The sequence below is a fragment of the Ciconia boyciana genome, chromosome 1 (genome assembly GCF_034638445.1).
Source record: "Ciconia boyciana chromosome 1, ASM3463844v1, whole genome shotgun sequence".
Lineage (NCBI taxonomy): Eukaryota > Metazoa > Chordata > Aves > Ciconiiformes > Ciconiidae > Ciconia > Ciconia boyciana.
Window position 1 is genome coordinate 35,712,401 of NC_132934.1, and position 72,089 is coordinate 35,784,489.

Genomic DNA, 72,089 nt, shown 5'->3' on the forward strand with positions numbered 1-72,089 from the left:
CTCCCGTAGGCTGTATAATGCAGCTGTTTTTTCCCCCACCCCGAGACTCAGAGGCATATGGGCATCTAATTGTCACTTGTCTTTGGCAGCCTCTCAACACATGTTCATCAGTTTGGAAACAGCTCCTTGTTAAGTTTTGAAATTTGTCAGTGTACAATACTGTACCTGTGGAAATTCTGTACACAGGGAGGTCAAATACAGTGAGGGACCTGAAAATGCTGCTTTGGTCTATTGTTCTGATTTAATTCAACACATTCAGAATGTCCCTCTTACCCTGACAAATGCATGGGCTATATTCAGCCAGGAACTAGCAATGACAGAGAGCACAGGCAGGCTGAAGGATGGCAAGCATCAGCCTAGAAGGGGAGAAGGGAATGAAGATTAGAACAAGCTCTGTTCTATGCATTAGGCAACTGGGAATTATAAACAAGCTTCCTTTATCAAGCTTTAAGGTTTGAGAGTCTTAAGATGAAGAGCCCTATATTGTTACCCCAGGTAGCTGAACAGGAACAAACAAGACTCCTAGTCAGCCTCTGAACACAGCAGCTGATCCCTATAATCTTATTTTGCATTGGCATTGCTGTAGTTGGAGAAAGAAGCCTTATGAAATGACTTGAAACTGGAGCTCTGGCAGTGCGGTACAGTGGCTTCCTGTTTCTATCAGCGCAAACCAGGTAGGAATAAAGCCAAAGACTCTCTGGGTGTTTTATATACAGCACGTGGGTATCCTGATGAAGCCAAATTTCTTCTTTGCGTCTGAACCAGCAGAGCTGTTCTGACAAAATCTGATAATGGGAACACTGACCACAGCAATTTGTCCTTAGTACAGCTGGCTTCACATAAACCTAGTATGTGACAGGCAAAAGCATGCAAGGACAAAGACAAGGAGGACAAAATGTAAGTCTGAGACAGGAAAGCTAGCTGAAGTTACTAAAACAGACCTAGGGTTCAAAAAGCGCTAGTAGGGCTTGTTCAGTTCCTAGCTTCTCCAAATCTCATGTTAAAAATATTAATGTTTAGATTTTACTGAATTAGAAAGAAATGTTGAAAACACTGAATGTTGAAATAGAGATTGAAATATTGAAAGTCTTAAAAAATACACTGATTTTGAGTCCTGTGAAATGGAAATTCATGTCTCCTTCACCCCCCAGTCACTGAGTTCCTGCGTTACACTGGGAATGAGTTGGCACTAACACACTAACACTGGTAAAACACATCCTCTTCTGCATCCCAGGTGATGTGTCAGCTGATAGCCCTGTCTCCATCACAGCCCAGAGAGATGTACCATCTCTCACCCCTCTCAGCTGGGCAACCGAGTCCTTCCCACTCCCCTTCAGGAAAAACCATTGAGTCAGACCACCCACAGAAAGGGGTTTACTGCAAAAAGGGAAATCTCTTCTCAGCCTCCTCAGGCATTCAGTCCCGCATCTCTAACATTGGGGAGACTATGCTACGTGTTGTCTATTTAGATTGCAAACCCCTGGAAGAAGGACTTACTCTGCACCACCATAAGCCGGTGACCACAAGCCCCTGGTACGAGTCCCCATACAAGACCCACAGGGGGTCTGCCTCACCCGGGGTTCTGTGAAAGCCAGGAAGACAACCAGAAAGCGGAGCCCCAGGGACTACCAGGGCTCTGTTATTTCAAAACACACAACACAGTTTGAACAAAGCAGGCAAACAGTTAATCAAGCTGCAAAGCACTTGTTTTATCCAGGTATCATCTTTGAAGTTTAAGACAGAAATCAAGTAGAGGTTGCTCCTCAGCAAGGCTCCAGCCACATAAGATCCCACTTGCTGTGGTCTGTACCCATTTTCAGGCAGCATCGAGTCACTTGCAGCAGTATTTCAAGTGCAACTGGGGGTGGGATGCAGGACAGGGGCTCTCTCAAGGTCAGAAGATCAAGCCAAAGCTTGACAGTTGCAAACCAGTGCAAGGAGTGAATCTACTTCTCTCTCTTGCCTTAATTTTAAAGTCTAGGGATGATAAAAATTTAAACAAAGATGATGTTCTCCTTAAGCTCAATTAATGCTTGCAGATTTTTGGGTGAGAGATGCCAGCTTTACCAGTCAGACCAGCTTGTCCACAGAAGAATGAAACATGAAGCAGAAGAAAAATCTCAGAGATCTGGCAAATTCTTAAGTATTTATTTCATGTCCTTTCTTTGTTACAGATCATATGGAAAATATTCCCTAAAATGTTTTTACCCATCTGTTGAAAACACACACACATTTTCACTTAAATACTGCATTTAATAAAATGTAACCTTGTAATTGCCTTGCTAATTTTCACAACCACCAGAATCCAATCACAAAATGCAAAGGAATCTTAACACCAATGACAGAATTGGAGTCCTCAAGGCTCACGTGCTACATGGTGTTAGACACAGGCTCTGGTGTACAGCAGTAGCTCATTACTTCTTATTTCAACAATCTGAACTTCAGGCTATTTTAGAAAAAGTTGGCAGCATTTCCACTTCCCAACAAAGACTCTGGAGTACACTTTTCTGAAGCCAGCAAAGTGTTCCTGATTTTTCCCCAAAGTGATAGCAATTCATTATAAACCAAGTTCAAGCACCACTTGTCAAACTGAGTACTGAGCCTGGTGTAGCCAGAAAGACACCAGATTTCAATTTAAGGAGTCAGATACTATTCTCCCATCACAATCACAGCCGGGCAAATCAATCAACCATTTAATCCTTCTCTGCTTTTTTGGTGATATTTGTACAGACTGCTGATTCTTTAGGGAGGAAGCTGCCTCTGAGTACATGCCCTTGCAACCTGAAATACAAGCAGTCATTCCTGCAATACATATAAAAGCAAAAAATCTGGGTTTTGGGTTTTGGGTTTTTTTTTGGTGGGTTTCCTCACTTAGACTCTGATCTGCTGCTCAGCTCATTGTGGCAGACCTGTCCAAGTACATAGCCACAAAACAGGACTTTAACAGTTTATACAGAACATTAATCTGTCCTATCTCATCAGGCATCAGAACAAGGAAGACGTTCGTATACTCAGTTGTTGGTTAACGTAATCAGTATTTGTGCCTAATGGTACATTCCTTGCTTTAAAACCCAGGTAGACTTATTTGGTATGAAGGAACAAGGAATCAGATTTATCTTTTACCCTGTCACCTTAAACTTTATGAATGCAACAACTGTTGGAAGAGAGATTGGAAGGTCTGAAGTTGAAGATGAAGTCTGGAAAGCAAACACTACTTTCTGCTACTATTAAGAAAGCAAAAGATTCCAGTGTATCCAACCACAACTGAACTCAGCAAACACTTGAATAGGAAGCAAGGGGTGGGGGGGGAGGGGGGAAGTAATTCCCTTGGTTTCTATGCTGTACTTGCCTCAGTTTATAAAGCCAGACATTAGAGTAGAATATTCCTACAAAATGGAGCCTGAAGAAGCAGAGCTGTTGGAAGGAGCTTTCAGAAACAAAGCGCCTTAGCAGAATTTTTCAGAAAACTAAAAGGAGCCTTCAAATGACACTTTTGGAGGCTGAGCTGCTTGCAACTAATGACAGGAGAGGGAAGGCAGTGGAGAATACAATGTTTTGAACCTGATGGAAAACAGAAAGGGCACAGTGAAAAGGAAGACAAATTCAGAGAGAGGGAATCGGCACATAGTGACAGATGTAATGAGAAAGATCTGATACAAACGGTTCATGTGAAATACTACAAAAAGGAACAGACAAATGCATAAAACCCACACAACTTCACTGCTGCAATCAGGCTGAACTGCATACTTGAAAGATGTGACAACAGTGAAAAATACAAATTTCACCTTTTATTCCAAAAGTTGTGTTTTCCCTAAGCCTAACCAGCAAAGCAGATAAGGTCAGATTAATAACTAAAGCAACTCCAGGTCATTTGGCAGACTTGCACCTGCCAATATTAAATGAAGACTAGATTCAAACTTAGTATGTGTTCCTCAGAGGTCAGGCTAGTTTCCTGCTCTCTCAAGGATAATCAACAACAAAGGATTTTGCAGGGTAATTTTTTCTTCTGAAGAACACAACTGTTAGAAATACACCTTAAGAAAGTTACTAAAGCATCATGCAAAGGCAGCAGTGACACAATGCAGTTCAGAACACCACTGGCTCTGTAAGATCTGAGAAAAAAATATATAGTGTCATTTACAGCTGTTACAAAAGAAAAGCTACAGGGTGAATCTTACCTGGGGAGAAGTGAGAGTCAACAAACATGCAGTCCTATGCTTTTATTAAGGCCCTTCTTGCTATTCCTAGAAAACCACTAATTTACTGAAAGAAAAAAAAAAAACAAACCACACCTAGTGGCAGAAGACTGGCACAGCCTCCTTGGCTTACAGTTGCCATCAGATGGGACATAGGTGGAGGAGAGAAAAGAGGATGTATATTTAATGCCCCAAATTCTTAGTTTCTAATACTGACAGTAGAGCAAATCCCAAGCTACCCAGACATCACAGCAGCTAAACGCAACTTTGAAAGCTTCATGCACTTAGTCTTCTCTCTACTTCTTCCTCTGTTCCAACACTGCTCAGTGAGGTTTCATGGGAAGAAAATGTAAGGACGGAAAAGGGTAGAGGAGACCTGGCAGTTCCCAAATAAATTATATCAAGATAACAAGCTCAAATTATGCCAATGAAAAGGAAGGACAGCAAGTGTAAAAAGGGACCAACCTGACTAACAGAGAGTTCTTCAACGATCTCAGAAGAGAAAAGCATATCAGTAATGGAAACAAGGACAGATTATTTAAGAATTATTAAGAAGGAGCAACAAGAGAACACAGGGACCATAACAGAACCAAAAGAGGAAGCAAAATAAGCAACAGTTGACAAGAGTAAGAAGAGATTGCTCTGTAAGTGCACCTGCACTAAAAGAAAAAAAAACAAGGGAAGTGTGAGAATTATGCAAGATGGAAGAAAAACAACTGACAGCTGATGACATGAGAAATTAACTGTTCAATGGCTGTTTTCACTTCAGTATTCCCTAGTGATGGCAACTACAAGCAACTGTATTCACATCATTGACAACAAAAGATCTCTGCTTAGTAAAAGGAAGGAATGGCTTAGAACATAAGTTCCCTGAAGTTTGATGTTCACAGGTTCTCTTGGCCCCAAAGACTTCTCTGTAAGATAAGTTAAAAATTGGTATGTTAATCTTATATTAATACGATATGTTAAAAAGTAGACTCAAAACCAGTAGTAGTAGTAGTTATATTTGAGAATTGGCAAGCTGAAATGCCTATTTTTAAACAGAAAGACAGGGAAGAAGAGAAGCAACAAAAAATTCTTAACCAGTGTCAAGACCATTAATTTTTAATTCTAAAAAATATTTTTGAACAAGTACTCAAACTATACTCATTTATGCTTTCCACAGTAGCTGACACAAGTCATGTTAAAATCCCTACTTTCACAGTAGTGTGATGAAAAAGCATTAGATGAAGTACCTTTATCTTGACGTCTGACTATCACAGGACATTCTTATCAGCAAGACAAACACAGCTCAGATGAAACTCTGGCCGTATGAATGTCGAGCTAGCTAGAGTTATCAGAAAGGAAAAAAAACAAAACATAGCCTACTGTCAAAACAGAAAGCTATAAGGACGTTCTGCAGAACTATGTCCTAGGATCAGTTCCATTGATATTCTAACAACCTAGATGATGAAATCAGTAGACAATATGGAGTTTGAATATCTCCCAGATCTACTGGAGGACAATATTCAAATTAAAAAATTATCTTGACAAGTTAAAAAGTTGTCTAGAAAAACGTAAGATTTAATACTGATAAGTAAAGGAATCACTCAAAACTCAAGTCTGAATCAGTCACTGCAGCAAACTTGACCTCAGATTTTTGACACCTTGAATGCCATAACATAGCAAAGGGCTATCAAGTATTCTGCACTATTTAATTGCCTCACACTATTTACCTCAGACTTTTTTCCCCTGACACAATAAGTACAGAACCATTGAGAGGGTGTTGGATTTAAAGAACAACAAGAAAAATCCCCTTCTCTCCCCAAAAAGAATTCTGAACTTACTTCAGATCTATGAATCTTCTCCACGTTTCATTAAACTCTCCAATTCAGAGATTTGGCAATCTTTAACAATTTAGAAGGGAAAAACACTGCCATCACCTGGAGCAAGTGAAGCTAGCAGTTCTCTGAATGCCTGCATTCTGCTCTCCATCTTCATTGTTTTCTATGCACTGAAAAGTAACCTCAGGGACTTAGCAAGTCACCATCAGATGTTGCATTTAGAAATACAAGCAAAAGGCTACAGTAGCGTACCACTTGCAAGATAAATCTTGGTGCCCTAAGTCCAGTAGCAACATGAATCAGGTCCACCCATCCACCCCACCAAATTCTACATGCTTGAACAGTTTCCTTTCAATCAGCCCTCCTTACCACGTACAAACCCTGAACAGAAATCTCTGTAAAAGCAGGAGTGGGACCAGAAACCAAATATAGCAGCTTATTCTCATTAAAAGCACAACAGACTGGATGAAGTGGAGTTGTAGGCGACTCCTGGCCTACAATTTTCAAATCTTTCTGCTATCATCTTGCTTCTACTTCAAAGATCCAAGTTACAATCACCTGTTTTCATCCAACAGCCTTCAAAAAGCAGCTTCTGAGAATGTACCAAATGCTGTATTAGTTACAGCAGTATCCCTGATAGAACCAGAAGTGCTTTACAACAAGGGGAAGAAACAGCCAGTTACCAAGTAACTTGGGACACACCTAGTAATAACAGTTCATATTGTAAGCTGCAAGCAGTGTTACATAAAGGCTCTTCCATTTCCCCAGTAACACCGGCTATTCTCCCAGTGCTCAGGTCCAGGGCTAACTGGAATCCACCTTAGGGATCCAGTGCTCCATTCACGCCAGTTGCTACCCAGCCCAAGGATGTAGCTCAGTTATAATCTGGTTTAAAAAAAAAAAAAAAAATTATCTAAACTAGGACATTACACAGTTGCAAATTTTTTAAAATTAGTTTTCTAATACTGACTACATAAAAGATAACATTCATACCTTCTCCTATTAATCCATCTTGGAAGTTTGAAGTCTTTTTGAATGCTATAGCGTTTAATCATTCCTCTGAAAAAGAGCACAACTACCAAAACAAAAGCATTAATGTCAGAAGGCTTCCATAGTCAGAGAAGCATCAGCAAAGCACAAGGGCTGAATCAGGATGAAAGCAAACTGACCGAATATTAGTATGAGCAGGATGAAAGAGATACTGGTCATGCCTAGAGACACTGGCAAATTTTTAGACACTGCTACTTGGATACTACAGTTAAATCTTACAGTATACTTGACAAGTGCTGCTATTTCCTTCTTTTGGTCATATGAACAGTATGACTAGTTTATTATGCCTAATGCTATTTCTTATCTCGTCTAAGAATTTCAGGTGATTTCATGCCTTTGTCTTCTTCATACTGGAAAGGTATTCTGCGTAACTTCCTGAGGCTTCTTAAGGGCTTTACCTGGTTAGGAACAAATGATCCAAAAAATAAGTTTCATCAGATTATTTTAAAAGTACTCTCCAAAGAAGACAAAGTGTTCTTCCCTATCCTTTTAGTTTAATTCTACAGTATTTGGCTTCCTTCTATTCTGCAATTACAGTTGAGGTTCACAGGAACATCTCAGGTGTCAATGACAAAACTCAGCTTTTCTGGAATTCTTTTACTTGAGTTTACCCAATTCTTTGGCCATCATACCTCAGGTTTACTTTGCACATTACATGTTTTGATGTGGTGTACCCTTAGAGAAGAATGATTTAGGCACCTTAAAAAAAAAATTCCTTAAAAATTTAGTATCTTCAATTCAACATTCAGTTTATTTTCTAAAATAAAAAACATGCACATTTGTAATATACACCATTTGATTCTTACCAAAGACATGTTTATAAATATCTTTTTTTTCCTTTTCATAAAGATCTCTATCTACAGTCCAAATCCTGAATGCCAATCTGCCCAATTGTTTCTTAGGCAGGTAGATTCCACTGAAGACAATGTAGATCTGTATTGTTTCAGGTGCTGGAAAGCAAATGTACCTGCAGAACTAGATAATTACCTCTTCAGGCACTTGCCATTTGGCTAAACCAAGTTTAAGAGTTTCATTACTTATACAAAAGCAACAAAATTCCAGTCTTTATAGGCTTCTTCAGCTGATTTCACATGAAAGAAATGTGGAAACAGAAATTTACATGTCAGACATCTCACTAAGAGAAAATGCCATATTTCTTCTCCAATTCTTCAACAGAAGTATCTTTCAATCCCATGTGGTTCACATGATTGAACAATACCTGTGTAACTGTAAAAGAAAATCCCAACATAAACTGTTATTTTTGTGATTCACAGTCTTAAGGTAAATTAGTCCAACTCTTTCCTCAGTGAGAGTAAGGGTTGGATTACATATCTGAAATACGAGTAAATTTTTAGAACTACTGAGAGGATGAAAAAAGTAGCAAAGGGAAGCTCTCACTTTGTTTTCATGCCCACGAGCTGCCTAACAACATTTCCTTAAACAGGTATATAATCCTGACAACATGAACAGACAGCTTTTATTTTGTTTACTATCGTGGCACTATGCCATCAAATGCAGAAGATAAAAGTTAATGCCAGATGGCAGATAAAACTTACATCAGGTTAAAGGTGTGAATGCAATTCATAAGTGGAATTTACTTGCACTTCAGTAAGTCAAACAAGCAATTTTATTTTAAGGAGATTCACATATCAAAATTTTGAAAGTATAATGGTTATTAGTGAAACTCAGCTGTAGATAGTCAATTTGATATTATTTGGTCCCAGAGAAATGTTTTGCTTGTAAGTGTCTCACTGTTACATAGTCTGTCTGGTGTGCTAAATAAAGAAGATGTCTGAGGCAAAAACCCCACACTTTTATAAACCATGCACTCAAGCCAATGTCAACCTGAATTGCAAACTAATCTAAGTGATGCCTCAAGGACAGGACAAAGACAAACAGGCTGAGTGGTTTAGAGACGTTTGCATTCTTTTTAGCAACAGTAAAGTCAGGATTGCCAAGAAATGGTCGTAAATTGTGGAAAATGCGTAATTTGGATACCTTGCATGTCAGATATAAGATTTCATACAAATTCATAAATTTGTAACATTACCAGCTACAAATTGAAATGCTAGTGAAGCTTAATCAGACTAAAATGCAGTAGTATTACTGATAAAAACAAAAAGATTTAGCTGTAGTTTTCAATTAATAAGGAATCAAAAGACTAAGAAAAATTACATGACATTCATATTAATTTCTAAAACAATCAAAAAGCTAGACAACTAACTAACCTTAACTGATTATTACTCGGATTAAACAACAAGAATAGCACTAAATTTTACACATTTCTTGCTGGATTCTACAATATCACAAATTAAGTCTAAAAAGACACTACTGAATTACTTACTTTTTTTCTCTGAGCCTGACATAAACATTACTGCCATATCAAATCTTTTTAATTCCGATAGCCTCTGGAGGATTTCAAGGATGAGTGATGGCTCCTCTTTCCTGAAGAAGATTATTAGAAATATAAAACTAACTACTGTTGATTAGAAAGATTCAGTAGCTGCAAGCAATTTTAAAGACTTCAGAAACAAGAAATTAAAGGACCAATGGAACTCCCTTCTCTGTCTCTCTCATATTCCCTGCTTTTCTCATCTTTCTTGTTCATTATTCCACCCACAAAGCAAAAAGTCAATATCCAGAAATCGTTATGCAAGTATCCTTCTGATAAGAGCAAGACTGAAGAAATATAACCTAGACTCATGCAAACTGACTGCTGTTCATGTACAGAATAGCTATTGTATGATTTAATGCTTACACCTTGCCATAACTTCACCATTTTTATACATATTGCGGTGTGTGAGGGGAAGTAGCATCTGTGGTCACATGAAGCTCAGCAAAAAGCAACACATGACAGTTGCCATCATTTTTATCCATACAGAAAATTCCTAGATTGTGTTAATTTTACATTCTTCTGGTCAACAGTAAACAGGCACTGTCTTTGTTACAAATACTAGTAACAAATAGTACTTCTCTTTCATAACTTGTCCTGTCTCCCTCCAGAAGAAACGTCTTTTACCTTACCGCAAGCAATTTCAACTTCCTAGCCTTTGTATGTCATACCACCAAATGTATGACCATACCTCTTAAGATGTCATGTTTCACCCACATGATGGATATTTACTTTTAAATAAACTAAGGGAAAGGCTGACATTCATTTATGTTTGCTTTTGTCCATAAAACAACACCCTAAAAACATTCTGAGTGTGTGCTCTCAGGCACAGTAATTCAGAGAAGCACCACATTGCCTGACAGGCAAAATGAACTTTAAGAGTCAAATGGTAGTGTGAATAGAAATTTCAAAAATAATTGTCAGGTCCTGTCTTATCAGAACTTCTACCTATCAGAAGTTGCAGTAGCCTTACTACAGGCTACTGTAAAATGCTAGCAGGTAATTAAAAATAAAAGTTGGAATGCATCACAGTAAGCACTGCACAAAGATGAAACCCTCTGTATTTCTCAGCTTTAGAGAGTTAATATAGAAAGCTAATATCCTGCAATTATATGTGATAACAGAATGTACACAGTAATATGAACAAAAATTATTTCATACAGTCTAACATTCAGTTTCCGATTCTATTTAGCAGAACTGAATTCAATAACATACCGTAAAGGCTATTTATTTCTTTACTTCTTTTCTATCTGATTTTTCAAGATATGTTTAATTTCTTAAGAAGGAACAATTGAATCATTCCATTTATTGCATCGTGCTCATGTAATGCTGCATGCTGGAAATAATTTTGTAAGCCCAAGGTGGGGGGGTAGGGAGAAAAAAAACCAAAAAAAACCCCTAAAACCAAAAACCAGAATAGCAATAAGCAATGTAAAACAAAGGAGGAGTTAAACTTACTCAATGTAGAAATCATGTAGAATTTTCAGTATCTGGTTAAACAAGTCTGGATCTAAGGATTTCTGGAACAGTTTCGGATAAAGCGAAGGCTCTATTTGCTTTGGAAAAATTAGAAAAGTGTTATTTTTAGGCAAAAAAATACAGTTGAGTCATGAGAATTAGAAATTAGTTTTTAGGATGTCTTGGACAATGCTGAAGTGCATGAAAGCAAAAAAAGGAAAAAAGCTTGTACTATTTGACTTTGAACATTAGTTTTGGGGTTTGTTTTTTGTGATGATGATTGCTATGTTTTTTAAAAAGGATTCTAAGCAATTTTTTTGCAAAAATATATATAAAAGCAGAAGTACACATTAAGTAGACTGATGTGTTTCAAGCATTTCTTCAGTTTAAAGAGATAAGAATGCTGCTATGTCTAATTATCCTAGAAGCATTCATTTGAAAAATTAGAATTTAACATGGTTACTCATGTATTTAAGTGTTTACAGAATCAGGGCCTAGGTTTGAAAGAAGAGACAGATTACGCAGAGACTGCACTCAAAGTGAGGCAAGTGAAGAGTCAGGCACAAGAGGAGAAATACTCAAATGTGGATCAAACTACTTAGTATTATGTGAAGGCAATTAAAGAAAGGGACTATTGCACATGGTTAAGACACTCTAAACATAGCTACCCTTTCCACCTAAGTTTGTGCTGTGTCTTCGATGCCATTTGAAGAAATTGTCCAAGCACTGTCAATCAATACTATGTTTCTTACCTTCAGGTACAAGTACATATTTTCTGGGCAGTCTTTCAACTTCCTGAAGTCAGACTCAAGCTGGAAAGAATTTGCAGGAATGGCGGGGACTGGAGAAGCACATCTAAGTGACCTTTTGATTTCTTTTTCTCTCTGTTTGTTCACAGGGAAAGATGGATGCAACACCGATGAAATTCCTTTCACACTAGCAGGAAGCCTGCAGAGAGATTTTGAAACACATAATCAAGAAAACACTTAAGGAAATCCTGCACTGAGACCTAACTAGTGATCTTTTAATTCCTTAAAAATATAAAATACTATCAAAGTTTTTAAAAATAATGTATTTTAGTTCACGCAGGTATCTAAAAAAACCCCCTTCAAATTATGGAAGCTTTACACTTGAGTCACCTTTTCTAAAAAAAACACATCTGTAAATACTTAAATATACTCAGCCTTTCTCTATTTTGTTTCTGGAAATAACTGTATTTTATGGTACGGATTTCTACCATACGCAGCTGCAAAAAAAAATAATTACATTTTCTGCAATTTCATGATGCAAAACAATAACCATGTCAAATGAATAAACTGTTTTCAACACTGATTACAGTGGAGCTATTTTTTGTCCTATAATTTGTCAGTTAAGTCCATTTATTTTTCAGAAGTTATAAAATGATTAAGAAATATAGTTTTTTCTTCAACACTTCACAGTAAATCCATCTGACTGAGCTGGAAAAGGTGGGTGCGGGATGGTGTTTCTCATAGAAATTCTTCAATCAGAATTCCATAAAAAGTATCTACCATCAACACAATGAGATGATGCTGATGCATACAGAGCTTTCCTAAGCAGACAACAAGTAGAGTTCCAACACTTAGCAGGGATAGCAGCTTCTGTATTTTAGTGTAGTTTCAGGCAGCCAGACTTGAGTTTGCCTAGCTAACACAGTGGAACTTGGGAAGTCTGAGCAAGCCTGAAGTTATCAGCTGCCTGCTCAGCATAGGAAAGAGTGGTGACACTCTCATCTGCTCCTTTTCTTTCACACAACTGGTGTGCAAAGAATATTTGAAATATTCAGAATACTCAGAATCTACTCTAAAACATTACAAATAAAAATCACAGCTAGGGAAGATGAAGTACACAAGGAAGAGAGTATGGCATACAGGAAAATATTATTAATTTCTTTATATTTCGAATGTAAAAACAAGACTAGTTTTCCACCTGACACTAAACAGATCATACTTGTCTCAACCACTACATGATGAAAGAGGCAGATGTGTAAGAACTGCAGTTTCTCTAAATATTTTCTTTTTAATTCAAATTTTCCAAAATATGTTCAATACCTCATCACATGTAGAAATCTGAAAAATGAAGATTACATTTCAGCTACATTTACCTTTTAAAAAGAGAATCAGAATTTTTATACTTACTGTAATGGTGATGTATCACTGACTTCTATTTTCAAGTGCTTTGCTTTTGGAGTGTCCATTGTAGTCAATGGATCATCCTGATCTAGATTCTCTGTTGTTTCAACACTCATTGAATTCCTCCAGTTATTGACTAAAGAAGCAGTGCTGGGCAAATCACTATTTGGTGCGTCATCATCAATTTCTTCAATGGCTATTCTTCGCAAAGGCTTCTAAACAGAAGACATACCTCATGTCGTGTGTAGCCTCAACATCAGTGTATATACAGGCCCCAGATAAACAGCTGTGTTTAATTTTAAATAATCTCACAATAACCAGTTTCATCTGCGGTGGTGCACATGGAAGATACTGTCGACAGAGATAATGTCAAAAAAGGAAACCATGACATTCTATGGGAAGCCTTATACGATCATTTTATTGCTTTACTGTCATAAACCAGTGTACCCTTACTCTAGACGATCTCAGAATCTGCACTGTTTTCCCAGCAATAAATTAAAAAAAAAAAAATTTAGGTCTTTTTTTTCCCTCTACTAAGGCTGAATGGGCAAGGACTAGCATGTATTTTGACCAATGACCTGGTTAAGCTTTGTAATTTAGCTAAACAAATTAAGTATCCAGCAACATAGGCCTTGACCCTCAACTTAAAATTTTGAGATGATAAATATCTGTAACTCAACCCTGCTGATTGACCAAGTTATATACATCATAAGGTAATTAATTCCACCACTAGAGGACATGCTAAGTAAAATGCTTCAGCTTGTTTAATCTCTGCATGATCACCATTATTTTTGACCATCACCTAGCACCACCTTCTCAGGTCTTACAAGGAAGCACCATTTAGTGGGGGAGGAAAAAAAAAAAAAGAAAAAAATTCATCACCTTTTACTTTGGAGTTTCATTTGCTGAACATGAACATAGTGTATATTGCTCTAGAAATAGACATGCAAATACACACAATTAAACATACTCAACAATTTAGACTTCTAGAAATGGCAGATTTCTCTGTCCAACTCTAACACAATCCCATCGTAAGTCTTCACAGCAGTTTGCAAACTGCTTTAAATCATGCACAAAAAAGCCTGTCTTGTTGGTGTATTGACAGACAATACACGGTTTGCTTTGACAATATACCATCTCATCTTTGTGCTAAGACTGGGAGGCTGCCTGATGAATATGAAACAAAATTACAGTTCTCTCTGCAATCCTTGGGCAGTACTAAACGCACATATGCTCAATCTATACTTGTTCTACCTTAACAGAATAACAAGGAAAAAACAATCAACGTAGTATCTCCACTTAATTTAGCAGCCAAACTGAAAACAGAATATAAGTGTCTATAGTATTTCAGCTACTTCACAACAAATTCATTTAGGTTTCTAAAAATATTGCATCTGGTTATAGATAGGATATATTACTACCCCCCCCAAAAGGATCAAAATAATCACACATTTTCTACTAAAACTATCCATCTTAATTATATATTTAATGGGGGTAAACAAACATTTTAAAATCATCAAGAGCAGAACACTACAGTACTCCATACAAAGCATGCTCATGCTTTGTATTTACACAACACGCTTCTGAATGTACGAAGATTAAATGTACTAAAAGGGGAAGCCTAATACATAAAGGAAGCTGATATGACAAAATATGATAATACAGGGAGTAATATGTAACTCATTAATCTGACTATAAACATGGATAATTCACAGTCCAAAACTATTGCTTCTTGAAAACCAATATCTAGATATTCTACAGTTTATGTGGCTCAAGGCTCAAGGCTCTTGCAGTAGCCCTAAGTGACAGCAGCATATGACATGGGTAGGCAACATGTCTTGTGACCACTACAGCTGCTATAGAAACTGTGAACAGCAGATGAAAAGAAGGGAAGTTTACCCAGAGCTTTCTCAAGTCTGCAATCAAACATGGAGGCTCAACTGCCTCCCCTTTACTCTCAACTGCAATGTTAGCTATGGACCCAGGAGAGGGTTGTGGGGTTGCCTCTCCATTTAATAATATAGATACATGCATACATGGTGTTTCTTGTGCGTGGTACTGTAGGCTGAATGCTTACACCATGGCTACTGTTACACACACACATGGAAATGCTGAAAATGCTCTTGAAAAAATATCAAAAGAGTAATTCTGTAAATTTTGGGCTTTCCACAGGCAAGATGTATCTATCAGGAGTTAGTCTACATAAATAAACAAGAAGTGGATTTTAATTTTAAGCTCTACTTTTCCCATCATTTTAGAAAGCAACTCACAAAAAACAACTTACTGTTGATTTCAGGTATAATGGATTATCAATCAGTTTCACTATATTTTTTATTTCTGTTTCTTTTATCAGTACTGCAGGATATTCTTGATGAGTCCACTGTTCTTTCTCAGCTAATTCCTGAAAAAAAAAAGGTAAGTTGTCCAAAAGATCAAAAGTTTGAGGAATAATTGTAAGATGTTAAAAATTACATAATAAAGAATGAAAATACTCTATTACTACAGGCTTATGGAAAAAAAAAAGCCACAAGTATACATACATTCCTTATTTTAGTAAGTTCATTTATTGCTTGTTTATTTCCAGGTTCCAACTTCAGAACAGCTTCAAAATCTGAGTGAAAAACAACATACGAAAACTGTAGACATTTCAAGGTACAAAGTACTCCTGGCAAATTTTTAAACCTTCTGTTTTCCTTTCACAGCTCTAAAATAATTAAAGGCAGGTAAGTCATCAAAATGCTTATATCATGACCTAGTTTTAAACATTTTTCAAACTACTTCTTACTACTTATCATAACCAACAATAGTTGTAATTTCACATGCAACTGTCTTCCGATCACGTGGATACCAACACAAAAGGTTTTATACATATTCAATGAAACACAACAAAACCCCACCATTCTTAACTTTTGCACTGACAACTTCAATTAGTGAGCAATTGATTTCATTGCTATTAGAAGATAAAAAAATCAGGATGTCCTTATACTCATCTCTTACCTATCACGCTTAGGCTAATTCAAAGTCGTACCTTGCATAGCTTCTTTTAGCTTTCCAAGAGCAACTCTGGCAGCTCCTCTTCTGGCAAAGGCTTTAGAATAAGAGGCATCCAAAAGCAGAGCTTGCGTACAGTCATTTTCTGCCTCTTCATATCTCAGCAAAAGAGTAGTACAAAATTAATAATCTGTTTCAACTAAAAAGACAGAGCTACCCAAAATAATTAAAATACGAAGACAGGTCTTAATTACCTATATACATATAAATACACACCACTGAGCTAAAACGTAAAATAAGAGTAAACATATAAAATATGATTTCTCAGCACCTTGAAATTTCAGCCAAATCTTTTGGTATCTCATGACACACTGCTAACTCTCTTTTTATCATCACAGAGAAATTCACTTCATATGTGAGAAGAAATGCTTAAAGCCTGTCAGACCACAGTCCACTTTAAACATTAAATAGCCTTAAAATGAAAGTCAGCATCATAGCTTTGTACTTCTGAAAACCAAACCAAGAAATACTACGAACAACAACAACAAAAAAGAAAGGACACGCAAGCATATACGAGAAGAAATTTCTCTACATCTGAATTTCTGTGACTTGTCCTTAACTATTTCAGAATGAGAAGTCAGCATATCCTTGCACTAAAGTCATTTGCTTCACTGTAAGATCAAGTTTCCTCATCCCCGTTATATTTAGTTATATTAGATCATGATTTCACTATGTGCATATTAGAATCATAGAACAGAATCATAGAATCGTACAGGTTGGAAAAGACCTTTAAGATCATCAAGTCCAACCATTAACCTAACACTGCCAAGTCCACCACTAAACCATGGCCCTAAGCACCACATCTACACATCTTTTAAATACCTCCAGGGATGGCGAGTCAACCACTTCCCCTGGGCAGCCTGTTCCAATGCCTGACAACCCTTTTGGTGAAGAAATGTTTCCTAATATCCAATCTAAACCTCCCCCGGTGCAACTTGAGGCCATTTCCTCTTGTCCTATCACTTGTTACCTGGGAGAAGAGACCGACCCCCACCTCTCTACAACCTCCTTTCAGGTAGTTGTAGAGAGCAATAAGGTCTCCCCTCAGCCTCCTTTCCTCCAGGCTAAACAACCCCAGTTCCCTCAGCCACTCCTCAAAAGACTTGTGCTCTAGGCCCTTCACCAGCTTCGTTGCCCTTCTCTGGACACGCTCCAGCACCTCAATGCCCTTCTTGTAGCGAGGGGCCCAAAACTGAACACAGTATTCGAGGGGTGGCCTCACCAGTGCCAAGTACAGGGGGACGATCACTTCCCTAGTCCTGCTGGCCACACTATTTTTGATACAAGCCAGGATGCCATTGGCTTTCTTGGCCACCTGGGCACACCGTCAGCTCATATTCAGGTGGCTGTTGACCAACCCCCCCAGGTCCTTTTCTGCTGGGCAGCTTTCCAGCCACTCTTCCCCAAGCCTGTAGCGTTGCATGGGGTTGTTGTGACCCAAGTGCAGGACCCGGCACTTGGCCTTGTTAAATCTCATACAACTGGCCTTGGCCCATCGATCCAGCCTGTCCAGATCCCTCTGCAGAGCCTTCCTACCCTCAAGCAGATCAACACTCCCGCACAACTTGGTGTCACCTGCAAACTTACTGAGGGTGCACTCGATCCCTTTGTCCAGATCATTGATAAAGATATTAAACAGAACTGGCCCCAGTAGTGAGCCCTGGGGAACACCACTTGTGACTGGCCGCCAACTGGATTTAACTCCATTCACCACAAGTCTTTGGGAACGGCCAGCCAGCCAGTTCTTTACCCAGTGAAGAGTACGCTCATCCAAGCCATGAGCAGCCAGCTTCTCTAGGAGAATGCTGTGGGAGACAGTGTCAAAGGCTTTACTAAAGTGCAGGTAGACAACTTCCACAGCCTTTCCCTCATCCACTAAGCGGGTCATCTTGTCATAGAAGGAGATCACTTTAGTCAAGCAGGACCTGCCTTTCATGAACCCATGCTGACTGGGACTGATCACCTGGTTGTCCTGTACATGCCACATGACGGCACTCAAGATGATCTGCTCCATAACCTTCCCCAGCACCAAGGTCAGACTGACAGGCCTGTAATTCCCCAGATTATTAAAGTATTTTCATTCATTCCTCTTCTCCTCCTTCAATCTATCGTTAAGTTTATGGAAACAGTATTTTTTTTTTTTTTTGCAGTTTGTATCAGTTCTACAGGATTATAAGAATACTAATGAGCTTCTGTTGCATTTTATGTTTGGGTCCTCTTTGAAATGTAAAGAACCACGATATACTGGGTCGATCATACAGAATAGATTTTCTTGCTTGGTCGTTCAATTAAAGTATCACTTCCTCTGATTCTCCGAGAACATTATTTGCATTATGATGTCCTCTATGGCTTCAGTACTAAATTACAAATGTTGTGTCAGAAACACTACCTGTGCAACCTATTATACAATCTCATAATCTGAGATCAATGTATTTTGTCTCTACAGATAGCCAGCCACATCATGTTAGAACAGATGACCAACACAATGCTCAGCTCTCTGCTTCTCATGCTACCAGTTTAAAAAGGTTTAAACTACCATACCATCAGGGAATCAAAAAAAAAAAAAAAAAAATCAGACTTCAAAAGTGGTCATATGGAATGGCTCTCAATTGCTAGAAAGCATGCATTTCCTACTGTTACTGGACTATTTGAATAAAGCTTAATTAAAAATAAACTAACTACACATACATGTCTCCATTAGCAGAGTTAAAGAAAAATATTTTAAAAGATGACAATTTCCAGAAAAAGCTCCATCCATTCCCTTTGAAGTCAGAAGTTACAATCCACTTCTTTTTACAGTGCAACATTTAGTAGCTGACTGGGTTTTATAGTCAAAAAAGGCATAAAGCTTTGGGCAGGTCCTCTGAGAGAGATGAATATCTAGAATTTTACACATGAAAGAATGAAGATCAAACTTTAGAAACTACAATTTCATACTGATGCTATTTATTCTCTCAGAACTTCTTTCCTATGAAATGCATTGTAAGATCACACATAGAGTTGTTTTCTCTCCCTTTCTGTTTTCAACACGATTTATTCTATACTGAATTCTAGAAAGAATTAGGAGTGACAGTAACTGAGCTTGAGTGAAAATGTACTGGATCATTCTTCCGTCTAGTTCACAACAAAGAAAGAAACAGTATAGCACACGCAATCCTACTTACTTTTCAATCTTTAGATAGGCCATGGCTCTGTTAGCTGGCAGAAGCGCATTGGTGCCATCTGCTGCTATACCACGGGTATAACATTCTATTGCAGCCTCATACTTTCCTTCTTTGAAATAACCATTACCCTGTAATATTTAGATTAGAAAAAAATAGCATTGAGAAAGATCTAGTGCAATGAGTTTCTCTCATCCTTTTTAGTAGACAGGGTCACAATATCAAGAAGATGGATCACAAAGAACACATCAGAGCAGGCATTTATGGCATACTTCTGCATCTCTAAGCTTGGAGGCAGACCACAAGAAATATCTTAATTTTTTTTCTAGTACTTCAAGGATTAAAAAAAATTGCTACACGCATAGTTTAGGTGCAGACTTACAAGTCTATAACTTGTGATTTTTCTTTACTCTTGATAAGCAGGATAAGCCACCCTGTACCTCCTGAATTTAAACACAAGCTGAACCTTTACAATTCCCCTTTCAAGACAACTTTCTGCACTGCACAAATCCTTCTTTATCCTGCTACATCTATGAAACTTATCCTCAAATATTACTTGGGCCCAAATGTTGATGTTATTTTCTAATTAATGCTCCATCAAACAAAATTACATTACTTTTTTTGTTTGTTTCCAAGAGACTAAAATTATCTTTTGCTTCTCAATACTAATATAAAGCCATGTGTTACCTTCTCCGCTACTGCTCTGCTCACTGGCAAAAAAGCAAAGGCCACATTTCAGACTTGACAGGATCCATGTTGCCAGGAACAGGCCCACAGTGAGTCAACTCTGCTGCCAATGAAGTATTGAACTAGACTGAAATTTCTTTTCTGTGGCCTCTTCAAACTTTTGTTCCTTTTACCTACCTAATGTATGCTTTCATTCTTTTCCTACTAATTACCTCTTACAACCAGTATAGGAAACCTGAATATTGATAAAAAGTCAGAAGTTAAATAGGTAGGTAAGAGAATAGAAAGAAAATTATGTTTTAGTTCGTAATGTTATTTCTTAATTGCAGCAGTGGGCAGAGGGAGAAATCAATAAGCCAACTGCGAGTCAAGACCATGTATCCAGAAATACATTTTTATTGTCACTGTTGCCTGCGCTCCCTGAAATCCTTTCTGTAACTGCTTTCCACCATGTAATCAGAGGTTTGAAAACACAAGAAATAGTCCTTTACCCCTAGGACAAGCAGGGGTAAAGATGCATATAATACTGGAGAAATAGGATCTTTGTAAAATACAGTTTGAGTTTCACATATCTTACACTACATATTTTAAATTTATCACATACAATTTGGGCTATAAAAGCTACCTTGTATAATTATTCCTCCAGAAGAGTCCAAACAGAACTCACTGTCCCCCTCCCCTCCTTATAGAGCCCAAAACGGGAAACAATTAAGGCTGTATCAATGACACTGTATTTATGAAGTTCAAGACAGTATCAAGTTTAATTTACACATTCGCATAGCTAACAGCACAACACAGCACTTTTCTTCGCTAGTTCTCTCCTGTTCCACCAGAACCTGTGACTTACCAGATCTTTTTCTGTAATAGCCTTCTGCTTGAGCTGCTGATCTTCAATGCACTTCTTCTCTTCATCTGTTAATTCTGGTCTGACTGTATCTTCAAACTCTTTCTGTTCTGAACTTTCTTTTGATGACAAAGCCTGCAAAGATGTATTTTTTTCCCCTCAATAAGTATTTCCCCCACTTACACATTTTCATAACATAAATTACGATAAATTCTGAACTTTTATGATGCAAAAATCTGCCAAGCATTTCAACAGAAGAGCCTGTGCTGTAAGTTGAATGCAAATTGATCATTCTAAACTGTTCTCAAAAATGTATTTCTATGAGGGACTGCGAGACAGAATATTACTTGGTAAATAAAAGGTATGTAATTTCTGAAGCACAATGTAAAATGACCCATGGAACCTGTCTATATATATTTCAATTCACAAATCATTTATTTCTTCAGTTACTGGAGACTTTGGGTCTTCATTCTGAAAATAAATTTTTCAAGCACTTTCAAAACTACAGTTGAAGAGGTATAAGCATATTCACACAGTAATGACAGGTGACCTTATATTTACGAAGGTCATCATGATCAACATTCTCTCCCCATCATGAAAGGGATCACACTTGCAGTAGAGTATTATGTTCTGCAAGGCTTAAACCTACTTTCTGATTTGGCAGACCACAGCAATCAGTGGGACTACAAGCAGACTAGCAGTTCAGCTTTACAGCCAAGAAAACACACAGGTTCTCTTATATGTAGTACTACCTTGTACCAAAACACTAAGCATGACTGCAAAAAACATTAACACAGGAGGTAGAAAAAACATCTGAGAAGATATTTAAAAAAAACACAGATGTTGGTGCACACATCCAGTCTTAGTCTGACAATCCACTATTACACTGATGTCTGCATACATGCTAGTTAATCCAGAAGAAACTCAATTACAGATTTTGATCTCAGTGAACTTCAAATACCAGAAAAAGCACATGAGATTTTGAATTCAGCTCTTGTTATAAATATAAGTTGATACAAATATAAACTGAACAGGGTGTACTAATTTATGTTAGGGCCTATTAAACTTATTACCTGGTCAATTTTCTTCAGTTCATTTTTTGCTTCAAAGTTGTTTGCATCCAGCTCTAAAACTTTTTCATAATCTATCAGAAGATCAGAAAACAATGTTTCAGGTAGGAACCACAGGATAGTAACCAGAGTATAATATAACAGCATTCTTTTGAGATAACCCTTTTTTGTAGTTACCTAGAAGCCTGAGATATTGCAAGGAACACATTATTCGAAGACATTTAAAGCTGAGTTATTCTAATACTACTAATACCTGCAGCAATCATTTGGACTTGCTGCTTGAATTTTACCTTGCCAGAAGAATATGCAATATAGTATTTCATTTATTTGTTTACAGGAAATGAAAATTAAATTCCTACACCAAATAAGCAAATCACACAAGCTTTAATCAAGCAGATATACATACAAACTGTTTGTCTTTTAGGGAAAGAATTTTAAAAAGACCCACCTTCTTTAGCACCTTGAAGATTTTTCAAAGCAAAGCGAGCAGCCCCTCTTCTGGCATAAGCCTTTGTGTAATTTTTATCTAAAGCAAGTGCTAAATTGCAGTCAGATTCTGCAACAGAAAACCTATCAAAAATATGAATGATTTAGTTTGGACACACCTAGGTAACAAAACCCAAAACTTCAGTGATTTAGCTTACTCTGAAGCTTTACAGATTGCCTCTAAAGTGGAAATCTTACATGCTTCAGAAGGAGCATAGAACAAATACTTAAAGATCTCTCGATCCAGAATACATCAAAACAGGAAAGCAAAACAGAGGTCAACAATCTCTACTGCAACAGAAAGAATAACCAACTCCCCTGGACCCTTTCTTCCCCCAAAACAAATTAAAGCCTTAGAAATAGAGCTCACTGAATCTGAAAGGCAAATTAGATAGTGAACTTTCTCTTTTTTCTTTTTCTGAAGTCTTACACTTCACAACACAGAAGATGGTGAACTTCTAGCATGAAAGCAGAGGAAAAAAACATGAGGGAGACTATCAGATTCCTTATCCTGGTGACTCCTATTTTACTTTGAAACTGCAAATCAGGTTGCAACAGCAGCCTTACATAGACTGTATCACAGCATGATAAATAATATAATCAAGACTGAAAACCAGACAAAAAACCTGAAGGTAGCATTTAAAGAAGAAAATGTTACGGTTTTAACAATACAAGTCTTACTTTTTCATTCTATAAAAAGCCGATGCTCTGTTTGTGGGCAATACTGGATTGTATGGATCAGAATGCATCCCTCTAGTGTAGCATTTTATAGCTTCATCAAAGTTCCCTTGTTTAAAGTAGTTATTACCCTGTGAATAGAAAAAAGTCTTTTTAGCAAATTAGTGTACATTGACAGACACATTACTAATTTTTGGTGAAAAAATTCAAAGTTTGTATTTTAGAATGCTCAACCATTTTTGTTTAACATTTCTCAAAAAGTACTGCTTTACTGTGAAATATTTCTTTTAACGAGAATACTTTAAGTATCCCATATTAAATATTTCTCATGATTTATGCAATAACATGGTTTTATTATATACTGATTTTCCGTATCTTTAGCTCATTTCCAGAAACCTATAATAAGCACGTATATAGCTGCTTAAATTGCCATAGAGAATTACTGAAGGTTTTTTTTAGTTTTTACTAACTAGATTTGGCATCTTTGCTTTCCAAGGTAAACATTCTCGTTTCTGCCTCCTTTGGTACGCAACTTTTATCTCTTGTGCCCTCAACTGCTTCACTGCAGCCACGATAATGGTCAAAGACATCTCAATTTCATCAAGGAATTTCCACAGCAGCAGAGAAAGAACACAGATGTCACCCATGCAGACAATGAAAAAAAAAAAAAAACAAACCCTAAGAAACTCTACTGAAGAAAAGTATGGACTGACAGATGGTGTTAGGTGATTGTTTGTAAACAAAGAAGTTTCTCAGAACCACAGAAGTTGCTATACAACTTAGCCTAGCTATTTCACATCACAACGAAGCATGAGATAGGTCTTGCTGTATTCTACTTGCAAAATAAGGTAAACCTGAACTGGTACCAACTTGCCATTACCAAGGCAAGGAAGACATACAAGTTCACCCATCATTCCCAGATGTACTGGCCTCATAAAGGGACTAATCCTAAATTCTTAGGGATGTAGTTTGGGGAATTCAGACCTTGCGTTCAGGTAAATGCCAGTTTGATCCATATGGCAATTCTATACAGCAATCCAACTTCTCAAAGCTAAAAGCCACCAATACATTAATCATCATAAGCGTAAATTAAGCAGAGTCTGACAGGCTTTGCTGCAACCAGTGATGAGAATAAACAGAAATGGAGTGAAAATTTTCTATCTTGGAATAAAGGGCAGGAAAACAGACGTAAAAAATTCCAAACACGCAATTCTTCCACCAGAATTGTGGTCTCAGTGGACAATCTTTTAAAAGAAACTACAAATGCTCCTATGTCTAAATTGCTACTTTGCAAATAACAAACATTTATAATGTTTTAATGTTATAACCTTTTCCTTCTCTGCAAGAGCCTTTTCTGCATCTATACGAATTCCATCTTCTTCAGAGTCTGATTCTGGAGATACAGAATCATGAGTACTATCTTCTTTATCAAGTTCTTCAAGTATTTTATCCTGAAATCAGACAAAATAAACTATTACCTTAATTATAATTTAACAATGCAAAACAATACAAGTAAGACTTTAGGAGAATTAGTAGTGTGTTTTTTAAAATCTCTACTGTTTAAGTCCTCTTTACTAAGGAGTATTCCACAGTATATCCACACAAAAGTGAGAGATCGATCCTCTAATACCGCCAGCTGTATTTAGTCTTATATTCTACTAGAATTATGACCTTATAATAGACCTATTGTTAAACCATTTTTTTTTCCTTAAAGTCAAATTCAATCTGCTGGATGGGAGCACAGTCAATAGAAAACTCAAGTATTTCTCAATATTCCAACTTTTAAACACACAACCCTTTTGGAAGAAAGCTACTTTCTATGTTCATACAGTACCCAGCACAGTAAGATACTGACTTGTGGACTGAACTCTCAGCACTATAACAAAATCTTATTTAAAACAGAATCAACTGGGGACAAGACTCAGTTAACAAGCAAATATTCTGACTCACCACATCAAGTTTTCCCCATGCTTCATAATCGTAAGACTTGATTTTGTTTTTCTTGTTTTCTTCAGTGGTTATCTTTGAAGGGACTTTACTTTTGCTTTTCTTCTTTTTCTTAAAAGCCTTGTTTCGAATTGGTGGCAAATTCTATATGGAAATAAGTAATTTATTATAAAACAGATGTGTGAAAGTCACTTGTATTGAAGAATCTATAGTACCTATATCTAGATATAGTATCTATCTACTGGCTAGTTTTATTTTAGAAATCCATCCAGCAAGCTGTTCTCAGGAATTCTGAAAAACCACTAAGGACAGCAAGTATAAAGCTTTTAATACACAATAATAGCAAATATTACATATATGATACAAAGTTAAGTTTTAGAAGACAACTCTCTGCAGAGTATCACTGAAGAATAACATCAATACATTAAAAGTCAGCAATAAATAAGTAATACTGATACTGCAGACAGAAATATTCTCCTAGACATACCTGGAACTAATTAAAAATTTACTGGCCCCATCACCGGCAGATGCTACTGCCCCACAGCTCTGTTGGTGAAACAGTTTACAAAGGAATCTTTGGTCTGCTTCAGATGAGGAACAAGTCAGCAGGGTTAGCTCATACCTTCTATTCAGATATTTTAAGTCAACACATGTAATTTTGCTGAAGCAAAAAGCAATTATTATAAGCACTATCACATTATCAATAGCTGAGTCAATAATGACAGTGTACTTGTGATTTTTACCTCTTCTGGGACACCACTCTGTTTCCTTAGTTCAGAATCCACTTCTTTAATATCTTTTTCCCAGGTCTCCAATTCTCTCATAAAATCCTGCAGCTCTTCAGCATTTTGCTTCATTTGCAGCTGTAGTTCTATCGCTTTATTTGGTGCACTCATTGTAATCTGCCAAATTTCAAGGAAAAAACTTTTGAAAGATAATTTGAGAGCATGTACTGAAGGAAGCTAGCTACTTCAAAATGAAGAAGTTTGACTTACATGCAAGACAGGCTTCCCAATAGCATAGTAGGAACATTAAATACTAATAGACTAAGAAGAAACACAGTTTAAATGTCTTTGAAAAAATGGAGGGAAGCCATGTCATTCAGATAAAAAAAGGTAGATCATAACAAACAAATCATGCTTTCCTAGCTAAGTGTAAGGTAAAGGGCCCAACAAGTCAAGGAAAGTCCTGAAAGTGATAACAAGGTGATCTTAGTTTAAAGCAATTTCTGCAGTGTTTCCCAGACAACAGAATGTAGAAGACTTTAACAGGTTAACATTTCAGTTTTAACTAAAAAAACCCAATTAAGATATACATGCTGCCTTGTATCTGAACAGAAACAAGACATCTGTCAAACCAACTCCCAAAAGCACTTTTGGTCCCTACAAGTAAGTACACTTAAATATGCACACATTTTTAGCACAGGAACGAGTAAACACATGAGGTGTTTTATTATGAAGTCTAGTGAATTACAAGTCCAGAATATTCTTTGAATGTGCTCTTTTACACATCTGTAGCCCTCCAAGTCCCTAAAATACTGTTTAATAATTATTAATACTTAATAGTCTTCATAAATTTTGTTGTCTTAATTTTAGTGTCTTAAGTGAAAGACATTTTATCATAGAAACATCAAGTCATGAGTAAAAATTGACCTTAAAAAAATTCTTCATTACAATTTAGAAAAAAACCCCACATTTGTACAGTCCATTGCACAAAAAGCTGAAAGGATGAAACAAACATATTTTGAAAACAATCACAATTGTATTTAGTTCATCATGAATTAGTTAAACTTAGACAAAGAAAGCTATGAATGGTTGATAACTATAAGCTCTTGACTGAAAGCTTCAGGATCAGTTAAAATCCTCACATAAGGACAAGCAAGCTATTTATAGAAATAGTACACACAAAATTTTTCAGGGAGAAAAAGAATTAGATTTTTTTTTTTATTTTTAACATCCAGTAAGATAATAACCTAATAGCATAGAAATATAAAAATTTATGGGCCAAATGAAGCTAATGACTTCTGCAATATAATGTGCTGTCCATAATTATGGACAACAGTCTCACAAAAGATAAAAAAACCACACTGCATGATTACTAGTGAGCTAATGCTACCAAAGCAGAAGTGTTTTTTCATCCTCAGGAGTAAGCAGCTGTGTAGATGCCCTGATGCACCAGTTGTGCTTCTCCATAGTTACCTCCTATACATAGATGGTAAAATGCTTCTCTTTAGCAATATATTTTCCCTAAAATCTTGTAAATATTTGGTCTATTTGAAATCAATTAGAAAGAAACTTTAGGTGAAGCCAAAAAATTGGTATTTTTCCTCATATTTCCAATTCAGGTGTTTTTTGTATTTTTTTTCCACCTACAACGGTTGCCCCATACTTAACTGTCCCTGCAATATTCAGCTAGTTAACTTCATGAAACCTGGGCATGGCCACACCAAATATTCCATACAGCCTAGTACACCCTGGCCAACAGTAGCTAGAACAAGGTATTTCAAAAGATGCAAGAAACTACACTGTGATCTGTTGAACTTTCCTTCTTGTTATCACTGACTAAAATAATGTTCTTATACATGTGAAAAATCTGATATTAAATCTAGCTGTTTGTTTTCTGGCATTCTAAAGCACGTTGCACAAGCGTGTAATGTAAGCCTGCTCCTGTTACCCACTAGCCTAACGCTGCTTGCTGCACACAGCTTAGCAACGACCTTAATCCACGCTCTGACAGCAGGGTGCTTTGCAGCACAGCTCTGACACCCTTTAAGACAGTTCCACTTGAGTCTCAAGGCCAGGGCCTGCCTTTGTTTCACCCAACACCCGAGGGCTGCCTTGCCCCAGCGACTCCACGGGGGAGCAGCCACCCTACCCCAGAGGCCTGGCGGACAGCCAGCGGAGCAGGCTAGCACCCAGCGGCACCACAGGCCCGCCCCGGGAGGGAGCCCCACGCCGGCCCCGAGGCCGCGCCGCAGGTCACCCCAGCTCATGCCGAGGAGGCCCCCGAGAAAAAGCCAGCCCGTTTAAGTTTCGACACCCGTCTCTCCACCGCCGCGGAGTTCGAAACGAGGCCCTTCAGGGTGGGCTCCTCCTCGCCTCCCCACCCCGCGCGGCCAGGCCGCCTGTGGGCCACGGCGAGGCGGCACCGGGCCGACTGCGCCGCGGGCCGGGCCGGGCCGGGCCGGGCCAGGCCAGGCACCGCACACCCCACCCGTCCCGTCCCGCCGCGGTCTCACCTGCGCCGGATCCCGCCTCTTTCTGCCACCGCCGCCGCCGGACACCCTCCCCGCGCGGCCGAGCCTCCTCCCAGAATGCAGTGCGGCCCCGCGGCCCCGCAGCGGGACGGACCCCGCGCCCCGGCGGCCCCGCGGCGGCAGGGGGAGAGGGAGCGGCAGAGGCAGACAGCGCATGCGCCCGCGCCCCGCCGCGCTTCGTCTCACGGCCCGCGGTCCGCGGCCCTCCGCGCTGCCTGGCCACGCCCCCTCCGCCTCACGTGGCGGGGAGCTGACCCGCTGATTGGCGCTGCCGTGCCTCTTCCCCTTTGCCCCGCCGCCGGGGACGGTGGCCGGCAGGCGCGGTGACGGGCAGGGGTCGGCCATGGAGCAAGGGGAGGCTGCCTCGTCGCCGGTGGCCGAGGAGAAGGGGCGGGAGGAGGAGGAGGATGACTTCGGCTACCGGCTCTTCCCGGACCGGAACAAGAAGCCGCAGAGCTTCCTGGTCCGCAGCCTCTTCACCTTCCACAACAGGTGCCAGCTGATGCTGAGGATGACCCTGGAGACGAGTAAGTGCTTCCCCGTCCCCCGGTGGGCCCGGGCCCGGCCCTGGCCCTGGCCCAGCGGAGAGCGCCTCGGGTGGAACCGGGAACGTCCGTGTCCCGCGTTGGTACGGCCTGCCGCGGACTGCGGTGGTGACCTTGGGCCGCAGTGTCTCGGGGCGGGAGCTGCTCTCCTTCCGCTGCCGCTGTCCCCCCGCGGGGCGGCTGGACAGGGCCCGAGCAGTTGGCGGGATGGGGCTGCTGCTTCATGAACACATTGATTTTGGTTAAGACAAAGAAAGTACCATTTCAAAAGTGTCTGTGTGCTTTTCTAACTGTCAGAAGGTCCTTCTCTACTTCTTTCTCTTGAAAATTTAAGAGGATTTGTCACGGTTCATTTGTGCGCTTTTCACTATGTAATGTTGACTGTGACTGTTACTGAAAACAGTGGTCGTGATAGGCCACTCTGTTTATGTCTGCTACTAATAAAACAATATCAGAAGTGACTTGATTCTGGAATACCTTTGTATATATTGTGATTCTATATAATGATTCTATATCACTTTACATAGCCTGAGCTATAACAGATGCCAGTTGCATTGCATTAGGGATAAATACTGCAAACTATGAATTTGCATGTGTAGTGCTTTTCCTTTTTCTTTTTTTTTTTCTTGATTGTCTTTTTATTTTGATTATAGATGACTTTCAAAACTTTTGTCTAGAGAAATTGATTGCAGCAATGTTTTTCTAGATCCATATGCTCAACTTCTTCTTGAGGCTATGAAGCAGTCTGGTTGGTATGTAAACTAATTAATCTTGTTCTGTGTAGTAACATCACTATTATATGGAGTTACTGGTCTTTTTCAAGTCCTTCCCTATAACTTTTGTTTGTTTGGGCCTTTCAGCACTGTCTTCAATGACCGGCACTTTTCTTGTGAAAACTGTGATGGCTGTGTCAGCGGAGGTTTTGATTCTGCCACATCTCAGGTAGACACTGGATATTGTCCTCTTTCAAAGGACTACAATTTTTTTGTAGTGTCTTTTACTAGGATTAAATCTACTAATGCTGATATCTGAGTTAAAGTCATGAATACAAGATAAATGACAGATGTTCCATGGTATTGGAACTAGTACATTGCAGAATGATGAGGCTGTTAGTGTTGAAAAACACTGATCTAAAGAGTCTAAATGCTGTAGGTGGTGTGTGCTAGGTCTCTGAGAAGTAAGGGAGATGTTGAAACTTGGTGAAAAGACTACCTATATCTTTTCTTCTACAGATTGTTCTGTGTCAGAACAACATTCGCCACCAATCCCATATGAACCGGGTGGTCACACATGAATTGATTCATGCTTTTGATCACTGCCGTGCACATGTTGACTGGTTTAAAAATGTCAAACACTTAGCATGTTCAGAGGTAAGTTAAAATGCTTCTAACATTGTCATTATGTTAATTACTGCTGGTTATTAGGGATGTTTCATGTTTAAATACACGTGCTTCATGTTTAAATAGGCATGCAGTTATACAGACTTCATTTGGTTTTATCCTTTTAATACATTTTGTCCTTTCTGTCAAGTCAACCTAAACAATTTCATTCAGAAAACAAATATTTAGTTTTCACAAATACTAATAAGTCAGTGTCATGCTAAGTAGAATGTGATCACTGTGAGTGTAACTGTAACAAGAAGTGGTTATTACCATATGAGAGTAGTTAGAGATAAAAACACATTCACACATTAATCAAATGTTTATAGGGTTCTTTTTCTCCCCTGCAAATCTTGGTATATTGGGTAGTTATCACAGTAGTACGGTAACCTTATTTTTGTTTAGATTGTTTTGGCTAACTTTTCCTACAACATACATTTTTTTATTAATTGTGATGTTGCTACTAGTACACTTTAGTTATGACTCCATGTCCATTTCGGAGGACCTAGGAATTTGCTGCTTGAAAGGCCTTAAAAATTGATGCATTAGGAGGTGAAATTAAACTGAGCGCAGGCTAGTAAAGATTGCTCTTGTGTACGCGACTTGTGTATTCACGTGCTTTTAGTTGATTTCTGATGTAATCCATGTCATTTTACCACAGAAAAACTTACCCTTATGATTAATATTATGAAAGTACATTCTTGTGACTGTGTGAATTAGGTGGCTTTTTAACGTTGGTTTTTTTAATATATAAAATGATATAAAAATAATGTAGTGGCTTTTTGTTTGTTGTTTTTTTTTCTTGGTTGTGCGTTGTTTGTTTGTTTTTAATGAGAATATATTTGTTTCCAGACTTAAGATGTGCACAGGTTTCACCTATAAACAGTATGTGAGGGAACCAAAATGATGAGTTTGGTACAGAACAAATCAGATTTCATAAAAATGAATTTTAATTCATTAATTCATATTTGCTGTGGAAGAGACTCACCATCACATATTATCTTTATCTTTTTATAGATAAAACTTAATGAACTAACCTTATGTAGTATCAGTAAAGCCATTCTGTGTAACTGGGGGGGGTTGACCTTGGCTGGCTGCCAGGCACCCACCAAGCCATTCTCTGACTCCCCCTCCTCAGTAGGACAGGGGAGAAAAATAAGATTAAAAAGCTCGTGGATCAAGATAAAGACATGGAGGTCACTCACCAGTTGCTGTCATGGTCAAAATACACTCGACTTGGGGAAGATTAATTTAATTTATTGCCTATTAATGACAGAGTAGGATAGTGAGAAAGAAAACTAAAAATAACTTCCCCCCCACCTCCCCTTCTTCCCGGGCTCAACTTCGCTCATTCATTCCTGACTCTTCTATCTCCTTCCCCCCAAAGTGGCATAGGGGGATGCAGAATGGGGGCTGTAGTCAGTTCATAACACTGTCTCTGCTGCTCCTTCCTCCTCACACTGTTCCCCTGCTCCAGTGTGAGGTCCCTCCCACGGGATACAGTCCTTCATGAACTATTCCAACGTGGGTCTTTCCCATGGGCTGCTGTTCTTCAAGACCTGCTCCAGCTTGGGTCCTTTCCACAGTGTAGAGTCTTTCAGGAATGGACTGCTCCAGCATTGGTCCTCCGTGGGCCACAGTTCCTGCTGGAAAACCTGCTCCTGTGTGGGCTCTCCATGAGCTGCAACTTCTTTCAGGGCATGTCCATCTGCTCTGGCGTGGGGTCTTCCTTGGACTGCAGTGTGGATATCTGCTCTGCTGTGTTCCTTCACAGGCTGCAGGGAGACAACCTGTGTCACCATAGTCTTCTCCACAGGTGGCAGGGGAATCTCTGCTCTGGTGTCTGGAGTACCTCCTCCCCCTCCTTCTTCTCCGACCTTGGTGTCTGTGGGGCTGTTTCTCATGTTTTTCTCACTCCTCTCTCTCACAGCTGCCATGTAGTGTTTTTTATCCTTCTTAAATATATAATCACAGAGGTGCCACCAGCACCGCTGATGGGCTCAGCTTTGACCAGTGGTGGGTCTGTTTTAAAGCCAGCTGAAACTGTCTCTGTCCGACATGGGGGCAGCCCCTTGTCTTGTTTCACAGAAGCCACCCTGACAGGCCCCCCACTGCCAACATCTTGCCATGTAAACCCAATACAATAATTCAGAATTACTAACTATCATCTACTTGGGCTTTTTTTGTCTAAGTATTTACACAGTGCAGAATAAAGCATGTAAGCCTCAAACATAAAATTAGAGAACATATATAAAACAAGATTGTGCTTGTTCTTGCTCTTGTTGAGATTATTTGTTTGCTTCAGGTCTTTTGATACTTATTTTATTATATGGTGTTTACAATTTTTATTGCCAGCTTTTGTAATTCTTATATTTCATATTTTCCATGCATTTATTCTCACTCTGGTACTTAATTATAGGAAATCTAGTTTTAGTTATATTTCCTAACTGAGGGAGTATGGTGTGGAACAGTTGGCAGACAAAAGAAATTAGAATGCACAGGACAAGACAGTTAACAAGCTAAAACATACGTACTCATTTAAATGTGTCTTTTCCTAAAGCAGGTGGGTTACTGCTCTTGTTGGTATTGCAGCTGTAGTCTTTGAAAGGTATCTGCCTTTCTACCTGACTATTGTATCAGCTTCTGATATAGATTGGGGAGAATATTATTTTCCATGTTCTTTTAGTAGTTCATATATATACACACACATACATATACATGTGATCTCTTCTGCTCATTCATTTAAGCTTTGGGAATATGTGAGACTTGGTCCCTGCAAAAACTTACAGATTCTATAGTAATATGCAGTTCATTGAGGCTGAGAGGGTGGATATAAAGGGTAATATGTACTTAGTAAGTAGAAGTGGCCCTGGGAATATTCTCTACCAGCAGTCACCAGAAAGATATTGAAGACAAAAGTTTGTTACAACTTTTTTGACTTTGTATTTCCATGTGTTTCTCTGATCATGTGGCTTTTTTTTTTCTCAATAGATTCGGGCTGCTAATCTCAGTGGAGACTGTACACTGATGAATGAAATAGCCAGGTTTAAATTTGGATTAAAAGGACACCATCAGGTAAAGACTGTAGATGTTAAAGTCTACTGATTTGTTATGAGCCATCTTTACCTATTTGATCTTGGCCTTCATAGCTGAAAACATCAGAGAAAGAAGTAGGTGCCATGGACTTGCTGCTTTCTCTTAATTAACATTTAATAACCTTTAGTGATCAATTATAAATTTTTTTTTCCACTGTGCTATTTTTGTTGGAGTGAAATTCCTGAATAGTTAGTCATATTGTAGATCATCACCAATTACAATGGATGGTTAATAAGAACCAAACAAAAACCAGGGTTTGCAGGAAATGTACTGGGAATACCTTACCCGCTATAAGCGAGTAAAACTCTAAAGAGTCTTTGAAAACTGGAGGAAGGAGAATGGCAAGGGTTCTAAATAACCACGTGTGTTAAGTCTTATAGGAATTAAATTTTTTTTATAGTAATGAAGACTACGGGTTGAGTCCCAGGTAGTTACTCCTGTTAGAGTGGCAGTTAGCTTGTAGCTGGGGATGTTTACATCTTTCTTTATCTTTTTAGTAGACAAACTGTGTAAGCGAAAGTTGCCATAAAGAGAGGTACTAAAATGAAGGCCAGTAGAGGACTCTTTCCTTTATGTTTTATAGCATTTCAATTGGAAAAGTACTAACTGGTATTTATGTCTCTTTCTTTCTGACATATTTTCTCTTGTGTCCAAGTCAAGTTGTAAAATACTTGATGCCTACAACAAATGCCAAATTGTATTTTAATTCCTGTTCTAAGGAATGTCTTTTACTTACCAGATGGTTTATTTGCACATGGAAAACTAAAACACATAGTTAACACAGGATGGAACAAAAATGTACTTTAATGCTTATTACAGGCATTGTTTGACCCTTCTGTGATTCTGTGATACAAAATTATTGCGTATGTAGCAGGAGTTGATACTTGACAAAATCTGGAAAAGAATTATTTATACTAATAATGACAGATTTTTCTTTATCTAATTCCCACTTTAGACTTGTGTACGAGACAGAGCAATTCGTTCCATTCTGGCTGTCAGAAAAGTTAGCAAAGAAACAGCAGAAAAAGCTGTGGATGAAGTTTTTGATGCCTGCTTCAATGATCTGGAACCTTTTGGAAGAATCCCGCACAGTAAAACAGATGCGAAACGTGCTTATAGAGACTTTCAGAACAGAGATCGCTATAATGCTAATTTGTAAAGGAAAAAAATGTGAAAAATTATGTTAATATCTGATTGTTCTGTAACATCTGCAGTTACAGTCTACGCACACAGTGCTGGTGGAAAGGGCAATTCTATCAAATGTATCAATTAATTTTGTGAACTTTTTCCAGGAGCCAACTTCTATGGAAGTAAACAAAGTAAATGAACAAGACTAAAAACCGTGTTTCCTCACCTGTTATTCCAGCAAGATAATTTAGTACACCCAATGACTTGTCAAATAATCTGCACATTTCAATGCACATTTAATTCTGTTCAGTCTGACTAGGACTTGGTTTCTAAGAGTTTTGTTGTTACTTAATAAATCTTTTCATAAAATATTTACATTTCCACTATCTTTGATATAGTCATATACTTGATGATCTTCATCACTTCATTTTAAAAGCACCTGAGCTTTTAAAAGATTTCATGAGCACCTGAACTACAGCTCTTGGGTCTAGATTTAATAACTATGGCTAAACTCAGAATTTAATGAACTGCTACATTTGTTTTTGAGCACCTCCTGAAATTCTTGGAATTCCAGCTCATCTAATGCTAACTTTACAGGTACATTAAACCCTTTGGCTTTTTAGGAATTTGACTGACAATTCTGCTTACCAGATCAAACCTACAACCTGGATTAAGCATTGGTGAGAGTCTGTCCACCAGGTTGAGCTTTGCCTAAAATGTTGGTGTAGCTTTTGGTCTTATTGCTATACTTGTTAGGTGGGTAAGTCCATCTGAGGAAAGCAAGAAGCTGCTAGCTTCATCCGAAGTCTGAGAGAACCTGTCTCATTCCTCTGTTATTTCCAAATATAAAGTATTATAATCATTGTAATGGATGCAAGAGAACCACGTTTTCTTCTCTTTCTGGAAATGAAAGGTGCGATTCAAGCACAGGTTCAGTTCACTGGTGTAAGGGAGATGTGGGTGCCCAGTCAAAGGTTTGTAGGTGTAGCTGCTGTTAACAGTTACTGGATCCAAATTCAAGTGAGAAATTTAGTTCCACAAAAGATGAAATGGTGCCCTGATTGTTACTGTTTTATATGAAGTGCAAAACCTTTTAGACAGGCTTTCAACTTCATAGGATGTCAAGGTCGTAGTAGTTGTGGTGGTGTCAGTTTTCCTGTGTAAAGTTGTTCACAACCACAGAAGCATAGAATTGCTGAAGTTGGACGTGACTTCTGGAGGCACTACTGTTTCAACTGCACGGCGCAGAGCAGGGTCAACTAAAGGATGTTGCTGAAGAGTGTGTCTAGCTGGGTTTTGAATATCTCCAAGGGTGGAGACTGCAGCCTCTTGGGATAACCTGTTCCAGCATTTGATCACCCTTGCAGGGTTGTTTGGGTTTTTTTTCCTTCTTGTGTGTAAATGGAGTTTCCTCTGTTTCACTTTGTGCCAATTTCCTCTTGTCCTTTGCTTGGGCACCAGTGAGAAGACTCTGGCTCAGTCTTCTCTACTTCCACCCTTGCCCAATAAGGTATTTATGCACATTGATAAGACCTCCCTGAACTTTATTTTCTCCAGGCTGAAGAGTCCCAGCTCTCAGTCTCTCTTTGTAGGTCAGATGTTCTCATCCGTTTGTCATCTTCATGGCAGTTTGCTGGACTTACTCTACTATGTCCATGTCTCTCTTGTACTGGGAAGCCCAGAACTAGACCCAGCACTCCAGATGTCTCACCAGTGCTGAGCAGATATCTCACCTCCCTCAACCTGCTGGCAAAACTCTTCCTAATGCAGCTCAGGAGGTTGTCGGCCTTGTTTGTGCAAGGCTGTGTTGCTTGCATACAAATTGGTGTCCACCAGCAGTGCCAGGCTCTTTTCTGCCAAGCTTCTTTCCAGCTAGCTGGTCAGTCCATACTGTGTGCTGGTACGTGTGGTTATTCCTCCCCAGGTGCAGGAGTTGGCATATCCCTTTGAAGTTGATCGGGTTCCTCTCTGCCATGTCAAGGTCTCTCTGAAAGGCAGCGCAAACCTCTGGTGTGTCAGCCACTCCCCCCAGTGTTGTATTGTCTGTAAACTTGCAGAAGTTGCACTACTATCTTCCAGGTTGTTAATGAAGAGGTTAAACAGTATTGGCCCTAATACCAATACCTGGGGCACATTGCTAATGTCTGGCCTTATTTTGTGTGAGCCCCAGATGTGGTTAAAGAATCAACATGAACTGGGGAACATCTCAGCTAGATAGTTTGCATGCATGCACTCCGGAGATTTAAAAAGTTTGAAAATATCAATGTGAATTGTTCTGTTCACTTACCTTAAGTGTCAGAAAACCATTCCAGGCATGTTTAATTTATTGCTGTAGGTGTAATGATAGGTGAAGTACCTGGAACTTGGGTCCTAAGCATAAGAATCTGCCCATGATGTTTTGTTCATACTGAATTCAGTCGGGCAAAAAAATGTTCTGCTCTGTTACTTGTTGAGTTACTTGTTAACTATCTGGAAATAGCAGTAGAATACCACCTGCTACCTGGATGGCCTTAGACAGCGTGTAAGGTCACCATGCAAACTTGTAGTTTGAACCCAGAGCTCAGGCTGAATCACTTGGAAGAATAGCTGCATATGTACAGGCATTTTATTTGTTCTCTGTTTATTGTAAAATGCAAAAGCAGTCCTGGGAGACCCGCACATCCGGGTCCTGCAGCCCAGGTTTTCACTCATCCACTCCCAAGAGAATGTTCCTATCTAAGGGCCACAGTTTTGTGGTTCTGCTCTTGCTTTCCTTGGTGCTCTGCATTTTGCTTTCTTCAGTCCTCTTTCTCAACAAGGTTTGGAAAGAAAGCAAGAAAAACTGGGTGAGGGTGAAAGTGATGACTCCAGAAATATATTGGGAGAAGTCATGGTACAAGGTTGAACAGTTATAAAATGGTGATTGTTAATTTAAACAGGAAATTAGAAGATGGTATATAAGCATCTGAAGAGTAAAGGTATTATAAATAAGATAGAGAATAAAGAATATCCATTGTTTATACTGAGGATGAAAAGTTTAGGGAAAGGGTTGATCCCAGAATGAGAAATATTAAGTCCTTTAGTATTCCAGAAAGGATAAACTGAAACTAGATTGTTGTGTGTTCACATTTATTTGCATTTTTTTCTGTTGTAATAATCCTGTATTTCAGAATTTCTCTGGGTCATTGGCAAAGGTTGTAAAGGAAAGGGCTATTCTGCCTCTTTCATCCTCTCCACCCCCAAAGATGTATAACTGATTTCCTATTCTTCACTGCCCTCCCCTGCAGCGCTGGGGAGGCTGCAGTGGTAGGCTGAGTAAGGTTGAGTTAGGACGAGCTGATGAATTTGAGATCTTCAACCCTTTTAGTGCCACCTTGATGTGTTTTACTCACATGCTCGAGGTTAAACTAATCACCAAATTTGAGATCAGAAGGGAAATTTTCCTTGATTAATTGGATAGGGATGACTGGTATTTCTGTTAAGCAGCTAGACACTATGCCATGCTGTTCAGCTACTAGTGCACAGCTTTACATTTGCAGCTTGCTATTACTGCTCTGAACGAAAAGTCCTGCGTGACAAGTCCAGGGCCGAGCTGAGCTGTGACAGTGGCAAGGCTGGGTGAGTCTGGTCCTTGGAGATGAGATCTGAAGCAGGCAATTATGCCTGTGCAGTACGAGCTGCCCTGCACATTGGGGTGTTAGTAGGGAGTGAGGCTTCCTGAGCCCATAGTGACTACAGGGACAGAGTGGCCAGTGAGAAAGCAGACCTGGAAGGAGCAGCCATCCGAATCACCCAAGAATTTCATGTTTAGTGATGGTCCTTGTTGCAGGGGTGAAGCTCATTGGCATGACCTTGAATGCTTTCTCTTCCCCACCTGTGGCACACTTTTAACAATGGTGTTGTGGTTTAACCCCAGCCGGGAACTAAGCACCACCCAGCTGCTCGCTCACTTCCCCCCAGTGGCATGGGGGAGAGAATCGGAAGAGTAAAAGTAAGAAAACTCGTGGGCTGAGATAAAGACAGTTTAATAGGGAAAGCAAAAGCTGTGCGCACAAGCAAAGCAAGGAATTCATTCACTCCTTCCCGTGGGCAGGCAGGTGTTCAGCCATCTCCAGGAAAGCAGGGCTCCATCACGCGGAACGGTTACTTGGGAAGACAAACGCCATCACTCCAAATGTCCCCCCCTTCCTTCTTCTTCCCCAGCTTTATATACTCAACATGACATCATACGGTATGGAATAGCCCTTTGGTCAGTTGGGGTCAGCTGTCCCAGCTGTGTCCCCTCCCAACTTCTTGTGCACCTGGCAGAGCATGGGAAGCTGAAAAGTCCTTGATTTAGTATAAGCACTACTTAGCAACAACTAAAACATCTCTGTATTATCAACACTGTTTTCAGTACAAATCCAAAACATAGCCCCATACTAGCTACTGTGAAGAAAATTAACTCTATCCCAGCCAAAACCAGCACAAAGGGTGCTTTTATGACTTGAGTCCTTTATGCCCTGAATTGCTGCTCAAGTTCTGGTTGTCTCTGGTGGTGGAGGACTGGGCATGATGGTCAGTGTTGCTGCCTTGTGTTCTGTGTCCCTATATATTTTGTGATGACAAGATTTTCAGTGTACGAAGCTTTTTCAGGCATTATGTAACTATGAGATTTGGCTGCTGTGGGGCAGCAGACTCCCAGGTGAGACCTGAGCAGGAGTGAGGCACCAAACTGCTCAGGTAAGGGAAAGTCAGGATATGCACAAATTTCAGGTGCCTGCCGGACTCTTCAGGCTGGAAGGGAAAGGTCCTCCCAACCTCCAGAATTAGGCAGCCTCTGAGGGACTCTTGTTTGACTGCAGCTTTGGGCTCCTACAATCCACCTATTTATTTCACATGCCTACATCCTTTGGATCTGACCGTCATTCTGTAATGTCTGTAAATTCTGAGAAGTATTCAGTCATGTAATTAGTCTCCAGTCCCATGGTCCTGCTCCTAAGGTGTCACTCAAGGACAAGCTGCATGAAGAAGGTGATAGCCAAGACAGTCGCTTCCTCTGTCCCCTGAGCGGAGCCAGCAGTGTGTCGCCGTTTCCTGAACAGCAGCAAACACTTTGAAAAGATTCAAATGTAAGCACTGTCCTCACAAAGGACAAAGCAACGCACGCATCCAAAGAGTGCTTGAGAGATCTGATCAAGCCTGAGTTGTCTGAGTTGTTCTGTTCATGTTGGGCTACAGGTGGATTGCATTTATTCGCCGGCATAGTACATACCCACAGGTACATTGCTTCTGGGGCTAAGCATTAAGGCAGATCCCTCGGAAAGTCATCCTAGTTGTCTTGGAGGAAGTAATGTTTTTGCCAAGATTCCCCAGACCTGCGCTTTTGCAGAATTTCAAATGGAGATTTCATAATCTTATTTTTCTTGGGGTAATTCCATCAGCAACTGATATAATCGCATGGCTGAATATCCGAACAGAAGAAAATGGATATAATACCCTACATACCTATGGAGAAAATTACACATTGAATTCTGAGCTTCTCATCTTTGATGTAATCTAGATAGACCTTCTGTGTTTTCTAAAATCCCCTGAGGATCAGAGATGCCTTGGAACAGCATAATCTTGTGTGTTAATATTCCCTTAACCTTTACTGCTTTTCACATCCCCATTTTAGTCAGTATGATGTATGATGTTGGGTTTTTTATAATACTTCTCACACGTATTCTGGCAGATAATTCCTTCCCTTCATTATACCTTATTAACCAAAATTCTACTTTAATGAGTGTGTGTGTGTTTGTGTGGTTTGCATTTATATTGCATTTTGACCAACACATTTTTTGAATATATACAGTTGTCTGCTATCTAGGATAAGCTTTGTCAAGTCTATTTAGAAATGGAAATTATGGCAATGAAGACTAGAATATACAGGCATAGAAGCTGCTGCTTCTTTTCTTTAGCATTGTTGATAGATGAACACCATCAAAATCTGGGAAAGAAAGTATTCCAGAGACATCTGAAAGAGACATTTGTAATAAAGAGTACACTGAGCTATATAAAGACATTATTATTTAAAAAAGTAATCAGTATGAAATAAAATTGCATAACCAGGAAATGTCAGCTTAAGCAACAGATACATTCCAGTTACACCAAGTAAACTTGTAATGGCAGAATATATGCACTACAAGTCACCAGAAAGCAATCAGAAGAGTCCCAGGGGCTTTTTGTCATTCCCTGAGAAAAAGAGGGACAATAGTTACATGAAACTTTGCACACACTGTTTATCAATTCAAGCAATCATTTTATTGCTTTAGGTATAATTTTAATCTGCATCATTTTTTCTCATCAAAACAGAGGTTAAAAAAAATGAGTAAAAGCTCATTGCAAATATGAAAAATACGGAATCGATTAAGCAGCAGAGGGAGCTGAAGTACCGTGGAAGAGCGTGCTGCTGTGGAAAGCCACCTGCAGACCATACACAGCTGTTGCTCAGTGTGCAGTTCAGTTTTGATTAAAATCTTTGTTTTAATCAAATTTGCATAACTCTAATGTTAAAATAGGTTAAAAATCAAACATATTTCAATCGCATTATTCTGCTTCTGCAAAATATTTGCTTCCTTTAGAAGACCACCTCAAAACATTTATGGAAATAGTTCTGCCGTCTGTGCTGTTTTTGGAGTGTGACTGTGTTTGCAGGGGCAGTTAGATAAATGCTGGGGTGCATGTGGCAGGCCAAAACGTCAAGCTGTAAAACCCCATCATCAGTAATCAGAATCATGCAAATTACATTAGCTCAATTCCTTATTCTTCATGCCTTATATCTGAAAGATTTTGAAGTTTTTACAAAACCAAAAATAAGGAAAAAAAGAGCATCATTATCCAAATAGTAAAGAGATACAATTTTACAAAGGAGAGTAATTTAAGAAAGAGTTTTTAGGTATTTTCTTTTTCCTAGGGAAGAAGTGTTAGGCATGACATACCTCACTGAATAGTTCCTTGGCAGAAGTACTTTTAAAGTTTGTAGTACCTAGCTCTCAGTTGCATGGATGTGTGCCAGTTAGCACAGGAGCCTTCACGTGTTGATTGTAAGTTTTCAAAACTGTTTTAGAGAACAGTAGCAATTATAAGTGAAAACAACAAAAATCATCAGTAAGCAGAAAAATCCAACTCTGATTTAATGAAAAGTTCAGGCGTTTTCAGGGCATGAGCAGAGAGTCTTACCTCTTGCTAGAACTGAAGAGTTCAGCACCAAGAGGTTATTATCCACCAGAACTCCACCCAAATTCACTAACAAGCATTCCTCCTCTAGCTTGCCTGTAAGCCTGATCAAAAAGAAAACTAGAAAGCAAAGATTTACATCATCTTATTATTTAATAGGGTTTTTTTTGTTGTAGCTCTTTAATGCGACATGAGACATTCATTCAGAGCTTGGGGGAGAGAATGAAACCATTACTCTCACTTTCCTTGAAAAGAAGATGGAAAGAAGAAAAAGGAGAAGGGCATGCACAAAGGAGTCTACGTGCTGGTGGGTAAGGAACCAATATATGAAGAGAGATCTTGGTTTCAGCTTCTGCTCTACTGAATGCTAAGCAAAAAGTGTTGAAGCACTTGCTGGATTTACACCCATGCTCCCCACTCAGGCATCAGCTGGGGAAAAGACTGTAAACAAAGCAGGGCTGGGTGACAAGCTGGGCAGAGTGATGGCTGCAGAGGGAGCAGGAAGCTTTTGGTATCCAGTAACTTTGGTTAGTTCCCTTCCCTCCTTCCCAGTGCAAAGTGGAGCAGCCTCAGGGACACCTTTCCCTCTCCGCAAAATGCTTCACAGTTGAATGGTTTTCCTTCCTCTCCATTTTCGTCCTGCTGTTTTCTCCTTGTTTGAGGGAGTTTCTTCTCAATGAACACATTGCACTTGTCCATCTTTCCTGCTCAACTTCCTCCCATGCATGTGTGTGTGCAAGTAAAGGATGCCCTTTGTTCTTTTCCTTTCACTACTAGTTACCTCCTTCTCCTCCCACTGTGCATCTCCAATGCACACAGGGAGAAGGGAAATGAAATTATATTTGGGGAACCTATGTGCTATGTTACATGTGTGAGAATACAAGGTATTTCATCCCAGTGTCCTCTTTCAGTTTCCACCTCCTAATCCCACAGCAGTGGATTTTACTCTGATTGCTTCAACCTGGTCTGGTGGGAACAAGCTGGGAGTTCCCAGGAGCAGCCTGTGAATGAGGAGATGAATCCCCTTCCCCCTGGTGCTATTTTTACAGAGCTTCCTTCTCATGTGTGGTCATATGCCCGTGATTAAACCTAGACACGTGTATGTGTCTTGACTGTGTTTCCCCCACTGCTCCCACACCCTAGCTCCTGCAACTGTCCTCCTCCGTTCCTCAGCTGCCTTCATGCTCCCTGTATCCGTGCTGAACTGTTGGTCTGCCAGGCTTAGTCTCTTGATTTGACACTTTACTGGAATCCATTTGGGAAACCATTTGGGAATATGTTTCTTTACCAAAGGAACCATGGCAGGGAATGGGGATTACCAGTCAGACCTCATGCTGACACCGAGCTGATCTTCTGGCAAGGCTGAATATTCATTCATGGGATCTGAGAAGCATTCCTGGGTATCACAGAATATATATTACCCTCAGGTTTCATGCCTGCTGCCTTAGATCTGGTATGAGGGATAGGAGACTAATTGCCTGTAGGACTGGGAATATAAGAAAGAAGGTCACAGGTACACATTTCCATCTTGATGCCTTTTGCTGGCTGCTGGGTAAGAGCAGACATAAAAGGCCAGCTCTAACATAACAGCCTTCTCCTTCTCTTTGGATGCCTCCAATAGAGTGAATTTGTCTGCCAGCCACTAACTGAAGACTGTTATTTCATTTAGGATATTATTTCAACTCTTTCTGGTTCCCATACACTTCTACTTACTCCATGCAAAAAAAGATACCAAGGGTGTTCCCTTCCTTCTCTTCATAGTACCAACAGTCTGATAGGACATTCCCCAAGAGGTGGGAAATCTAGGTTCAAACACCCTCAGACTTTTGCTTAGAAAGGAAGAAACTCTCTGTATTTCAGACACAGGGGCTGAGGAAGCCTTCCTGGGTTCAGTTAATGAATTCTGGGTAGCTGAGTCCTTGATGCAGTTAAGTTTTTAGAAATCATACTGTTCACAGTCCTTTTTGATTGCCTATCTTGGGTAGAAAATGGGCTTTTCTGAAGACATTTTCTAGAAATTCACTAACCCCTCCCAGAAAGGCTGCGCATGTAACTTGTACACTGCATATATCACCATGAAGTAAGATGTCTACTGTGTGTGCAGTGCTACAATCTTAAAGAGTGTGTCTTAACCTGGAAAAAAAGTAAATGTCAACACTTCCTTTAGCATTTCTTTTAGATTTGGCTTTAGGAAGTATTACGAGTTTAGGTTGCTTTTGTCTTTCCACGCTGGCCTTTATGAGACACATAACTGTCACTTTTCATGACATGTTTAACATAAGCAACCTAACTCCAATCCAAATGCTGACATAAAAGGCAGCAGATGTGGTCCCAGAGATTGAGTGTCTGAGGACAGATGGTCTGACGTTGTCCAAGGGTGATTGAGGTACTTGTGGGCGAACTTTAGAAAAACACTAGGATAATAGATTTTCCTATTCAAAATCACCCTTCTCTGTGGTGACACTCCCTCTTGTTTCTTCAAGACTGTTGGACATGCTCCTTATCTCCTGAGAGTCTCATCAGACTGCTGCCTGCTCTCTCCATCCCCATGCACCTTCAGCGGCTGTGGATGCAGCAGCTATCAGTCCTCAGGCACATTTGCCTCCATCTGAGAAACTCTTAACCTAGTGCTTATGGTAGACCTCCCTCTTGTACAATCTTCACTGCAGCACTAGAGATGTCTATAGAAATAGGCATCTCTACAGTTAGGTTAACAACCGTGTAGAAGTTTTTTAGAGACCCAGGTTTTGTCTAAATGTCTTCTGATACGTTTTAGTCCTTTTTTCTTTCTTTTTAAACAGAACCCTTGTCCTCTTCAGCTGTAGACTCATAAAGCAGATTCTCAAGGACTGGGTGAGAGAAAGGATTTTGATGGGAATTACCTATTTCTGTCCTTGTAAATTGTGCCAGTGAAAAATACCAACCCCTCTCACTGCTTTTTGTTTCTCTCCTTCAGGAATCCTGCTTTCAAGATGTGAACGTCAGGCTCTCAGAGACACAGACTCTTTTATACAGCTCTGGAAGTTCTGATCAGTAAAGCACTTAAGCACTTAAGCACTTACTTACATTTAATCATGTCATTTTTACAGACTTACCATTTGTTGTCTTGTGAACCACAGTACTCAGCACCTTGAAGAACTGTGCTCTAAGTATAACAAGTGCACTTGGACTTGCTCAATGAGTTATTGGATGTATGGTCCTCTCAAAACACAAAAGGAAGGTCGTTAAATCAATGTGCCAAATTTCCTAAGTAGCATGTTAACTTCAGTGGTCTCTTTGTATTTCTATTTGAAGTGTTATTGTCTGCCTGCTGAGACTCTTCCTGCTTTATAGTAGTCGTATCTTGTCCTAAAGTGAACTAGACTTTACTGTGCGTTGTTAAAAATCTTTCGCAACAGAGGCTGCTGAAATTCAGTGGTGAATGGTAAGATTCATGTATGTAATTTGTCAAGTTTTTAAAGCATTTGGGCATCCTTTGGCATGAAAACCACTCTACAAATGTAAGATTATTATGATGGAGACTCATCTCCTTGGAGAGAGAAAAATGTGACTGCTCTAACAAATCTTAACAGCATCCTCATCCCATTAAAGCCTTAGGTTTTGTTCATTCAAGTCACAAATTTCTGAGCAGAAGTGGAAATAATAGAATACTGATAGCAAATTGTTTTTTTCCACATCATGACTATAAATAAGTTACCTAAGCCAACTTTTCTAATCCAATTTCAGTATAAAAGTTTACACCTAAGTTCAATGGAAGGAATGATGCAGATGTCATGCAGAGTAAGAGTGGCTATTATTCCTTAATGCTGTTCTTTGATGAATACTTAGATCCCATATCTTAAAATAACAAACATTTCACACAGATTCAGAGTTACAAAGAAGGCAGATAGATACATAAACTTTAGATTGTAAAATCTACATCAAGGGGGGAAAAAAATCACTAGTAGGACAAGAGCCATGCTAATAGTAAGGCAATATATTTGTAGAAATTCTTTTGTCTTCTGAACAAGTTTTTGCTTCTGATATATTCATACCCCTTCTTATATTGCCCTTTCTTTATTTTTTCCCATAAAATTAATATTTACAATGCTATATTTGTGAAGATATAACTTTATGAAGCAAGAAAGATTTTAGGTGATGTGGTTGTGGAAGATTAGGTCAGCTACTGAAAGAACTGAAGTAACAAAATGTGCTTGAGGTGACCAGCACACAAGTTCAGGCGCGGAAACATGCACATGAAGCACATAAAGAAAATGTTGATGAGCATCCCAGAAGCTAAAGTTTGTTTGCACAAAGCATTTCTTGAAGAATTTCAAACAGAAAACATTTTTCTTAAAAACGGCTGTCTGTTTGCCAAAGTACATCTTTTATCACTTGTGAACGTAGAACACTTTTTACTTACATGGAATTACTGATGGGGTGCTGTAGTCTCTGGTCTTGCAATGAAATGCTCACAGTAAGACCCTGCTTATTGCCATGGACCAAGGATATGTTAGAACTTCAGGAGCCACTCACCACATTTGTTGTCAGTCTTGTCCTCTCCCTGTTATTTCACGTTCCTTCCATAAAGGGAAGAATGGGTGACAAGAGATTTGATTCTTCACCTGAATATTTTCCTATTTGTAGCTGTTTTGTGAGATTGAGGTAAACAGATCAGCTGGGGATTTGGCCTAGAATATGATATAACATGTGTAACTACTGCCAGAATTCCTTTTTGAAAAGCATATTACATACTTGTTGTTATGTAGTAGAGTTTATAACACAGATGAACTTTGCCTGGAAATCTATTTTCCTTCTCTTTAAGCAATTACATATTTGAAATACATAATTTTTCCTTTTTCTTTATTATGCAGTTGAATGGTTAAAGACTCACAGCTGTTAAATTTATCTTGACTCCTACACATTAATAAGATCAAAGCATTTAGCATGATGAAATCCAAACTGAGAACCAAAAACCTTCATGTACTAATGAAAAATATACCTTATGTTTGTATATTTTCTAAAATCAAAATTATACAGCAGTGATGTATCTAATTGAATGTCACAATATCAGTAATTGTGCTGTCTATGAAAGAAATTTGTTCCAAAGTCAAAGTGTCACCTTGCTGTCAAATAATCCCATAGATTACCATAAACAGAGCTAGCGAAATTGTACTGTGACTGAAAAGATATGTGATGTGAATCCTAGTCATTACCAAAGACGTGACTTCCATTGTAATTATCTGCCTATAACAATAGCTTCCTTCTGCCAGCTCTTGCTTACCTGCTGCCACACAAACTCATTAACATTTTTGTCGATGCAGTACCATTTGTACAGTTAACCTTTGTGCAAAGTGGGGTCATTTCTTCATTATGATGGATTCTGTAATACCACAACAACTTGCATTGAGAATTAATATTTCTCTTTTCTTCATTTATGGTTAAATTAGAAATTAGTCTAACACCTGGGTTCCATTATACTGAGTTGCCTTGTCATCTGTGGAAAATGCAATTTGGTTTACAGGTAGCTCCAGTGTTCTCCATCTAAGAAGGGATTACTGCTGTTGCTCAAAGCTACTTTTAAAGGCAGATAAATCCTTGCACATTTCAGCTGGTTTTTGATGGAAAATAAAAATATTTTTCAAAGTAAATTAAAGAATTATGGTTTTCACTTTTAGATATCAAACTTTAGAAACTGCAAAACTCTTGCTATATCTAGACTTTATAACAAAAATGTTACATCACTTTTGTAGATGACACTAGGCTAAGGATTGATTTTATATCAACATTTCAAATTCATAGTAGCAATCTTAAGTTTTTACTTCCTTTTTATGGTCTGCAAGGATAGCCTCTTGTTGCATTTGTTGGACCATTGTAAACTATGAACAGTTTCTGCAATACCTGTAGAACACTTTCCATAAGTAGTTACTTGATCCTTGTAAAATTAGATTAGAATTATTACTGCCTGACAGTTTTAAGATTGAAAGTAAATACATTTTTTAAATTCATCAGTGCTGAGAAATATAAAGAGAGGGTTAGTGCTAGCCAGAGGAAATCTATTATGTTTCAGGTCTTGGGTGGATCTATAGAGCTTGTTGCGGTTAGTTTAGATGATAAATCTGACATGTCATCTAGCCATTTCATGAAGATTATTAGGCATCTGGTATTTGAATTAACCCTATACTTCTCACAGTGATGTGGTTTGTGAAGCTGAAGGTGAAGCTGTTTGTGAAGCTGAAGAACATGCTGCTAATTCTACATTTATGAGTTCTCTCCCTCGCATGTAACAGACACTGAGCTGCTTTCTTGCTAATCATGTCTCTTCCTCTCCTGAGAGCACAGACTCTTTGCCACCTCCTGTTCTTCCCACTATCCCATGCGTAAAACCTGCTTAATCCCCTTTTCTGTCCTATTTCTGTTCCTGTTCCTTTTTAACTCTTTCCTAAGGTTGCCTGGAGTATCTGTCTTCACTTTGCTGTGCAAATTTCTAGTCCCAGTTGATGCAGCAGCAGGGAGGCAGGTCTCTCACAGACTGTATACTGGAGATAGAAGAGGACTCTAGGCAGCAACAGGGTGTGTTAGGCACACAGGCAGCAACAGGATGCACTTCGCAGACTGACCGGAAGAGCTCTGTTAAAATCCAGAGCGTGAAAGTTTGCCAGATGATTCAGCAGGGGAATTTGATACAATGCAGAGTGATCTGAGGCAACTGTCATGACACAAAATGAAAATAAGCTCTGGTGGGTTTTCATGAGATATGGTTATAGTTACAAAACATGCACTTAACTCTGTGACCTTGTAGACCAGCAATACAGTATTGACATTGCTGGTATCTGGCCACAGGCTTCGAACTGAGTTTGCAAGGCCCAGGACAGAGGTGTGTCAGGCTTGCCCTGTCTGAACTGTTTTTCTTTTACTTGGGTTAGCATTAACAGCAATTTTCCTAATGACTAGGCGGTTATCGCTAATTTGCTCTACTTTCCTTTATCTTCGTAGAGTATGACCATAGTTTTATTGAGATAACAATAATAAGCAGTTGTTCTGTGTAGAATGAGGTATTTATGACTGCATAAGGACGTAGTATACAGAAATACCAGCCTGGTAGGATAGCAGCAACATCGAGAAGTAGAGACACAGGAGACAGACGAAGGCAGACGTGGGATGATAAGAGATGGGCACAGGCTGGCACTGCAGACCTCAGGGCTATAAACAACTCACCAGTGCTGAGCTAAAGAAAGGAAGGCCTGGAGCTGGACAAAACTGCTTTTAGGGATAACAAAGAGAACAAATAAATAGTATCTAGCAGAGGCACTGTATATAGTAAATTTGGGTGTAACGTGGAGCTTCAGATTGGTGGAGAAAGAACAAAGTGTAAAAATGTGTTAGCAAACTTATAAACATGTCCCCAGGTATATTGTAGAGCGAGGAAGAAGACACCACCAACATGAACATCATATTCCCCCCGGTGAAGGACTCCAGATACTGACACTCATCATAACACCCACCACTGCCACCAGGCTGAAACCACTGACCTCAGGAGCTGCAGGAGCAGGGAGAGGGTGCATATAACGCTAGGAAAAGGAGTAGAAACCAAATGTATAAAAATAATGTTGTTGTTGTTGTTGTTGTTATTATTATTATTACAGAGACTTCCCAATAGAAAAGTAGTTTTTTGTTTCTGCAATAATTAGATCTAATACCAATAATGTTTCTTGGCTTACGCTGTTATGGTTTTGAGCAAATTCTTGGCTTTACACATCAGATGTGTTTTCCCTTTGCTTGTAGACAACATTTTGAGCATAGCAACACTAATTACTAGAAATGGAAAAAGATCATGGGCAGAATTCAAAGAACTAAAGAGGTTTTGTCCCCTTATTCCTGTAGCTTGCTAAACTTTCAGAAGCCCTTCCACAGACCAGCTTCAAGTGGAGGGACAGAGCCTTTTTCCATGGGTTGGTCCATTTGCTGAGGCACTCTACATTTTCATTAACCTGTACTTTATTGATCAACCACAACCTCACTGGGGCCATACATCCTCATTCAAAACCATACTCAGGTGGGCACCTGAAATCCAAGGAAATAACTTGGATTTAGGTATAAGTTTTCTTAAAATCGGGCCTATTGTCTTAGACAGGTTATTTATACTCCTAGGAAAGGAGCATTTTGTCTTTTGTGTAATAGGGTGAATGTCTCAAGTATGTGGTCGCTCTCAGCCAGAAAATGACTATAGACTAACACAACTACTGGTCAGTTTTCAATACAGAATCATAGAATCATAGAATCATTAAGGTTGGAAAAGACCTCTAGGATCATCTAGTCCAACCGTCAGCCCAACACATCCATGCCCACTAAACCATGTCCCGAAGTGCCATGTCTACAGGTTTTTTTGAACTCCTTCAGGGATGGTGACTCCACCACCTCTCTGGCAGCCTGTTCCAATGCTTGACCACCCTTTCAGTAAAGAAATTTTTCCTAATATCCAATCTAAACCTCCCCTGGTGCAGCTTGAGGCCATTTCCTCTCGTCCTATCACTAGTTATCTGGGAGAAGAGACCGACCCCCACCTCTCTACAACCTCCTTTCAGGTAGTTGTAGAGAGCGATAAGGTCTCCCCTCAGCCTCCTGTTCTCCAGGCTAAACAACCCCAGTTCCCTCAGACACTCCTCATAAGACTTCTGCTCTAGACCCTTCACCAGCTTCGTTTCCCTTCTCTGGACACGCTCCAGCACCTCAATGTCTCTCTTGTAGTGAGGGGCCCAAAACTGAACACAGTAATCGAGGTGCGGCCTCACCAGTGCCGAGTACAGGGGGACGATCACTTCCCTAGTCCTGCTGGCCACGCTGTTTCTGATACAAGCCAGGACGCTGTTGGCTTTCTTGGCCACCTGGGCACGCTGCCGGCTCATGTTCAGCTGGCTGTCAACCAACACCCCCAGGTCCTTTCCACCGAGCATCTTTCCAGCCACTCTTCCCCAAGCCTGTAGCATTGCATGGGGTTGCTGTGACCCAAGTGCAGGACCCGGCACTTGGCCTTGTTGTACCTCATACAACTGGCCTCGGCCCATTGATCCAGCCTGTCCAGATCCCTCTGTAGAGCCTTCCTACCCTCAAGCAGATCAACACTCCCACACAACTTGGTGTCATCTGCAAACTTACTGTGGGCACACCCAATCCCCTCATCCAGATCATTGATAAAGATATTAAACAAGACTGGCCCCAGTAGTGAGCCCTGGGGAACACCACTTGTGACCGGCCGCCAACTGGATTTAACTCCATTCACCACAACTCTTTGGGCCCGGCCATCCAGCCAGTTCTTTACCCAGCAAAGAGTACACCCGTCCAAGCCATGAGCAAACAGTTTCTCCAGGAGAATGCTGTGGGAGACAGTGTCAAAGGCTTTACTAAAGTCCAGGTAGGTAACATCTACAGCCTTTAGCATACAGGCCTTAGTATATCTTTGAAATGCTATATAATGAATGTGTTCACTTTGATATTTTGAAATAAATGAGACAGAAACAGAAGAAGGAATATTTTATATGCTATGTTTATATGAAAACAAGAAACGTATCCCATTTCTTGTATAATAAGGCTCCTAATATGGAAGGCTTTCAAGATCTTCCTGAGCGTTTGCATCTAGGGTGGGAAGTAGACATTCAGTGCCTGGAAAATTCAGCCTTAGGAGTACAGTAGTAACTTTTCACAGTGAAATGAAACAAAAATACTCATAATTACAGGTGAAAAGAAATCTTAATTGCTTCTGATTAAGGGAAATAAAGTAAAGTAGATTAATCAAGAAAAACACATAAAACCATTTTATTGCATAGACAGTTTGAAACACTTTATAATTATGGGTGCAAGGGTTAAACCAGATAGCATACATTTTAAATAGGCACTACAGCAACATGTCAAATATGTCCATATTTGCATATACTTTATTTTTAAAACATGCCAGCACTGCCTCATCTATTCAGAGCCTGGCAAGTGGAAGTCAAAGAGGTCACCTGTACAGCTGGTGCAGGTAATGGAATTCCCATCAGGCAGATTTAGAAACTCTGAAGAAATGTGCTGAACACAACACTCCATCTGTTTGTAACCTATTGAGACAAACATGTAATTTGCGTGCTTTAAAAAATAGGTACTATATCTTTTATTATGTTACCATATTTTGTGTGTGCTCTAATACATTTCAATATATGTCGTTTATTTGGAGAACATATTAATATGCACATAAACACCTAAGTCTTCTATACTAGTGTGTTATGGGTTTTGCCATCCCAGTTCTGCTTCTGATAAAGAAAATAGGAAACATCATAATGATCTTAGTGGTTAACCTAACAAAACAAATGCTGAGAAATATTTTATGGCCATACTGTGCCAGGTGGTTGTTACTAAGACCTGTCTAAGAGTGAACACTAAATAAAATGATAACATCGATCTGAAAAGGTGAAACAATAAGCATTGAGAGCGTGAGACAAATACTTGTGAGAGACATAATAGGCCAAATTCTTCTCTTAGACAGCCTTGAAGAGCTTTAGCTAGATGCTATGTAGTAATTTTGCCACAGAACAGAATTGATGGCAATGTTTCTAGTACCTACTTTAACTTTTAACTACTTTTTTACTCTGTAGTGAGAACCATAGTCGCTTGAGACAATGACTGAATACAAGATTTTGTATTGTACAGTAATTACTGCGCTGCAGCTTCATATCGTGTCCTGCCTATAACTTTACAATGATCCTATCCAGGTTGCCTCAGGAGCAGATGAGGGAATATGCACCTGCTAATGTTACTGCTTTTGGCAGTAGCTGATTGCTTTTATGTCTCACCTCCCGCTCTCCTGCCAGATTTAGCCATTTTCCCTGGGATTTCTGGGTGCCCCTCAGTTCACTCAAAACAGTATCAGGACAAATGACAGCTGTCAATGTTCAGGTCTTCTATATTTTGCATGCTTGGTTAGTCCAGTCGACTGCCCTTGGATATGCACTTGCATTGTGAACGTGTTGACCACTGTGTAGGTGTTGCAGAGCCTGAGTCTGCTCACACATTGTGGATCTACTAAAACTGTCCTTAACTAGACTTGTTAGCCATGTGCTGATTAGCTGCACAGAGCACCCACACAGCACTCAGGATGTCCCAGCATATCCATACTTTAACTTGTGTAACAAATTGGAGAGGAAGTGGTGCTATAATGATATGGTGCAACTTAGTCCCCTTTTCTACTTCAGTCTTTTCCCTGGCTGTTGTGTTGAATAATGGGATATTGCAGGTAACATCAGATTTTATTGTGATACACTTATTTGAAAGATACATATGGACAGGTCTATATGGACAAGAGGAGGGCTGTGCCATCAGGTCTGCAAGATGCACACACTGAACTTTGAACCCTGAGTTTTCAGGAGGTGCGTTGTCTGGTGTGGCTGAACTGAGAGCCTGGACGTGTTAAGGAGGCTGCTGGAGGGACTGGATCCATGACTGGAGTCTGAGGTACAGCTGGCAACCTCTGTTCAGTGGTAGTAGATGCCTCTAAAATAATGAGTGGGCAATCCCATCCAGCGTGATTCACTAAGGAAATACGGCTTATGGGTCCATGCTGCTAATGTGACCGTCCATCCATCCTATCCATTTCCCATGTTCCCAAAAAGTGCAGGAGAGGGAGAGAACTGAGAACACCAGAAATGGCTGAGAATAAATTTGGATGGGTGACAGAAAAGTGGAGATATTACACTGAAGGCCTGAGGGTGCTGTAGTGGTACTCATGGTAGAAGATGAAGAAGCTGAGACTACTGTGATGAAGGGAGAAGAGAGTAAAAGGTTCATGGAAAATGTGGGGACATGTAGATCTGTTATTGTTGTGTATTGTAAAGGACATGACAAATTCTTTGGAAACCAGGCTTCAGCCACTGTGTGCTTTGCATTAGTTATTTTCTTGGTTTACAGACCTTTCAACATCGTCTTTTATGCATATGATGTCTTAATTAAATGAATGCTTAGTGTCATGTGGATATACACAGTGGCTAGGACTTCAGTCCTTGTCAGGAGTATCTTCTGATCATGCTTAGTTCATTTAATAACTGGATGAGTACATTTCTTGTCACCAATGAGTTAAATACTCCCACCGATTTGTCTTTCTTCATGGCATCAAGAAAGTTATGGATAAAAGAAAAACTCCCAAGGCCAAACACTTGCAATTTGTATTTGTTCATGCATATTAAATCTCATCTTTTAAGAGTATATTTTTAAGACTATCTGAAAGATTTGCCAGTAATTTACTATTGAGATAAAAAGCATAAATGAAGAAGATTGTTAATAGTGCAATATTATGTGCCATGTACAGGGGTTTAAGAAACATTAAGATGGAGTATGAATAATTTAGATATGAACCATGTTACTCGATCCCAAAACTCTTAGCTCAACACACATAACAGCACAGCTTGTGTTGTGTTTACCCTGTACTTAGCCCATTTCTGATACAAAATTTACATCTGTTTTTGTACCCTTAATAGAAGTGGATGATAAGTGTTACTTTATTGAATTTATTAGGTAAATTATGAAGTGTTTCTGAGATCTTCCTTACCTTAGAGTGCCTCTTGACGATCCACTGGGCACTCACTGACTGTAATTGTTTCCTCATTTTTTCTTAAAGCAAAATTGTGTCACAAGAAAGATCAATAAAACCAATCTTCTCATATAGTGATAGGCACAGTATATATTTCACCCTCCAAAAATTGATTCTTGGGAGGCAAATGCTTTAGTAACCAAGGGGTGAGGATGTGGGCTCCAGCTGCGCTGCTACCATGGCCCGGCTCTGCAGATGGGGGGAAGGTGATGGCATCCTCTCTGTCCTTCTATTTCCCCAGCAAAGGGAGAGCATAATGATGCTTAACTACCTTTCAAACTGTAGATGAAATGTGCTGTGAAAGTGTTCCGCATTAGTAAAAAGAAAGTCATACCTTTAAAAGTGGGTCTTCTTTCCTAAACCTGAAGTTTCATTAGCGAAAGAAAGAAACATGATTTTTACCTTTGTCTATGATTTCTTGGAGAGTTGCTATGGTCATATTATTTATTTGGAAAGTTATTGAAGAAATAAGACAGGTTTTATATAATTGATGTAATCTGGCAAAATATTCCTAATATTCAGTTAAAGAATCTGTAAATCCCAGTTTATAAAAACTGGTTATGAGGCAAATAATACATCCCAAGATATTTTAAAACCCACTCTTGGCATGAAAAATTCTTTTAACAGCACTACTCAGTTATTGTGTGATAATTAGATAAGTGGACTTGGAGAGACGAAATGTTTTTATTTATGTTACAAGAGGAATTTGTTTATAGGCAAATGAATATATGTGTACATATGTGTGTATAAATACACTTATGTATGTATGTTGCAATTTGCAACATAATTAAAGACCAAGCTGATCCTTTTCTGCTACCAGGCAAGCATTTTGGGGCTTGCAATAACTCTGTAGATCAGAAGTATCTTAGAAAAGTCAAAGGTGAAGAGATGACCTTATTCGAGTTAGAAATAAAAATTCTCAAGGACTTTAGTGAAGCCCAATAATTCACTTTAAATAAGAATAACAGTATACCAATTTTGTATTAGAAAATAATCACAGTTCCCATATTTTAGACTAATACATAAGAGAGCAAAAAAAGTAATTTAAGTTACATATCCAACAGTCATACTTACTTCACATTTTCTCACCAAATTGATTTTTATATCCTCTATAAATCCATATCTTAATCTGAGGATAATTAATGTCTTTAATACCTTTCACTTTCACTGTGAAAAACTCTTCTAAAATATCATTTACAAACTGCGTTTCTGCTACTACCTTCAAATATTTTCCGTAGTAAAAACAAATTAAAAAATTAGATAATTCTCTTGGGGGAGAGAGGGAATATAATTCACATTTAAATGAAACGTCTTGTTACTGGCATTGCCTTGTGTGTGGTTTTGGTCCAGAATAAAATATTGGCACTCCTCTGCTATCAAAGAGATATTTACATGCAAGACTTTATTTCAGAGTTTCAAATCAATAGCACAATGTCATCGTTTTTTAAACTGTCCCCTACTATATTATATGTACCTTTTATTTTATATGCAGGCATGTGCGTGCGTGCACACACACTCTCTCCCTCCCACGCACAGATACATAAATATACATAGCCACATAAGGTCTTTATAATATCGAACTGGGAGTTGGATTGAAGCTTTAACTTGTAATACTAATGCTGCAAGATTTTGAGCAAGTGCTTTTGAATTTTGTAATTTTGATATGAAACAGAAGTTTTTGTTGAAAGTTTTAATAGGAAAAAAAAGGCAACTATTTCTGTGTCTGCTACATAGGACTGTGGTCTGAGTAAATTGTTAACATATTATAAGCATCTGACTAAATACTTAGTGAAGTTGACACCACCTCCTGGAAATCTGAGTATATCCAGGCAATATGCCTAGAACATTTGCCTTGGCTCCATCCCAGTTGGTGTCATACATTATATCTAACTTCTTGATGTTAATTTTGCCTGTGGAGGGGAGTAATATGGGGAAATCAGCCAAATGCTCCTCAAGACTGTGCTACTCTTCTTGGATTTGACTTCCTACTGCGTGGAGAGAAAAAAAGAAATTATTAACCACCACCATTCATCCCTTTATGATCAGAGCATCGAAATACTTAACATAGTTGACCTAAGTCTTAGTCACCTAATTTATTCACACTAGAATAAATAGCTAAATTAGAAATACTAAGGTGGATAATTCTGTATTGATTAGAAATTGGATAGGATGGAGCTCAACCATCAGTTATAGTAGAGACATTAAAAAAAGAAAAATTAGTGGGTTGGTTTTTTTTTTTCTGGAGAACAAACAGGCTTTGTGATACATACTAGCCTGATCTGACACTGATACAAGAAAGCAAATGTAAGGTCTACATTCCAAGTAGTGGTGACTTTTGCTTTTGGATCTCAAAACCTCTGTTATGTGCAGAGGTGACACATAACTTGCACACCTATTTATAACCCTTTAATCTTCAGATATTTTTCTCATCCTAGGAAATTGAATGTTAGATCAACCTCTAGTCTATTCTTGCTCAAATATTGTTTAGTTGACCTTTCTTTCACACATTCCTTATCTGAAGATTATGCTGAATGTATGTTCTTGACAAGGAGCTGCAACAGATACAGTTATAATGGCCAGATATCCCAGATATGTTTTCATTTTCCACATAAAATGCAAAAATCAGCAAGCATTCAGGCAGAACTACTCTTTTGTCTTCAGTGTGATATTTCAAGGTCAGAAAAAATCATGTTAATGGGGCAATTTAGCACATAATAAATAGTGCATTGCCATTGCATGTGTTATATTTCTTCTACTATCTGGCTTTCCATTTTCTGTATTTTCAATCCCACCTTTCCATGAATAGTAATGTTCAGGTTTTTAGAGTGAAGTAAGCTGACTGTATAGCTACGTTTTCACTTCAATACTACCAATCATGTAAAGTATAATGTTCTACTTCTCATACTGTTTTTTTCATGTTTTGTTATAACATCTGAAAATAGAATATATCAAGGCAGCTTTTCAAACACTGGGAAAAAAAAAAGTATATATTGACAACATTTGCAGATATACAAATTTTGCGAGGCAGTTAACACGGCATTTGATGGCAAAATGTTGCTGACTGAAACACAGAGGACTAAACTTTGCAACTCTTATGTAAGGCTTTTACTTAAACTCATAGGATTTCTCTTGAGAAAATTGAGCAATATTTGGCCATAGAACTGAGCTGAAGGATGGCACCCTTTGGCAGTTCATTACTTGCCAAGTTAGCTAATTGCAGATGTGGTCTAAATCCTATGTATGAATACTTACTGGTAGGAACTGCTTATTCTTTAGGATGTATCTCCTAAACATGATAACCCTGTTTGCAATTAGTTAACCTGTGAATGGCAAGCAGGACCTGTTCTGCAAAGGTGGGTGCCTTCTCCCTGCTTAAAAAGAACTGCTGCTACTCTCTCAGTGGACACTGCACCACTTGCCAGAGAAGCCTCAAAAGTTCAGCATTGACAGTGACAGTGTCATTATGTCACTTTTTGCACAGTAACTGATAGGTTAGATTATTCGCTCAAGATTAACAGCCTACCCCCAAAGCTCACAAAATCACAGAATCACAGAGTGGTTGAGGTTGGAAGGGACCTCTGGAGATATCTGGTTCAACCCCCCTACTCAAGCAGGGCCACCTACTGCCAGTTGCCCAGGACCATGTCCAGATGGCTTTTGAATATCTCCAAGGATGGAGACTCCACAAACTCTCTGGGCAACCTGTGCCAGTGCTCATCACCCTCACAGCAAAAAAGTGTTCCCTGATGTTCAGATGGAACCTCCTGTGTTTCCGTTTGTGCCCATTGTCTCTGGTCTTGTCACTAGGCAACACTGAAAAGAGCCTGGCTCTGTCCTGTTTGCACCCTCCACTCAGGTATTTATATACATTAATTGAGATCCCTCCCTGAGCCTTCTCTTCTCCAGGCTGAACAGTCCTAGCTCTCTCAGCCTTTCCTCAAATGTGAGGTGCTCCAGTCCCTTATTTATCCTTGTGGACCTTTGTTGAACTCTCTCCAGTATGTCCCAGTCTCTCTTGTACTGAGGAGCCCAGAACAGGACCCAGCACTCCAGGTATGGCCTCACCAGCGCTGAATAAAGGTGAAGGATCACCTACCTGCTGGCAATACTTTTTCTAATGCAGCTGAGGATACCATTAGCTTCCTTTGCCGCAATGCACATTGCTGGCTCATGTTCAACTTGGTGTCCACCAGGGACCCCCAGGTCCTTTTCTGCCAAGCTGCTTTCCAGCTGGATGTCCCCCAGAAATACTGGTGCAAGGGTTGTTCTTCCCCAGGTGCAGGACTTTGTAATTCTGCCTGTTGAACTTCATGAGGTTCCTGTCAGCCCATTTCTCCAGCCTGCTGAGGTCCCTCTGGATGGCAGGATGACCCAATGGCATATCAGCCAGTCCTCCCAGTTTGGTGTTATCTGCAAACTTGCTGAGGGTACACTCTGCCTCATCATGTTAAACAGGAGTGGATCCAGTATTGATCGCTAGGGTACACTGCTGGTGACTGGCCTCCAACTAGACTTTGCGCTGCTGATCACCACCCTCTGGGCTCAGACATTCAGCCAGTTTACAATCCACGTCACTGTCTGCTCAGGCAGCATGTACAGCAATAGCTTCTCTATGAAGATCTTCTAGGAGACAGTGTCAAAGGCCTTACTGAAGTCCAGCTTGGCAATATCCACTGCTCTCACTTCAGCTACTAGGCCAGTCGTTTTATCTTAGAAGTTTATCAAGTTGGTCAAGTGTGACTTCTCCTTGGTGAATCCATGCTGACTACTCCTGATGATTTTCTCATCCTTAATGCACCTGGAAATGGTTTCCAGGATTAGCTGCTTCATCAAGTCCCAGAATTATGTCCTAATAACAAAACCTACTGTATCCAAAGCAAGAATAGGTTTCATTCTGCCTCTTAAAACTAAACTTCTGAGTAGTCACAAGTGAAAAAAATCACAGGCCTAGAAATAGGTGAAAGAGACCATATTTCTCAGTGAGTGGTTTACAAATTCACTAGGGGTAGAGCAGAACTGGGATACTGTTCCCTCTGTCTGGCACTGGGTTTAATTTTTTTCTGTGGTCTATTGTAAAAATCACTTCTCTTCCAGGAGGCTCAGCACTTGCAGATTAAGATTTTGGGTGTGCTGAATTGCTCTGTGGAGGTGATTAGCTTCTAGTTATTGATCATAAAGGAGCATTTGGGATGCTCATTTCCTGAGCTGGTTCCATTGAGTTATATGCCTGAGTTAAGTGGGATGAAACTGGGTTCAGGAATTTTGTTTGCAGTTTTGAAACCTTAGCAATCTGCTTCTGATGTGACAACTTTCCCTGTTTAGCGCAGGTAATTACTAACAACATCTTTAAGGTGCTTTTGGAGGGTGTCATCAATTATTTGCAGTTACATTTGTTGTTCTTTGGTCAGTTTTAGGAACCAGGTTTGTTCCCACTGACTTCAGAAAGTGTGGGGACAAGCCTCCAGCCCCCAGCACTGCTGATCTGTGTCTGGATAACATCAAAGGAAAGGTGTGATGTACTTTGCATAGCAGATGTTTGAGAGACAGGCAGAGGGCAATATGCTCTTGCAGGCCCAGATGCCTTGTAGATTCTGAGACTTTAATGGACCATAGACTACTCTCATCTGCACTGTGCAGTACCAACTAACCCCTGCTTCTTCTCAGTGACTTCTGCTATCTTTCACTCTGTGTTTAGTAGATCTCGGTTCAGGACAACACCACTCTGTTGCATCCATCTGTACAGCAGCTGATAGTCAGTTCCCAGAGGCTCTCCTAGTCAATTCAAGGATGGATACACTTCTTTTTACGTTAGCAAATACATTGTGAGTAGTTTATGATGTCTGGACTTTTTTTTTCCCTGACATAGTATGCAATTTTGATCAGTCTGATCACTTGATAATCACTCTGTCACGTTCCAGAATAATACTGAGGCTATCTACATAAAGAAATAATTGGTCCAAAATTTGAACTGCAAAATGAAAAGTTACTCTTAACCACACTTACACATTACTTTCTATCTTGCCTGAGATTTGTTGCATTTACTATTGCAAAGACTTTCCAAAACACATTAGTTAAATGGAGCTGAAAATCATTCATGCATATTTTATGGAAAAAAATTGAAGATATATCTCCAGTTGTAAGTTACAAAATACGTCTTTTCTTGGACTATTAAAATATTCTGCCCCATTTAAAATAAGCTACATAATGAAACTGATGCGCAGTAATAATTTTACAATTCTTAATAGCACAAAATGTATTTTGAGAAGTTTTATGCATAAATTCAAACACTTTTGTTCAATTCTGATAGCAAACACAGTAAGAAAGTGATACGCAGGTACTATCTAAAACTGGGAAAAAGCAGAGAGAATTTTATTTTTTTTTTACCAGCCATGAAGTTTTTTGCCACATTTGCAAACATTAAAGAGGATAAGTTAAAGGCAGTTGGGCTGCCTGGAGTTGAGGGAAGCAAGACAGAATCATACAGTGAAAAAATAACATGCTCAAAGTCTACCTAATAGAGATTTTTCAAATTTACGTTACAGAGAGAAGGAAGATTTTAATGTATTTAATGTGTCTTAGATTGCCAGCTTTTGTGATAAAGAAAAGCTTGCTGACACTGAAGAGGAGCTTTTTGATCATCAGCAAGACTTGTATCAGTACTGTGCTTTAACATGTAAATTCACCGAGAGATTTAGTGTGCCCTATCATCATCATCAAAGCCAATGCACCCGACAACAGATTACATGCATTCTGATGGTGTTGGCCCTAAGTTGTTAATAATTAAGAGAAAAGAAAATGGATTTTGAAACTCATAATATCTTTGATGATGAAGAGTGAGTTATAAATTAGTGGTTTAGACTATAAAGGTAAGGTCTTAACATGAGTTAAAAAATAAATTCGTAACATGGAAAATCAAACTTAAATAAACAAGATATTTGTTAAATTCAATTTGAACTGAAAAGCAGGCTCCAGTAAGATATAAAAAAAATAAAATAGAACAGGTAGACTTATTGCAAGACAGGTAGAATAAGAAATGCTCTGCTAACCATCAGCAAATTCCTGGTTTTAGATGTTGGCCAGAATTTCAAAGGACTTAAGTCCATGGAAAGCCTCCCTATTTTACAAGTCATATTTGTCAACCTTTGTAGAGCTGCAGAGATTTCTGAGACAAATATTAAGATTAACATGAATGAAGTATGAATGGAATTAGGAAAGTGTGTGAAAGCAGTAGAAAGGTTGAAAGAATGGCCTGTGTTGAGACTGAGGGACCCTGACCCCAGGACACTATTGCTAGCACCCCATTCCCAGCAGTAAGATTGAGGAAAGTGATGTTTGTGTTGAGGTCGCACAGCTTGCACTCTGATAAAACCCCAGCACAGATGTTTTGCCAACAGGCAACCCAGGAGGATGGTGACAAGGTTGCAGCATGTCCCATTTACTGTTTCTTTTTCCCCTCTAGCCCAACATGAAAATTAACTACGGGCCAATACTTCAAAAATATATTCCAAACAAGGGAAAGCAGACAATGTGCTGCAACATGGTCTAAGATTTATGGAGTAAGCAAAATTTTTAAGTAAGGGAGACCACATCACAGCTAACAACTCCTAAAGGAAATGAAAGACCTGTCCAAACACCAGTTCCTCATTGCCAATCTGAGCCCCACAGATGTCTTGACAGTCGGTGTCCCCCATTCTCTGTAGGCAAACCACCTGGGAGTACTTGCATGGTGCTTGTAAGTGGGTGTGAGCGTGTGAGTGAATAAAGCCTATGAGCAAATGAATGAGTGCATAAAATCAACTTGCTTAAAAATTTTGGAAGTAAATAACACTTTTGTCTTCTGTGTAGTAGGCTCAGAAATATTGCAGCTGAGTAGTATGGGCATGGATAGAAATCATGCATTCATAGGCAGAATTCTGCTCAACTTTCAATTTGTGTGTGCTCCACATGAATCAGCTGAATTTACCAGGCTTTTGGTCAGGATACATCTCTGTGCACATAGTGCTTATTGAAAATACCCATTGTTTTCCTCAAACATTTAATTTTTTACATCAAAAGGTATTTATGATGATATTTTTACAAATTTGGTTAATGAGTACGTATCAAAACCAGTGATTTCTTCCTATGCAAGGAACTGGGATCTCCCCTTACATTCTTCGAGTACTGAAAACCTCATAGAGTAAGTTGAGCAGTTCTGCTCCAGGTCCAGAGTAATTGCTTTCTTTGGGTTGTTTAAAATGAATATTGTTGGCTGACATCAAACTTCTCCTCTCAGCACATCAAGTTTCTCTTGCACATGAGAAATAGCCTCTCTGAATGTTGTCTTTCAATGACCCAAAGGAAAGGTTTGTTATCTGTACATCCTGAAGGAACACTTGAGGAGTTGCCCACTTATAACCAAAAGTTCAGTCTTGGGTTTTTAATATTTCCCTAGAAATAGATGCTATTCATGTAAATAATAATTTAAAAAAGTGTGGTTTTTTTTTTTTATTTAACTGGGGGAAACCAAAGCTGAGGTGCAGTAAGAAGTTTAAAAGCAATAACCATTGATGAAGTAGGTGTGTGCAATAAATCTAAGGGAGCTCTTTTTAGCTGAGAAAAGTATTCTAACACACCCTTCAAGGCAGGACATGAAATGCAACAAATCTTGGTTTTGTTGGTATCTGCTGAATTCAGCCTTGAATTCTTTCAAAGTAGCCTTCATTAACCCACTGGTTACAATGCCTTGCCTTGCTGAGTCCCTCATGTGGCTGCATTGGAGCTGGAGCCTTTTAAACCTTCTCATACTGTGTCCATAGAGCAGCTGGTCCATGAAAGATCTGGTCTAGACATTACTTGCTAGATTCTCATTTATTTTAATTCTGTGCTGACTAGCCTTCACAGATTTAACACTGAAATATCTGCATAGAAAATTGTATATAAAAGCAGGAGTTGAACAGAGTTTGGAAAATAAGATTTTTTTAAATCATAAAAAGTTAAACTGCGTCTTTGGCTTCTTTCCCAGCCTTGCTGGTTAATATGGCATGGAATTTTTATAGCCTGAATTAAAAGTAATTACTGGAATCCTGGAAATCATATGGTTTCAAGTCATATATCTTGCAAATCAAAGCCTAACTAATTATGTTATTAAACAATTGTTATTGTCTAGTGACTAGCAAATATATGTTTTGAAAATGAAAAGAAAATGTGGTGTAAAATGAGCTTACATTCCATTAATTGAATCAAACAATGAATGATAAACTGAAAACTGACTTTTTAGCTAGTTGCTGTGAATAGTACTCCAAAACTGGAACTATAAACCAGCAAGCTTGCTGGCCGGGGATGGCTGCTTAAAAACGGCATTCAGGCAAAACCCTTTCCTCAGGACTAGCTTTGTTTTGAAACAAGAATTTCAAATAGATGTAAATAATCTCCAAATACTGAAGACCACCTTTTAAGGGGTGATGGAAAAAGCTACAGCAAGAAGCAATTTACAGTGCCCATCTACTAGTTTAGTATTTATTTTGTACACACACACACACACTTCAGGAAACCTTTGTCAAAACTAGATGTTTCTCAGTGCCCATCCTTCCAAAAACAGACTTTACCAGTCTATCCTGACCACAGTGAAAAGACCCCCATGAGGACTTACCTAAACCTGCGTCTCTTTTGTCAGGCAGGAGTTTGCATGACTAGTTTCCTACATATGATAAAAGATTTCCTAAGCCTATGGTTTATGAACCTGAACCTTCATTTCAAAGGTCTCTGACACACATATACAGGTAGACAAAGGTAGCATGGCACATTATGACAAAATGCTTTTTGTACAAAAATGTTACACTTAGAAAAACCCTGGCTCAGGCTTACAAGTCTGAAGAAACTGTTGAAAGACAGATCATTAACATGACAATTTAATATGAGTCTTTTTTTTTTTAAATAAGATTTTGTCTGACCATCTGTGTGACTTTCTTCTTCTGCCCAGTTGTCTGGGCAGTTAATATATGCTTATGATAACTGGCTAGGAAAGACATAATAACTCCTTTCAATGCTGCCTTCAGAAATTCCATCTTTTATGTTTTTCCTTATTATTAATTAGAGTCGTTGGTAAAGAAGCCAGGACTGTAGCTTAAGTTCTGATTGGAAATTCCCTTCCTTCTCCACCAGATATTATTAAAAAGTTTTGAAATGTTTGCTTTGGATAGAGAGACTGAGGGTGGAGGAGCTCTGACATGGCACGGAAATGAAGCAGTCTGGTGAGCAGTGTCCTGTGTTGGACTGTTACCAGACAGGAGGAAATGAGGAAGGAGAAGGGCCTTTAGGAACACAAGTGCTACACAAAGGTTGTGGCACCCTATAGAAAAGACAGATGCTTTCTGCAGAAAGATATGGATGAAATGCCCTTTGCTGATGTTCCCTCAAGTTTCTCTTACCTATATAAATTCTTGTGTTTTCCAGAATTCCTTCTGAAACAGAGCAGCACCACATGATTCCTGGTTCTAACCCCTGCTGTAAAAACACAGTCCCTGAATACTTAACAACATACTACAATTTCTGCTGAGTGGTGTTGAAGCTTGAGAAGGAGAAAGATCAAAAAGTATTACTGCCTGGATTGAAGGTTCCTTAGTGCCACTGGTCATTCTATGTCCTCAGGAAGAAACATATCAGTCTGCGGGCCAATGACCTGACTTCTTGCGTATCAACTGGAAGTGCAGAAGTTTAGTGAAGCAGGACATAGAAGTAGGTTTTTGGACATGTGGCCATCATGTGGGACAGCTTTCTTAGCACTTCAGAGACAATATGATCTCCATGAGTGTCCTCAACACTTGTCAGGTCACACTCATCCACGTTTTTGTATATTGCTTACTCTTTAGACCAGAACTTCTTTAAATGCAGAGTTGCCATCTGCTTGGCAAGTGGTGGGCTGGTGGGATGATGAAGGTGTCTCACTTTGGTGCCCGAGTCACCTGTAGGAGCCTTTGTCTTAGAATCACTCCCTTCTGTTAACCCAATAGGTGCCTGATCACTTAGGATGAGGAATTAAAAGTATCCCAAAGTGTTTGCTGCCACGACGTCTTAGCCAGGTGGAACATGGCATCTAGACAAATTAATTAAAATAGTAAAATGTGTTTTTCTTCACAACCTCTGTCCACAGCCCCAGTAGATCCAGATTAGTTCCATGCCTGGGCTGAGAGAGAAAACCTGCTTGCTGCCTTTCCTTCTCTGTCTCCCAGAGGTTTGTCTTGAACAGTTAAGCTGGAGTTTGATGCTTCCTCCCACATTCTCCAAACCAGCATGTTAAAGAACCTCTCTGATACAGCTGGGTATTAGGCCAATAACTTATTCGTGGGGAATAACCTGGTTGCTATGTTGAGTCATTTACTGTGAGGCTCCACAGAGAGGTCACCGTTCAGCTGCTCCTCTAGCAGCATTCTCTGATTTCCTTCTTTGCCTCTGGGCAAGATAATATCTCACAGGCAAACTGAAGTGCAGAAAATATTTTATTCTTCACATCAGGATAATATGCGCATACATATGTATAAATATGCCATCCTCAGTGCCCAAACCATCTGTACAAGTGTCACCACAAGAGCTAATGGTGGTTTTTCTGCATGTCTCTTTACTTATTTACAGTCTGATTAAAGCATTAAACTCCAACTTGACTCCTAATTAGCAGAGCAGCAGTTACTCATTGTTGCATTGCTGTGGCCTGCTGTCTGCTTAGTTCTAAGATGGCAAAGCTGTCTGTGGACCTACTGACTTGCCAAGGTATTTCAGCTTGTTAAGGAGCCTGCTCAAATTTAGCCCATCTTCGCTGGTCTTCAATTTACAAGCAACATTGACGGTGGGGTGTTTATAATGGGAAGGCTTGATGGGAAGCAGGAGACCACACACAGTTCCCAGAGGAATTTATAAGCTTTGATCTGGCACAATTTGTGTTGAGTGTTCATTGTATTAAATCTATCTATCTATCTCATTTGCTTTTAGGTCATCTACTGAAACTATCACTCACATATGAAATTTACTTCTGTCACAGATAGGGCTTTTCTTAATCACATTTTAAACTTTACCCATTTATTGTCTCTTTTTTATCATCTGATGCACTCACAGATTATTTTTTTAAGTTTCTTTTTTTCTCCCTCAAGATGCTTATTTGAAGAGCAGGACATCAGCAATGATGGAATAACTGGCTGATTGACGAAAATCTCCACATTGACTCATCCATAAGTGAGGGGCTAAATAAAATGAAGGATTGCAAAAGAAATAGTGAATATATAGCAAGAGTTTATTTGACAGGAAAAAGACCACATCAATTTGAAGCACTGCCATGTGGGATGTCTGCAGGCTTCCTAATGACTTTTGCAATTTCTTATCTTTATAATTACTTGAATGGACTATAAACAAGTCAGATAGGCTAGCAATGCAATAATGAGAAGAGGGATGACTGCACATCAAGTGGCAAGAAAGATTCAGTATCAGCGTTGTAATGTGACTGACACCTAGGAAATACAAATTATTCTTGATAAACATTCAGCTTTACTCAAAAGAAAAAAAGTAACAAGAACAAGGAAAAAAGTAGCAGAATAAAACTAACTAAGGAAATAAGACTTTCAAAAGACTACCTTGGAGAATGGAATACTGATTTTCTTGTAAGTAGTACTTCAATTATCTGGAAAGATAATTCACTGTTATGGCAATATATTGTATCTTCCATTATATTAAGCATCATGCATTCAGGTCAGTCCTATTTAACTTAAAATACACATCTAGGCTTTCTTTCTCCAAAGTTACATATTTTAACACAATGTGACTGAAAATTAAAATTGTGCAAACATGCATACACCTGTGCTGTGTCAAAACCAGTGCCTCTTTTGTCATTCAGCAGCACCATTCCCCAGAATTCCTGCCAGTAAAACTGATGTTGGCACACCAACTTTTGCAGCTATTTCAGACATACAGAAATGAATTCCTGGTAACTCCCTGTCTGGAAAAAAACAGAGAAGCTCAAGCAAATGCTGATGAAAATTTACCCCAAGTGGTCAAATACACAATACCTATAACTTAAACTCTGTCTACATAGTATGTTTTTCAAGTTAAATATTTTAAAGTGCAGCCTTTCCTGCAGGGATTTCAAATAGAATAGAAAAAAAAAAAAATCACTCTGATACGTAAAAGAAGACAAGAGCCACAAAGGTATGCAATATTAAAAAAAAAAAAATTGTGTGGAATCAGTTGTGAGATTCCTCTTTATCAATAGCAGAACTCCTGCTAGCTGCTAAAGGACCAGGATTTCATCCCTGGACTCTGCATCTAGTGGAAGGAAACAGCAGAAGTATAAGTGAAAAATAAACAAATATATTCTCATGCTAAAAATAGCTTAACGGTCTACTAAGAGAAAACAATGCTTACGTCAATGAAGCAAACACACAGATATTTCTTTCTCCTTCATTGGCACATCATATTTTACAAGTTCAGGTATGAAAACCAGCTTAGAGATGTATTTGTTTGCTTTCCCTTACTCCTAATATTTTACAGGAAAAATAATCCAGTAATATCTGAAGGATTTATGAAAAGCAGATGTTTCATTGTGATGCTGATGGAATTAATAAAACATCTTTTCTATTAGGTAGTTGATGTCACACATCTGGTAGGAGAGTTACTGAACAGGAGGACTCATGAAAACCAGAGAAGAGAAGGCTGGGAGGGATGTAAACAGTTTTCCAACAACTAAGAGGAGTTTTTTGAGAAGATGGAACCAATCTCTTCATATGGAAGGAGGATGAGATAGGGATCATAAATTGAAACAGGGGACATTCTGACTTGACATAACAGAGGGTGGAAATCACCATAAGGACAGTCAGGGAGGGGACAGGCTGCCCAGAGGCTGTGCCGTCTCTTCCCCTGGAGATTTTCAAGACCCAGTGGAAAAGCCCTGAGCAACCTGGTCTGAGCTCAGATGTGACTCTGCTTTGAGCAGGAGGTTGGACTAGAGACCTCCTGAGGTGGTGTGAATTTCAGGAGGTGGAGAGTTTGTGTTTTACAAAGAGAACAAGAAATATTGGAAGATACAGGAAATTCAAGATTATATATGAGTGCTGAGTGTCAAGGTGATTTAAAGAACATAATAAGTATTTCCTTAACCTCTCAGTACTTGGAAGCATCATGTAATGCTGAAATCATCTAAATGCTGTTGCAATGCACTCAGCAGCTAGAATTTATGTTCACATTTATTCCTGAATCTATGCTAGATCTCAGCAAAGATTTGGTAGTTAGGTAGTTTAAATTTGGATTGGACATTTTAAGATGTGCGTTTTCATAACAGGTCCTATCTACCTTGACCACAGTGAGAACAATATTTTTAAACTCTCCCAGGCTATACCAGGGACACAATAAGGGTTAGTTTATCCAATGAGAAATGTGTCTTGTTAGGAAGGAAGCACTGTCATCATCCTGAATCCTTAGTAGAAGGAGCTGAAAGTGAGCTTTTGAAGTAAATCATGAATAGAGATCATGAGAGCTTTGAGTAAGAGTGACTTGGCTTTGGAAATTCCACTTTGTGCCCATTGGAAAAAATAGACGAAAAGATTCCTTTTTTTCCCCAGAGAATGTTATTCAGTCAGATAGCTGTTCTCAAATCTCTAGCTGCTGTGCTCCCTGGAGACTGGCTCTTGGAGCTGACTGATGCCAGGGTGTTCTGCAGTAAAGCACCCAGAGCCAGGGTCCACAAGACCTCCAGTTTGCTCCTAGTTCTAGAAAAACCCTATTCCTAACCTTCAACCTTTGTGGTCCACTACGGCTTTTGAACAATTATGAAAATCTTAAGTAAAACTTTTTTTTTTTTTTACTTTTTTCTAAAGACAATTCAAAATCCCTGTACCATACATAAAAGGAAAATAAAAGATTTGGGTTTTCTTTTTGTTTCAGGACAAATTTTAAAAATTTAATTGGAATTCCCAGTCAAGGAGGATTTCCAGTTTCCAGCCAGTTCCTAGCAGGAGCCGGTTATTAGCTTCCATTAGGCATATGTGCCTTCCTGTCCTTGGAAAAACTTTTTCCTTTCACACATCCAGCTGTCAGAAAAGTTGTCATTTAGCCCTGGGCCATTGTATGTTTTGTTCCGTTGTGATAATCTGCTTTGGTTTTGTGAACTTTAAAGAGTTCTGCTACCATTTTGATAAAGAATTATCACATTTATCATGTTTCTATGCAACTTCTATGGAATTCTCTGTGTGTTTTCATGCAAACTGCAATATGCTATTATGACTATAAAGTCCAGACTTTACCTTTTGGCACAGTCGGGAAAATATATTTGATGGTTTTTGTATTCTATGTCTTCTGTACTTCAACTCTGTGCTTTTTGTAATATTAGATCCTACCAGTTAAACAATTATTGGGTTTGGGTTTTTTTTTTGCATTTACTCATCTCCAATTTACTGCAAAAATGAAGTCATAGTCTTGGATTATGCCATTTGGGTACATCACAGCAAGTGTAAAAGGTACATAAATTTCTACAGGATAAGTGCTCAGACATTGATTTCATTCTTGTTAAGTGCTTTGATGATTAACAATAGGATACTCCATCTGCTGAAATTTGTGTTGGCTCAGGCTCTAGTTTAAAGTCTGTCCATTATTTTAAGGATAGATTTGGCTGTATAATTGTAGTACATTATATTAGTAGCATATAAACTATTCAATTAATTTGAAGCTAACTCGCTAAATGAAATATATTTACAAATTGGAAAATAAATAGCACAATTTGATTTTTCATTCCAGTTTCAATTCAGCCAAATAATAACTTTCTCATTTTCCCTTCTCATTACAATTTGATAAAGTTTTGTTTCCTTTTTGTTTGTTTGTTTTAAACTCATTTAAACTAAGGTTCCCTTTTCATAAAACCATGTAAGATAAAAGATTTTCTCTTCTCACCTTTGTTGTCTGTCACTCCCACCCAGATTCTTATTATCATCCTTTTATAAATATTCCTTTATTTTATTGCAACCACCTTTTCCTTCTCCTTACATGAAGCAAATGTCATAGCTTAGGAAAACCTGAACCTTTCTACTAGGATGGAAATGAACTAAATGTGGTCTTTTCCTTGTGTTGAACAGCCGTTAGTCCAAAAAGGACACCGAGGAGCTACAGAATTTCTTTTGAAGCAAAGTGCTTCAGAACACAGGTAAGGGATTACAATCCCACCCCAAACATTAGAAAGTTAAAGTAACACAGCATGTAAAAGTCATTATCATGGTAACTTTGCTTGTATGTTATACAGCTTCCTGAAACCTTTGTGTTTGTTTTTTGGGTTTTTTTGAGGATGTAAGCTTTTGATTATAGGCCTTGTGTTTTTGTGTATGTTTCTGCAGTGTCTGACCTACTGGAGACAAATCCCTATTTCAGTCTCAGGCTTCTATTAAAATAAAAATATGTGATAAAACAAATGCTGGGAAGATTAGTGTGCTATTGACTCTCGGTAGGGACTGCTAAAACTATCCAGTAGCACAACTATTTGAAGAGATTTTGTGTGACACATTATTGTGAATTTACCACAAAGCTAGCTTTTCAGCCCAGTTTCCCTATAAATACTGAATGTAAGGCTGAACTGAAAGCTGAATAGGTACTTCATGGAAAAGTGCTCATAGCATGGAGCTAAAGGCACCTATGCTGGAGCATGAATGGTTTGCCTGTTGGTAAGTTTACAAGGGTAAATTTCTACACTTTAATTTCCTCAACATGAGCTGTCTGAAGATTCAGGCATTGTAAATTAGAGACTTAATGGAAATGTTTACCATCAAGGATATGATAACATGAAAAGGAAATCAAAGTATTATATAGATAAAGCAGTATACATTCAGTTTCCGGTATTTCCCTCATTGTGGGTTACCAACTTAACATCAGTGAGAATAAATACTCTGTCAGAGCAGCCATAAAGATGACTTGGTTATAATAGGGAAAAATACTGACAAAAGATGTCTGCTAAAATACTGATAGAGAAAATCTCTGCCAACCTGGGAACTGCTAGCCTGGGAACCTGGCCTCAGAAGACAGGGCATCCTTGACAAGCATGGGTTGTCAAGGCCTGGGTTGGCCTCGATAAGCGCAGCTGACGGCCTGGAGCATCCTTCATAAGCACAAAACAAAGAAACTGCTATAACCTGCAGAACAAAGAAACTGCTATAACTTACAAACTGACCTCCTAAGAAAGTAGAAGTCAGCAACAGCTGTTCCAGGAACTGGTGTCCTACGCCCACTTACATATCCGCATTAAAGACATAAAAGTAACTCACTATCTTCCCAAAATGAGCTTCTCTCTCTGAGAACTCCCTTTGTGTGAACTTATCTACACGCTCCTTTGGACCTGCCAGGGACGCCTCGTCGAATCCAGGCTCTGTGACGTGGATCATCTCCGCAGTGAGACTTCGTCTGTCATTGATTGGCCTCACTCCCGGGAGCAGTTTAAGAAACTGTATGGGTAATACTTTGAATGAAATATATATATATATATATGCATACATATATACAATATTTTACTATCATATTATTTTCATTATCCAAAGATCTTCTTGTCCCTGTGAAAGACATTTAGATTTAGGTTTACATTTAGCTTAAAAAATATTCCAGGCTATGTACTTCTTTGATCCTTGTTTTGTCTTACATACTTAAAATGCTTAAAAAAAAATCTGGTTTATATACTCATAAAGGCTTTTAACAAAGATACTAAGATCAGTATGAATTAAGTATAAATTGAAAGGAGTGTGTGTGCATATTTGTGTGAAATCACCAGAAAAAAGGTTAAAAGAATGGCCCTTATGTGGAATGGAGGACATAATTTCCATTCTGTGAAGTTCACAGGTGCACAGTTTTTGTTCCAGAGTTTGGCAAAGCTTGCACTTTGATTAGACCAGCACAGATGACTTGCTAGAGGAAGACCCTGCTTTTTAACAATAGGA

The 72,089-nt window shown here is 39.0% G+C and overlaps 2 protein-coding genes across 6 annotated transcripts; one reads left to right on the forward strand and one right to left on the reverse strand.

Moving 5' to 3' along the window:
- Positions 1-7,801: 7,801 nt before the first annotated feature.
- On the reverse strand, positions 7,802-28,597 carry RPAP3 (RNA polymerase II associated protein 3). 4 transcript variants are annotated; one of them, XM_072862525.1, is made up of 18 exons: positions 28,232-28,501; positions 25,737-25,895; positions 24,997-25,137; positions 24,375-24,497; positions 23,517-23,636; positions 23,050-23,177; positions 22,331-22,452; positions 21,886-21,956; positions 20,816-20,947; positions 19,285-19,412; positions 16,098-16,219; positions 15,610-15,680; positions 15,354-15,470; positions 13,076-13,284; positions 11,672-11,867; positions 10,920-11,017; positions 9,414-9,514; positions 7,802-8,296 (listed from the first exon to the last, which is right to left on the reverse strand). In XM_072862525.1, exons 1-18 carry the CDS (start codon positions 28,403-28,405, stop codon positions 8,205-8,207), a joined length of 2,304 nt encoding a protein of 767 aa, XP_072718626.1. In that variant the 5' UTR covers positions 28,406-28,501; the 3' UTR covers positions 7,802-8,204. The 4 variants fall into 4 exon arrangements, with proteins under 4 accessions (XP_072718626.1, XP_072718636.1, XP_072718656.1 ...); XM_072862535.1 differs by lacking the exon at positions 23,517-23,636 and having other exon boundaries at positions 28,232-28,495; XM_072862555.1 differs by lacking the exons at positions 7,802-8,296; positions 9,414-9,514; positions 10,920-11,017; positions 11,672-11,867 and adding an exon at positions 13,952-14,001 and having other exon boundaries at positions 13,115-13,284; positions 28,232-28,596.
- Positions 28,593-34,764, forward strand: ATP23 (ATP23 metallopeptidase and ATP synthase assembly factor homolog). Of its 2 annotated transcripts, none has more exons than XM_072862570.1 (6): positions 28,593-28,776; positions 29,501-29,546; positions 29,655-29,736; positions 30,027-30,164; positions 33,165-33,248; positions 34,225-34,764. In XM_072862570.1, the coding sequence occupies exons 1-6, from the start codon at positions 28,593-28,595 to the stop codon at positions 34,426-34,428; spliced, it is 738 nt and encodes a 245-aa protein (XP_072718671.1). In that variant the 3' UTR covers positions 34,429-34,764. The 2 variants fall into 2 exon arrangements, with proteins under 2 accessions (XP_072718671.1, XP_072718679.1); XM_072862578.1 differs by having other exon boundaries at positions 28,639-28,776; positions 29,448-29,546.
- Positions 34,765-72,089: the final 37,325 nt, after the last annotated feature.

Bases quoted from the DNA above. Each gene is read 5' to 3' on its own strand.
- ATP23 (XM_072862570.1), top strand. From the start codon at position 28,593: ATGGAGCAAGGGGAGGCTGCCTCGTCGCCGGTGGCCGAGGAGAAGGGG. The intron at 29,737-30,026 runs GTAGACACTGGA...TTTCTTCTACAG, and splicing joins TTGATTCTGCCACATCTCAG to ATTGTTCTGTGTCAGAACAA. The intron at 33,249-34,224 runs GTAAAGACTGTA...TTCCCACTTTAG, and splicing joins GATTAAAAGGACACCATCAG to ACTTGTGTACGAGACAGAGC.
- RPAP3 (XM_072862525.1), bottom strand. From the start codon at position 28,405: ATGCGCTGTCTGCCTCTGCCGCTCCCTCTCCCCCTGCCGCCGCGGGGC. The intron at 15,681-16,097 runs GTACGACTTTGA...TTTTTCACTCAG, and splicing joins GCTAAAAGAAGCTATGCAAG to ATTTTGAAGCTGTTCTGAAG. The intron at 13,285-15,353 runs GTAAGTTGTTTT...TCTTCTGTTTAG, and splicing joins CATTATACCTGAAATCAACA to AAGCCTTTGCGAAGAATAGC.